Source organism: Lolium rigidum, chromosome 5 (genome assembly GCF_022539505.1).
Source record: "Lolium rigidum isolate FL_2022 chromosome 5, APGP_CSIRO_Lrig_0.1, whole genome shotgun sequence".
Taxonomy (NCBI): Eukaryota; Viridiplantae; Streptophyta; class Magnoliopsida; order Poales; family Poaceae; genus Lolium; species Lolium rigidum.
In genome coordinates this window covers 45,658,156-45,730,244 of record NC_061512.1, presented here as the reverse complement: position 1 = coordinate 45,730,244, position 72,089 = coordinate 45,658,156, and the positions used below count along the sequence as shown (strand labels likewise).

The window sequence follows — 72,089 nt, the reverse complement described above, 5'->3', positions numbered from 1 at the left end:
CAATTGATAGCTTTATGACATGTGACACGTGGGAGACCCACCGACGTATCAAAAAATCTCGATAGGGGTTCCCACCGACCTAACTGAAAATCTCGCTCGATCAATCGATCCCAATGGTGTACATGAAGGCATCGAGCACCTGGGAAGCATCAGCAGATGCAAGGTGAATATCTCTGAGCGTGTTGACTGTAGAAATTCTAGATTGATTTTGGTGTACCCCTAGGGTCGCCGCTCGATCTCTTTATATTGCCTCTTGGGACATATAACAACAATTCCAGGGTAACTGAACAACAAACACCAAATCTTATACAAACTATTTTCAGTGTTTATCTAATTCTATGTAGAGTAAAAGTCAAGCTAAGTACAAATACACTTTGGTTCCAAGCGGCTAGCCAGCACCTTTGTGAACATCTTGATCAAATTGTGGACCAGGTAGATCAGGCTGAAGTCATGAAGGGGGTTGGCTCCGTCTTACTTAGACTAGCCACAATGGAAGTATCATAGGTATTATCATGCATGGCATGTAGGCAAAAATCTTATGTGGCACATCAATTAATAAGGAGAGATGTGAGAGTAGTATCATAGGTAGATACCGTATCATAGCACGTAAAACTAGAAATTTTAGTGGCAAACACATCATGTACACATATTTGCATTGAGATTCTACAAAACATTAAATATGATGGAACTATGATACTAATTCATGATACTATACATTGTAGGTGGTGTATCATAAACTAGTATCATATGTATGATACTAGTCTATGATACTTCCCATTGTGACTAGTTTTAGGGATAAGCACAATGAGGGAGGAATTAATTTTTCGGAGTGCCCCTGCATCAAGATGGTAAAGCTGATGGAAGGTTGCATGAATGTCGGCCTTGATGATGTCACAACACTTCGTAAAACCCGCCCGAGAAGCCATCGGGTCAGGCGCTTTATCCACCACGCATATGCCGATTTTTTGTGGACATATGGATTAATGGTGCACCTCCAAATCAACAATGTTAAAACATATATAACCATGATATCTGTTAAGAGTTATGATAATATGTTGATTTGTATTAATCGCATGTATGTGGCTAACAAAAAAATCAGGTTACACATGAATTAATAAATCTGGAATATGTATGTCGGTTTGCACAATTTTTCCGAGAGGTCTTCTAGAACAAGAAATAACACAAATTTCAACAAGAAAGAATAGAAAATTTACAGAAAATTTATTAATCACAAGTCCCGCAAGCACTCCAACTTAGTCAACAAGGTCTCAAGTGAGACCCCACCAATGCCCGGTTATAGTTCATCTGAAAATTTCTAGTCCAAAATTTGGACCGGAAGTTACTTTAAAAAACTATAAATGAGACATTGACAAGACCCATATTAACCAACACAAGTCCAGGACGAATGTCGGGAATCAGTGACCACAACTTGTTCTCCATGTCGATCATAACATCTATTGCACATATCAGTATATATATTTACTCAATCAACCAGTTTTTCTTATTGCATTGTGAGACCAGGATGACCGGAGATGTGCCCCCTCCACTAGCTCTGACAATACTTTTAAATTTGGGACATATCTGTCATCTATTTTGGGAGTCTACTGTTAAGGTCGTAACATATTACTGATATGTCTCACATTTAAACTTACGTGTTAACCATGTATATCACAATGATTCTTTGTTTTTTGCAGATAGACAATTACTCTTTATCTAAATAAATTGTTGCAACATCGGAAAAAAATAGCTGCAGCCAGGTTATCAAAGGCATGCATTAAAGTTTGAAGGTAAGCATATACAATGTTCGTTTGGATGTTCAAGTAAAGATTTTCTGAGTCTTTGTTATTTCAGAAAATATGCCTTCAGAACGTACTATCGGTGGCTGCTGGCAATCCCGCTGAACATTGTTCAGTACTGACAATATTGAAGCAAAGGTCTGGCACCGTGTGCACGCCAGAGGGCCCTACATGAGCCCATAATAATTTCAAGAAATTTTCCGATAAAGGGAATATATTAATATCAAAAAATACTAATTACATCCAGCCTCTGCAACAACGCAACACCAATGGCAGTACGGATGCACACAACCAAAAAATAAAAAATAAAAAATAAAAAAGAAAAAATAAAAGTCCCGCTATAGCAATCTAGGCTTAGCAACAGCAATACAACCACCACCAAGACAACACCTCAAATACAGAATCTCCAAAAACGACACCTACAAGAAAGAAACAGTGCACCAGCGCCGTCGTCGCTCGACCAAAGATTTTAGGTTTTCACTCTGAAGATAGTCCCCGCTCTCAAAACAATGCCTCCAACAAGGTTATTGCCAGGCACAACCAGTTAAGGCCAGACCTTGGGTTTTCACTCTGAAAGGTAGGACTCTGAACTTCACCTGTGCTGCCGCCCCCACTTCCATACGACTACTGCGGAGCCCGAGACAGCAAGCAAGTCCCTCAACAACACGGAGACTTGAACCTCCCTTAGCTAGTCTTCCGCTCCGGCCTTAATGTTATTCCCTTCATCTGACTGCAACATGGACCAAATGTCGCTTGATGCTAACACAGACTAGAGCTTCACGCCGGTCCCTCCAGAACCAACCGGATGGAATAAAAGCAAAAGGGTGCGCACGACCGAATACCACCGATCCAGCAAATTCCATTAAAAAAAAACACTATTACATTCACTGGCAGCGCCTTCCGGAACTCAACACTCCTGCCAGATCGAGAAGAACAAATCTCAGGAAAGTCTTCATCTTCGCCCAAGAGAGACCCTAGGACCCCCGCCTTTATTCAGATCAGGCCCCCACGCCGGCGACCATCCCTGTCTGGCCACAGCTGCCGCCGGAGACACCAAGCGCATATCGCATTGTCTGAAGACATCGCACACGCCTTAGGCACCGCCACAGCCGAACGCCAGCCCTCCACCAGCGACATCAGCCGTCGCCAGCTTCCACGCCTCTCCACCACGCCACCGGAACGCGGTGATAGATCAAAAGATCCACCACCACCAACCGCATGCCGACCCTCTCCGGCGAAGAAGAGAGCCACCTCCATCGTCAAACCCAAGGCTGCTGCCCTGGACGACCTCGTGTCGCGGGAGAAGCCCGGGATCGCCTCCACGCACCGACGAGAGGTGGGGGGAGGGAATGGCGTTGATCCTTGCCTGGCCGCTGCCCACAACCAGCCCCTGCTGGCGTGCTGCGGTGAAGAGCCGACGGAAGGCTGGGGGCCACCGCACAGAGGTCTAGCCGCCGCCCATCACCCTCCAAGTCCAACTGTCCGCAGCGTGCATCGAGGGATCACGGCCGCCATCATAGTGTGGCAACAAGGAGAGGCCACCGCCGCCACGCCCCGCGGACTTTTCTCGGCGGCGCTACCGGCGGCGGGGAGCGTTTAGGGTTTGAGAGGGGTGCGGGAGCCTTCCACTATGCTAAGTTGGCATAATTTCAAGAAATAGATCATTGTTTTCCACAAACCTGAATTTTGTCTAAACCAGCTTATTTTGTAGCTTCAGCTCAGTCACCCTCAACAATTTAGGCCCAATTTGTTAAAATGTAGGCTGTGTCATCATGCTTTACCGATCTATACTTCTTATAAAACAAAATCCTACTAAGTGTAATTAATATTTATCTATCTCAACATGCAAGCTATCCACATCACCTATTCCCTTAGCCAATCATTTGTCCACCTCATCCCACTAATAGTTCTTATTTATTATCTATCTCTACATGCAAGATATTTATATTATCTATTTTTAACTATTAAACTAGCAATGTCATCTTTTGTTTTCCGCTCGATTGATAATATCGCACCCTCCTGTTATATTATTATATAGTAAAGTCATGTGCAAATTTAACACGAAATAGTTTGACAACGAAAAGAATTTTTTGTGAATTAAACTCAATGTTAATTATGTGCTCTTATATGTAACCACATATGATGTTTTTAAAAACATGCGGCAATGTGCATTCATTTTTCATGCAAGACATCAATATCATTTGGTATTTTACCTTATCTAAGTCAATCACGTACATCTCTGAAATATGATGATCTTTAAATTTTTCAAATACCTATCCCTTTCATAGCTATTAAATTTAGTATCTCAACTCCTATGGCCAACTAAATATTACATATTCTATAAACCAAATTTTATGTGTTTTATTTGATTTCTTAAAGAGATATTCGCTAGGTATTGTTCTTGGTCTTTATAACGAGGTCCAGCCTGGCTTTTCAGAACCTGGGTGCATGTGAACCCACTTTTTCAAAAATGCGTTTGTGATGTAAAAACATGTTTTAAAAATCGAAACATAAATTGAATGCAAAGGTGATTTCAAACATGTGCCCTGGACAGGAATTTCGTGACGAAAAAAACTTTTGTTTTGCCTTGGCAAAAAAGTGAAATTTTGCAGGGCTATATAGCAGTATATATGTGACGTATTTTATTTTTTTGATATATTATACGTTTTTTTTCAACGTCGTATGCAAAAGTTATTGCGGTTTTACCATTTTTCAAAACTTTTTTGCAAAAAAAGTGAAAATTCAAATTTGTTAATTTTCCCTAATAGTAAGTTGCATAACATACAAGAATCTGAAAACATTTTATTTTTTGAATTTTCTATCATTTTCTTTTCTATTTTACAGTGTCAAAAATGGCGATCCACGGGGGGCGGGGGGTGTGGAGCTGCGTGGGGGAGCAGAAAAACCTTTAGTACCGGTTCGTGTCACGAACCGGTACTAAAGGTTTTTCTGCTGACGCGAACCCTTTAGTACCGGTTCGTGTCACGAACCGGTATTAAAGGTCCTTACGAACCGGTACTAAAGGTCTGGGCAGTGCAACCGGTACTAATGCACCCTTTAGTACCGGTTCGTAAGGGAACCGGTATTTATGGCTTAGATGGATGCCCATTTTTCTACTAGTGATCATTTTCTTGGCATCGTTCATTGCACTCATGAGGGGTTGTTCCTCTCCCAACAACAATATGCATTAGAGATCTTAGAAAGAGCCAACATGCTAAACTGCAATCCCATACCCTGTCGACACACAATCCAAACTCTCGGCCTCCCAAGGTGCTCCATGTTCCGACCCCTCCCTTTATAGGAGTCTCGCCGGTGCCCTTCAATACCTCACACTCACTCGCCCGGATCTTTCTTATGCCGTCCAGCAAATTTGTTTCCATATGCATGCCCCCACGACTGTCATTTTCAGCTCATAAAACGCATCCTGCGGTATGTCCACAACACTTCCCATTTCGGCTTGCAACTTCATAACGGTCCTCCTTGGACCTCATCTCTTACTCCGATGCTGATTGGGCCGGTTCTCCCGACACCCGGAAGTCCACTTCGGGGTTTTGCGTTTTTCGTGGAGATAACTTGGTTTCTTGGTCTTCTCGCCGCCAACCCACGGTCTCTCGCTCAAGCGCGGAGGCTGAATACCGTGCGGTTGCAAACTGTGTCGCCGAGTCCTGTTGGCTCCGCCAACTCTTACAAGAACTTCATCATCCCCCGACTCGGGCCACAGTGGTCTTCTGCGACAATGTCAGCGCCATGTACATGTCCTCCAACCCAGTTCAGCATCAACGGACGAAGCACATCGAGATTGATCTCCACTTTGTTCGAGATCGTGTGGCGCTTGGTGAGGCCAAGGTCTTACACGTGCCTACAAGCTGTCAATTTGCTGACATCTTTACAAAAGGGCTGCCGACCAAGATCTTCCATCGTGCCCAGCGTTGTTCCGACTGGGGGGGGGGGGGGGGTTGACACGACACTATTGGATGTAACCTTAAACTGTTGTAACAATATTTCCTAGTCAAGTGCTGGCCCTGATCGCTACGATCGTGAGCCATCACAGTCGGCAGAGTGTGCCCCACGTACTCCATCCTCTCTTGAAATCGCTGTAACCGATTCTGTCAATCATCAATCAAACACAATTCTGCTAGTGACACGTGGAGCACCCATCGACCTAGCCAAAATTCTTCCTGGACTCGCACAATCAAACGCTCCCATGTGATAATAGATTCATCATACTAGATTAATTTTAGTTGATTGTTTGTCTGGTAAAAAAAAGTCAAAACGACACTTCGCTGATTCTTGCTCACCAAATGAACAAATGGATTTATGTTGCCTCTCCAAATTACCAAATTAACAATGCTAAAAAACATATAACCATGCATGATATGTGTTAGAATCATAGTGATATGTAGATCTGTATTGAACGCATGGACGTGGCCAGCAAAAAATCAGCTTGTGCGCATGAATTAAGAAACTAGAAAATATATGTGTTGCATGGAGCAACAATCACCATGGGAGCAGGAGAGTATGAACCTTCTTTTTATTACCTTTGCGTGGAGATGTAGGAGCACCGGCGTGTTCTTTCGGCAGCGTCGGCGACGATCGGCCGGCAACGCGTACAGCGAGCGGCCGGCTGCGCGTATGTACGAGTATGGCCTAGCAGCAGCAGCGATGGACTAATTTGGTGGGGGTATCGGCGATGCGTATGGCGAATGACGATTAGTGAATGGTGATTAGCCTGGCTCGTTTTACTCGCTGATGTTTATATAGGCAGCGAATAGAGAGTCCCGCAGCGGCGCACGCACACGTCCTGGAGAGATCGTGGGCAGGAACGTGGTCGTCGTGGCTGATTGGATATTTGGGCGTCAAGTTTTCTAATGACTAGATGTTATCCCGCGCGTTGCTGCGGAAAGGCATGCTACAAAAGGATCAACATTCATTGAACAACAACCGCAATAGGTATGCTGGAAAGCGTATAGATTGCAAAATCATATTTTTGATTGAAAAATACTTGATAGAAAATTGGATCGGATACATTTTTATGAAATTCGAGATAACTTTTGTAGATCCACAGAAAATCTCCTAATGACAGACATGCATAACTTTAGGGAATGCGTTTAAATAGGTATTTATTCTATGTATTCAAAATTCAATATTCTCCAATCTTTTTTTAAGTAAGTTGTGTGTTCAGTTACAGATAAAGTGTCCATTGCAATCTTGCAAGACCACGTCAGATCAGTACTGAATCTTTCATGACACAACTATACACAAGTTGGTACGACTAAACTGAGCCAGCCCTTTTAATAAGAAGAATGAAGTGTGCAACGGAGACCAAGCCATGGTAAACTCAGATTCTCGGCTCAGTACAATCATATACAAATTCACGTGGCAAATCGACCGGAACAGTTTTTGAGCATACGATTCTTCTTTCCATACACCAATACATTTGTTGTAGATAGCGCATAATATATTCTAGAAAGGCTATTTGAGTTTCATACATGAACAAACACCACAAGGATTTCAGCAGATGATTGAGAAAAGAAGGGTGAACACCTGAAACCGAAGCTTCGGATGAAGGTTTCTACTTATATCTGCTAGAAAGTAACAGGAAGCAATATTATCGAGTGAACCGTCACAAGAACTACTTCACACAATATAGTACACTGATGTAGATACACAATTGTATAGATGCGGGGGTTATATAAACCTGATAAAACCGAATAACAGATAATTACCAAAATAATCTGGATGATAACCATCAAATATTCTTGCCATAAGAAAATGAAAGAAATCATCGGGGAAGCTCTGGTTGAACAACAGATGGGTATCAAAAGCCTCCAAATCCTTCTGCATATCCGCTCTCTTTGCAGAGAAATACATCAGCATAGGCAGTGAAGAAGGTCCTGCAATGCATGTGAATGGAGAAGATTGAGGATGGTAAGAGGCTGCGGAAGAAGACCGGACACCGGAGGAAGCAGACGACAGATACGGCTGGATTTGTTGAGAAGCAGGTGATGCATCCAAATTCGGCGCATCCGTGCTAGTAGTCCTATCCAGAGAAACCAATCACAACGGTGTGGAGCTCGGAGGTACCTCGTTCGGTTTTTCACAGCCCGCAGCTTTACCTCCTAAGTTAACCGCAGCGTGAGATGGGTGGTTTTTATAGCAAGAAGATGGGAAAAAGTACCGACGCTTCACTTCTAGCACCTCGTACATATTACAAAGATGGGCATAAAAGGGTAATGAAAGCAGAAGACGAGCCGAACAAACGTAGTTGAAGTAAATGGCAGGTCATCAAAGCAGAAGACGAGACGAGTACTGTAATGGTTTGCATGTGGTCTCGTTGGTGCCATTTATTTGGTCAGCTATGAGAAATAGCATGCATATAACGGAAGGGAAATGGAAGGATGGAACACTATGCACCTTTTTTTTTGTTGCTGAGGTGGACCAATTAGATGATTGCTTAGGTGGACACCTTGCATGTTGAGAGAATTCACTTAGTGGGTTGCTCCTATTAAGTTATTATAGATTCGGAATATGTATGTTGGTTTGCGCAACTTTTCCGAGAGGTCCTCGATCTAGAATCATTAAACATAAAAGTAATACTCCGTAACACAAATTTCAACAAAACAAATTACGAAAAATTGCATAAAATATATTGAGCACAAGTCCCCCAAGCACTCCAACTTAGACAACAATCTCAAGTGAGATCCCACCAATGGCCCACTTCTTAATTCTAGGCCAAATTTTAGACCAAAAGTTAAAACCCTTTTTAAATATAAACTCTAAGTGGGACAGTAGCAAGATCCCACTTACATTTCTATGCCGGGATCAGTGACCACAACTTTTTCTCCATGTCGATGGCAACATCTATTCCTCGTATGGATTTACTTTCATATGATGTGGACTTTGAGACGGCAATCAACCATTTTTTTCTTGTTGCATTGCGACCAGGCTGACCGGATCGAGATATAAATCCCCTCAATTAGCTCTGACAATGTCTTCTAAATTTGGGACATATCTGTTACCTACATGGGAAGTCTACCGTCTACCGATAAGGATGTAGTAACATATTAATGATATGGCGAGAGTGAATAAAATGGACATGGATGCATTTGCAAATAGATGCAACTTGATCAAGATTAAGACTTGGCGTCAGCTAGCAAAGAAACAAGCAAACTTAAGGACAAGTCTATATTGGCCGGCTATCAGTTCCAAATAGTAATGCATGATGGATAAACTTTTGATTCAAAAAAATTGCATGAAGTGTACACAATACCAGGGTAAATAGTAACGAAATTGATACATGACTTATGAATTATGAAACAGAGTCTTTTTTTTACATGTCTAGCTAATTAGGAAAATATTTTCATAGTTTGTAGCCGAGACTCAAGGTCGATCTCCAACAATGATAGTCCCTGCTTCTGCCTGTGCATCTTCTTGGTCTCCAAGTCAAAAACGATGATTGTATCACTACGATTATAAGTGTCCACCAGAAACACAACCTCACCGGTCGTGTTCCCGTTGCCCTCAAACTCAATATGTTTGATATGAGGGTCTAGCGATCGCAGCTTCTCCTCCATGTGGATCACACTCTCCAGCCACCAACCACTACCACCTGCTGCTGTGACTGGGAGTTGTAGCCACACAAACATGATGAACCGTTGAATGGAGAACAGTTTCAGCCGTTTTCTATCTGGCGTCGTAGCCAAGTAGAGTTGGTTACCGCCGTTGTTAAGGTTGCATTTAGGAGGGAGGTTCAGCGAGCCCGGCTCCTTTGTGCCCAAATCGAAGCTTACTATTTTGTTGCCATGGTACGTTAGCCAGTGGAGAACGCCACGGCCGAGGATAGCGGGGTTGCCGCGCTCTTTGAGAGACCGACACGGGAAGTCATCTTCGCTCCCATACCATACATGCTTCCATTTACCACTTACTGAGACGCTATGTCTGTAGTTGTAGAAGTATCCATAGTCACGGAAGACCAACAGCAGAAAGGAGCTATCGATGCCGTCGGCAGCGGTGAGCAAGAAGTACTTGGGGGCGCGGTATGGACTGCGGCTCTCGGGCGGGCCGGGGAAGAATGTCTGTGCGCCGCTCATAGGGTCGTACACACACATATCGGAGCCGCTCTCGGCCTCGGGTCTGTTCTTCATTTTTATGCGGGCGAGGGCGACAAGGCCACGACGAGACGCCACGGGTTTGTATCTGCTGAGGAGTGTGACGGCCCTGCGTGACAAGAATTGCAGGACGTGTTTGTGGCAGAAGGAGAGGGCGGGGCCGGTAGTTGGATGGAGCAGGGCGAGGGGCTTCTTGGCGTCGTCGCAGAGATAGGCGAGGATGGACGGATACGCTTGGGTAATCCGGCGGTAGAGAAGCGGGCTGAGGATCTCACGCCGGAGGAGTCTGCAAGTGGCGGCGCAGCGGACAAGGGTGCGGTAGTTGGAGCGCGCGACGATCTCGAGCAGGAGATCCATCGGCAGCTTCCACGGCGTCCGAGTCTTGGGCGCGCATGCCTTTACTCCTCGGCTTTTCCTTGAAGGCGCCATGGCGTGCCCTTGAGAGTTGAGACGCCAATGTGCTTGATGTGCAGGAAGATTGATCCACAGGTTTGCCCGTCGTTGCATATATATTTAGCTGGCTGTAGGCAGGTAGAGTAGCCACGACGTAAGCAACAAATACTAATTACGAATCGGATCGGATACGATTCGAACGCCGTCCAAATTAGTAGTACCGGTAGGACTCGATAGGGAGTCCAAATCGTGATGCCATCCAAAGTAGTAGTACCGGACGGGATACTTGTTGACACCAACCTATACGTCACATAAGTGTATGTAAATACTTTTTTTTCAAACGGGCCACGAAATACAGTCTTTGGAACAAAGAGACCATGAACGTACAAGACATGAACTGGAAAGACGTCGCCGTTGCACCACCAGAAAGCCCGCTCATAGATACTCAAAATGGAGTATCCACTGCGGGGCAAAAACCTAATGACACTAACGCAGATCCTAACAGAAGCTTAGGATGAACAGAACAAAAAAAAAAACACAGTTCAAGACCATCAAGGTCCACTGCAAACATGAGACATCAAACATGTTCAAGATGCTTGGATCGCCACTGTACCTGAAGCTAGAGCTTGCACGACATCATCCCTTGCACGGAACACTTTGACCATATTGGTCGCCGGCCTTCTCAATCAGTTGCTTTTGCCTCCATCTTCATCTTCACAGCTTCTTCCTTCAAGTATAGACCTGCGCAATAATTCAGAAACAAACAAATATTGAAGATCACTGACACAAGAGACCTTAGCACAAAAACCTCAGACGTTATCTTGTTTCTGGTAGTGTAAACGGCCCAAAAAACATCAGCAGTTAACACAACAAAGAACTTCTTGTCCCATGGCATATAAGCATACAACCAAACCAAACATTGCAAAAAAATTGAAAGACAACTATTAGCACCCACACAGGAGCCAATAATACCCCAAGCCACTTTTTTTTTTGAAAGGAATACGATAGAGAAAACCTATATAGTGAATTTTTTAAAAAATAATAAAAACCTAAATATGCGTCCTACGGGACTTCAACCTAAGTGGCTACATTGATTTTCCTAACCAAGTGAGCTAGGCTCATTTCTTTACCCCAAGCCACCGTAGCAAGAACACAAGAAAAAAACAAATGGTTTGCATTCTCACCTCAATTACAGAAGGAGCAGCCAGGGGAAGAGTCTATTTTCTTTTCTTTAAGTTGTCTCTAGTCAAAATACCATCATATACTTTCCACTGAAAAATCTTTATTTTCAAAGATAACTTTGTTTTTCAAATCTATCTATTTTGTTAGAACCAACAACATTTATTTCAAGCAACTTGTAAACTGATAAAGTTGAAAAACATTTATTATCAGTCAAGCGTCATCTCACCACATCAGGTTCCAGGTTAACTGGTCTTTGAACAATTGATAGCTTTATGACATGTGACACGTGGGAGACCCACCAACGCATAAAAAATCTCGATAGGGGTGCCCACTGACCTAACTGAAATCTCGCTCGATCAATCGATCCCAATGGTGTACATGAAGGCATCGAGCACCTGGGAAACATCAATAGATGCTAGGTGAATATCTACGAGCGTGGTGACTGTAGAAATTCTTGATTTATTTTGGCGTACCTCTAGGGCCGCCGCTCGATCACTCTATATTACCTCTTGGGACAGAAAACAACAGTTCCAGAGTAACTGAACAACAAACACCAAATCTTATACAAACTAATTCGGTGTTTATCTAATTCTATGTAGAGTATAAGTCAAGCTAAGTACAAGTACGCTTTGGTTCCAAGCAGGTAGCCAGCACCTTTGTGAACATCTTGATCAAATTGTGGACTAGGGAGATCATACTGAAGTCATGCAGGGGGTCGGCTCCGTCTTTCTGGATAAACACAAGGAGGCACTACAACAAGACCCCTCTGTAGCAACACATCTATGCGTTGCCAAATGTTCATATAAGCATTGTTATGGTCTACACCAACGGATTTGTATGCGTTGCCGTTGGTGGCGTTGCAAGGGTCTACAACAGCACAAAAACATCCGTTGGTAATCAATGTGCATAAGCATTGTAAGACAGCAACGTATATAAGGATAGGCTAACAACACCTCATATGCGTTGGTGATATCATGCAGGAATGAGTTTTGAGAGTGACATCACACTACATAACATGATCAATTAATAATATGTTGTCCATATCTATTAGTAGTCAGAAAGTCACAAAGTCAATGCACATAGTGCACAGGAGCCACGATATAAGAAAAAACATTTCATATAATATATCAACTATGTTCAATTACAAAAAAAAAACAACATTCAAATAACAAAAATTATCAGGTACTTGCACCATTACAAATATATTCTCTTTCAAAATAGAAAATTAAAATGACATTCTAAAACTAATTTAAGATATCCAGTAGTAGTATCCATCATCATCTTGCAATCAACATCTCAAACCATGCATCATCAATTTATCTTTGAAATCTACAAGAAAAAAATTGAGATCAGTAAAGAAAAAGCATCAGGTTTATAAAGTAGTAAAAGTTTAGGGGGGTAAACTTTACAAGAGAGTAACATACAAAGGTTGAAGGCCATGCGATAGTTAATGTTGCTGCATGAGCAATAATCTTGACCTTTTTGAGTGGTCGTATCAACTCATCGGATTTTTCTAATGTAGCATCAACACGCACTGCCCGAACTGATTTCCAAGTTTAACGCCTTCAACTGCATATTCTGGGTCGCTACTTTGGAGTGTAGCAAGAGCAACATCCAGGGGTATATATGATGCCCCCCATAGGGGGCCTCACAGCGATTAGCGCTTGTGGGCCGTCGGATCTTATCTGATGTGCATCGTGGCCGTTCGTTTTCTTACCGTGGAGTATAAAAAATGACATCCCAGGGACAGAAACCCTAGCCCATTTCCCCCAATCCCCACGCGAGCTTGGTCCTGGCCAATGGCGGCGCCGGAACCCAATCACCTCGCACGCTTCGTCCTCCCCAATCCCCCTCCTTCCGCTCCACCAATCGCTCATGCTCTCCTCCCTCTTCGCGTCGGCAGCTCAGTGCTCTCTCCTACCACTCCATGGCACCGCGTCCCCATCCTTGTTCGTTGGTATGCGGGAGGCGGAGGGATGGAGGAGGCAGGCAGTGCTCGTCCCTTGGGAACCAGAGCTGGTTGCGGATGGAGGTGCAGCGGTGGGGCGGAGACCAGGAGCAAACCTCAAGAGTAACGCATCCCACGACCATGCGCCGTGCCCTCGCCAATAGGAGTGGTTGTTGGCCGGCGGGAGAGCACAGCACGCTGCTCACCCCACTGTGCTTCTTCCTCATCTCCTTGCTCAACGGGAGGAAAACGAGCAGCCACCAAACCCTACCAGAGTGAGACGAGGTGACCCAGCTTTCTCTGCCTCTCCCTTTCTCTGCCTCTCTTGCCTTTTCTCCTTGTGAATTTAGTTGTCTGGGTTCTTTGTTGTTGCTAGTGAGGGATATGGAAAAGGGAAAAACAAAGGGTCAGGGAGATGGAAGAGGATGCAAGAAAGAACTCAGATCTACTCCAATAGGGAAGATGAAAATTATTTCATGATTCTTGGTTTTCTTGACCTGTCATAGTTTGTTGGCGTGCGTTCTTGTCTTTCGAATAGATTCCAAGTAGATATGGTCTAAAAAATACTATCAACTTAAATCAATTATTGTTCTCTAATTTTATTTAGGTGAATGTTTGCCGTTGGTAGTGCCTTCTCTGTAGGTTTGGTCTATTTTATTTGTCTCACTAATCTGGATTTAGTGAAGTGTTCTAGGTACAAGAAACGATTAAGAAAGATGTAGAAGAGGATGCAAGCAAGGGAGTGTAAGGCACACATTTTTTGTACCTAATGACACCGGCGATTTCTTCTACCCGATGACGATGATGCTTTTGATATTTGTATTGAGCAGAAGTGAAGAGGTCCTTGCATTTAATAAATATTCAGGTTTCTTCATCTAAATTGCTTCTCTCACATGTGCTTCCTCAGTATTTATTATCCCTGTATCCACTTCATCTAAATTGCTTTTTGTGAGATCGCAACCAAATCTAATATGTGTTGGTGTTTGAGTAGGACCTTTTATCTCAACTCAGATATATGAATAAACGGCTATTTTCTGGAGATTGTACATGCTATCTTAAATGTTATATTCCAATTTGTCTATTCTGAAGATTAGAATTTTTTACATCTGAATGTGTTCATTGTCTTGGCCCACTTATGTTTTGCTTATATACCATGTCAGTCAAGGCCCATGGCTGAAACATCTGGATATTTATGTTAACGTGTTGCTTGATTTTAAATTTCAGATGCTCACATTATAGCTACAAGAGAAGTAAAACACATTGGCCTTGACCTGGAGCTTCTAGAGGGTTCCTGGTAAAATGAACGGCACATCCATGATTTACTGGGAACCCTCTAGAAGTCGTGGATGTGTCGTTTAGGATGCCTTCGTTGCTCGTGGGAGTGTAATACGCTTCAGAGTCTTGATGAGGTAATAACACGACTCTAAACTTGTGCATGGATGCAGCATCATGAGCTTACTGCTCGAGCACAGCCATGGATTGCGCCTTCATCTGCGGCTCTGCGTTTGTGGCATGGCTCAACGCCCACTCCTCCACTAAAGAAGCAAGTAAGCAATGGTTACCTGTTATTTTTTGCAGCTTTGTTTTTAGCTTTTATTATCTTTTATTGAACAGTTAGGTGTATCAATATAGCCTCTCATTGGATAGTAAGGCATGTCAGCCTATTTGAGTTGACTAAGGATGGCACACCTAAGCATGTTTATTCTGTAGCTGTCTTTTTTCGTTCATTCACATGTTATAACATCTCACTCAATGCAGTTTTGACATCTATTAATATTTTATCTGCTAATTCTTTTACGTAAACTCACTGGTTTGCCCAGGTGTTATGGCTGGATGTACTTCTTGTATTGAAGCTGATAAATCTCTATATATCATGTAAGGTTATCGAATACTAATCTTATAAAACAAGGTTATTTTGAGAGACACTGTTATTTAATGCAAACAACAAAGCTAAGAAGCTAGGAGGTAACCCATAAATTATGTGCTTAAAACAAGATAAACGTAACTTAGAGTATGAAGAGCATTATGCATTGTCTAGGACGTATAAAGGGAAGTGAATGGTGTGTATTTTAGTTTTTTTACACTGAATAGAGATTGGTACCCTAGGTTAAGTTTCGGGGACCGGGGCTGGATCCTCGGATATATATGGAAGGATCCGAGCCCGGGCAAATTGCGCTGATTATTAGGCAGGCATGTGAATTTCCTTAACTTGAAAGCTTCAATCCTACTGGCCAACCATATATGACAGTTTTGTTAGTAGTTTCTTTACCGTTTCCATGGCATACATTTGTTACTTCTTTCCACTAAAAACAGTTGCTTCTTTAAGTCTTTGGTGTTCTTTGGTTAACTGATATTTTCCTTCAAAAAATAGTTATACTGATGTTCTTTCCACCTTGGTTTATCTACACATCTATGTTGTTCTTACATATGCATTATTCATAAAATAAAATGGACAATGGGAAAGCCTAGAATTGAAGGATTCCTCTATTGATAGTTCTGATGAATGTCTTAGTTTATGTTAGAGGAAGTCAGACAATAATCTGAGAGGATCACCAATTGTTGTCCATCCTGGAAAGTGTAATCCTGTAAATTTTGCATTATGGAAAATGCTTATGCTTTGCCTGTGAACTTTGGCATAATTTTAAATATATAACGAGCATAATTCTTATCCTTCTCGATCGTTTGTTCAGCCGGTGAAGCAGAGCAGCTATTACTCTATATATTGTAAATTGGGCTAACCGCCTCATTGCCTGTGAACTTTGGCATAATTTTAAATATATAACGAGCATAATTATTAACCTTTCCAATCGTTTGTTCAGCCGGTGAAACAGAGCAGCTATTACTCTATACTTTAAATGGGGCTAGCAGCCTCAGTTGTAAGGGCATCTCTGCAAGCCCTATTTTACAACGCTGGATCTAGGCTAGAAGCAATCCATACAATTCATTTGGACTGGTTTCACAATCAGGCCAATAGAAAGTCTACTTGGCTACTTGCAAAGGAGAAAAACAAAGACCTTTCAAAGGATGCCGTTGGGCTAGACATATAACTGTATTGTGAGAATTAACATATAACTGTACAAAGAGAATTATTTCCTAACTATTGCCATGGTTGCGACTTTTCAGCTCTATTATTTTCCTTCATGTATTATTTTAATTTATTTTGTTTTGCTTTGACCAGTGGGAAGTACAACAATGCAATATTGTGTACACGGACAAAGAGCATCCGTCCTTGATGGCAAAGCACTCCTGGTATGTGCTTTTTTTTACTATTGTTCTGTTAATAATAGAACTCTAGATTTATCTCAATTTAAAATTATCCAGCCTAGCTAGGGCCTCAAGTAACAACCTTTAGATATAGGATTTTCAATTTTTTGTTTGTTTGTTAGGATTAACAGGTCTATGTTTTATAGCAATAGGAACATGATTAGTTAAGGATAAAGAATCCTAGGAATTGTACAGGCTGAATTTGTATTGCAGGTTGGATCTGAAAAAATAGTTCCTTTAAGAGGGTCATAATGGTTTCCGCATCCTTATTATGCTTCATGTCCTTCGTATGAAAAATATACGGTGCTTGCCTTGCATCATCATTTTTCTCAGAGGTACAACTACTTAGCATTTAGGTAGATAAGCAGGGTTGTACAATCGTTTGTTTAGCTTTAACTGAACCCGTATATTCTCGCTTTTGCAGTTTACGTATTCGCTATTCTTAGTTAAGGTGTTTTGAATCAATAGAAATGGTGGAACCTATGTCCTTTGTCCTCCTTGATGCCAACCCCCAGTGGTGTATTTTTTATGTCTAAGATTTCTATATGGTTATTTTAGTGTTCATAGGTAGGATCACATGTCCCCTTTTTATTTCTACTTTACCCTTGGGATTATCTACTCATAGGTCCCCTCTTTATTTCTACTTTACCCTTTCCATTATCTACAAGGACTAAGAAGTGATGATTTCTTGCCTTATGACTAATGATATGTATCTAGGGTGCAGTTAAAGTGTTGAAAAGCTGAGGTGAGGTCTAAATTATTCATAACCTCTGTATTTATAGCTACTTGTTTATTATTCATGATCATTAAATTAAATTGGCCAACTTTTCTTTTATTAAATGTTAAGCAAGGTCCTAGAAATGTGATTTTGTAATCAGTCTGTGAAGAAAGCTGAAATGTGCTGCTTGATGTTCTTTTTGTTCTTTGATGCAATATATATGCTACTGCTGTTATGTCAAGTTAGCCACATCTAAGTGATGTATATGTCGGTGTTTCTATGAATCATATAATATGTAGGTAGTTTTCTTTAGTCTTATTTGTGCTTTGCACCTTTGTAAGTATATTGTACACTAAATGATTTTTTTTCTGTATTCAGATTTCTTATTCTGCACTACAGTGAGTATAGACTAATTCTGCTTAAGTATAAACTTTTTAGAAAACTGATTCTTCTACTTTGGACACTATACTGCCTAATCGTCTAATCTGCATTGCAGGTACAAGGTTGAGTCGAGAGAATTTGATTCAATCATATTTGCAGATGTTTGACTAGATATTTAGTTTTCTACCTCCTACAACAGTCAATGAAGTGCAGAGATGCTTTTGCGAATTAGACTCAACTACTGCTATATCATGTTAGGCTCTGTGTTGTCAGTTTGTCACTCTGTATTGTTGCAATCAATGTACTAAATGGCACCCTAAGTCTTGCGCACCTTTATGTTACATCGGAGGCAGCTGAGACTCGACGATAACGAGGTCCAGGAATACGTGACTGAGATTTAGGAAAAAGCCTAGGCAACCATGATGCTATTTTATCCTTTGTCCTTTGATAGTTAATTAATTATTGGTGACATACCATTTTGTGTAGGATTGAACAATTCCCGATGATTCAGTATTTCATATTTCTTGTCACCATCGAATTTATTTCTAGCTTTCTCTGAATTTAGTCTCTGGTGTTTGCATTTATTGTTGAGATTACAAAACTATAGGTTGTTGGTGACTTCAAAAAAAGAAGAGTGTGGGTACTACAAGAGGATCTGATCCTGTATGGGCAATTAGTTTGGAGCGGACGAGACAGTGAACTTGTCCTCACATTTGGAAAAACTATGAGGCCCCATCATTTACGGTTGTATTCTATCAGTCATACATGTTCTCTACCCATTGAAGGACACTTTAGTTTGATGCCAAGGTAAGTCTGGATCATCTATTGTTTTTATTGTGAAATGTAGTGTATTTGATGTCCTAATAAATTAACTGCCAATATCTTCAGACAAATTAAAGAAGATCGAATGTAGTTCTGGTTATACATGTGAGTAGGAGTTACACCTCCTGCCCTTTTTTTTTCTGAAACTGTACAATTTTGTTCTCTCTGATTTTCTTTATACATTGTAAATGTATCAGGTGAATCGCGCGGTAGGTTAGTGTTCTACCAAACCAGCAAATTTTCATATAAGATCTTGAAAGATGAAGCTTGAGGACTGAATGCACACACTGCAGCCTCTGTAATTTGTGTACATAAATTTCAGGTGTTTTATGACTTTTAATTAATTTTGCATGATCTTGGCATGTCTGTTCATCTCTCATTTTAGCTTCATTCACTGTTTTACATCCCTTTTCTCAGAATATTGAGATAACGATTATATTTTGGCCCCCAATGACCAACATTCTTGTAAGACAATTGATCTTAGATTTCTCTGATCATTTCCTCTAGGTCTTCAGGTTTTCATTGGCTAGCAATCTGTTAGGTCAAAACATGTCGTTTGATTTTTTGTCTACCATATCGATCATGTATCCGCTCTTTAGTAGTATGAATTTTCAATTCATCATTTGTTGCGTTCCTTTTATATTTTTATTGGGAAGGAAAATATGGCATGCAATGATATTTGTAGAAAAATCACAGATTATACATTCATTGATCAGCTAATTATGCTATTACACAAATATATATTTGAGTTATTCCTCCTGTAAATTTTTGAGTTAAAAGGTAGGTCAGTAGCATCAAGAATTTGTTAGGCACATACTAAAACTGAAATATCCAGTTGGTTCTTTCTTTTTTTTTTTAAGGAACGGATATAGCAGGAGCTGCTATCAATGATAAGATCTATTATTGTGATTGAACTGAAGCAGAAGAAAAATCAAACTCATTTGCATTTGTTGTTTCAGTAGATGTTGTCTCATTAAAAAGAAGGAACCTATATCAACCATCTTATTCAGTAGCTACTGTTGACAATCAAATGAGATAGTGCTACTAATGTTGCCTCTATGTTACTCATTTGCAGAAATTAGATTTAACGACACCTATTAGTTAAGATGTGTCATGTTTTTACAGGGTTCTCAAGCAGAGATTGAAGATTAAGGTAAGAATGATCCTAAGAATCGTAGGTTGCACTCCGCGGTGTTTAGTCTTCAGTTTCAGTTATCAATGGGACTAGCAATGGGTAATTTCACAGAAATGATTCAAATGAAAGCATGTTTTAGAGTGCAACTATTTTCTTCTTCTAGCCTTCGCTCTTGGATATCTTTGATGTGATAATTTTGGTCTTGATTTAGGCAGTAACTACAGTGGACAGAAACAAGGCTCCCATGGTGTCACACTGAAAGATATTGTCGGCTGAATTTCAACGAATGTTAGCGGTCGTTCAAAATTTAAAGTAACCTGAATTTTACGGGGTCGTGCGCAGGCTATATCCCTTTGGGAAAAGGTTGATGGGGTAGGGCAGGATCCGCAAAAGGATGCGCCACCGTCATAGCGGGATGGCATCAGCACTGTGGCCACAGCGCTGTAGCCAGAGCTGGCAGATTTTCAAGCACAGTTCAAACACAGTTTACTAATATACAGTCAGAAAATATTGCTGCTACAAAAAAAAATGTGTGCATGGCTAATAATTTAAATTGTGAAAACATAAAATATTTAATTGTTCATCTTGATTGTGCCTGTACAACCAAATGTCTATAAACATATAGTGTGCATCTCAGCCCCTACTCTGCATTTTCTATTGTACAAGAAATATTCCTATGTGTTATATCAATTCTAAATACTAATCCACCTACATATGAAATGAACAATTCGTTTTCAAAACTGTAGCCCAAAGGCAAATTCAAACATTATATGTATTCAAGGTAGCTTCTTCAAAATCAATGTTTCGTGACACAGATTCAGTACATATTAACCACCAGAACAACTGATTCTTTTTGTACCAACCACAAGACTTATAGAACCTGACCATATTACTGCATCCAACCTTTTTTTTTGGTCTTGGATTTGGACCTGCTCTTGGTTTAAATCAATTTACCTTCTGCATTTTTACTGTTGGAATCACCTACTGTCGATGTGTGTCTCACCTATCATATTTTGCTTGTCGTTGCTGTGTCATCCAGGTTACTTGCTGCTGTCACCTGTTGCTGGACTTGCTCGTGTTGTCTTCCTAGGATTCCTTCTTCCTCAGGTACCGATCTCTGTCCATTTGGTATGGCCCTGTGTTCATCTATTATGTTTACATGTACTTTACTTTCAGATGATGTTGATATGTTATTGATAAAGGTGTGCCTTCTCGGTTTTTTCACTGTTTTGGCGTGCGTCTTTTCCTTCCATTCATTTGCTTTGTGTCACAGGATGTTCGTCGTCTCCTATTCTCCTCTGCATTTGTTGGACCTGGTCGCTTCCCACTGTCGGTTGTCGTACCATGGCTACCTGCGTGAGGTGGGTGGCGATGGTTCCGTCCTTGGAGGCGTTGAGCTTGAGATCGCTGGTGTCCAGGAGGGCCCCGCGCCCACCCAAATTTTTTTCTGGTCGTCCGTGTCGTCCGGTTCGCGGTCTCCGTTCGAGGAATCGGCCGTGCAGGCCATTCACTTTTTGCAGCGTCTGTACGGGTTTGTGATTCATGACTTTAATTACGAGGGGATGCAGGCCCATAGGGACCTCGCGCGTTCTGCTGTTGTCCTTGCAGTTTCAGTGCTTCGGTCGGGTGGTGTTGCGTTTCCTGTTGGTTGTGTAGATCCTCTTACCGAGACATTGTCTCATCAATTCATGTGTAATCAGCTTATCTCTTCTGTCTGTAACATGTAGCATTCTCTGATTAGGAAACTATTCATTTGATGATTATGTATAAGAGAATATTGTACTACCCTTTCCTCCTATCTGTGTTACTGTGCACATACTCTTTGCAGCCGAGATTCTTTTCGCAGCCTTGGTTACATGGTTCTTCTGATTTGCCTTCTTCTGCTTGCTGCTTTCCTCTTTATTACCTATGTTTTCAGGTTTCTCTGTTTGCTGTCTTACTGTTGTCTACTATATCGCTGGTTCAGTCCTGTCATGTGTTGACGCCATGCCGCCGAAAAAACCTCTTGCTTGGATAACTCCTCACTGGGTTCCTCGCCCACCAGCCGACGAGTCGCCTTACAAGAGGAAAAGTATGCTGTCCCATCAAGTTTTTGGGTTCTTTGTTTTCATATTGGATTTACGTATCTTCTTTTCCACATCCTTACTGCTTTGCTGCCAATTAGGAGATGGTTGGCTTCCTTTCCTCAATCGTGAGGTCACAAGGTTTTATCGTAAGAGAAGACGACTACTGCTTCATCTGCGGCGTACTAACTTTGAAGGTGTGGGCTTTGGTTTTCTATGTTAGGTTATTCCGTTTTCTCTGCCCGCTGCTAAACATTTTTTTCCCTGGTCTTGCCGTCTTTGCTATAGAGCATGCTATGCGAGATCCAGTAGATGGTGATTGGGAGGGTTTTCCGGGTCAGCTTGCTGAGAGCATTAAAGGTACTAGGTCTACGACTGTCACCATCAGATTTTAGGTGCCATGGGTCTTCCCGCTGTTGGACCGTTGCTAAATGTTTGTCTGTTGTCTTCTTTTCCCGTAGCTTCTTACGCAGGACGGTCGTACCAGGGTGCTCCTGAGTATCAGTGCCGGCACTGCGGTGCGGCTTTTTGGTGGGCGGAGCGCGTTAAAACGACGTCCTCTGTTTCTCTAAGGCGGGTCGACTATAATCTTTGCTGCAAGGGTGGAAAAGTTTACATCCCACCTTTCAAGAAACCTCCTCCTTTTCTGGATAACCTCCTCCGTTTTGACGGTGACTCCCGTGCCAAGCGTTTCGTCAGCAAGGTTCGGCAATACAACTGTCTGTTTTCTTTCACCTCCATGGGTGCAACCATTGATCGTTCTATCAACAAGTCACATGGCCCAAACATTTTTAAAATCCAAGGTGCTGTCTGCCACCGAATAGGTTCTCTTTTGCCTCAGAAAAATGATACGGCTGATTCCGTTGGAGGTAGAGATCCGCCTAAGTTTGCTGAATTATACATATATGACACCACCAATGAAGTCAGCAATAGAATTAATGCGGTCAACCCAGATAATGAAAAAAGCAAGGACTTAGACAAGGCTATTGTTACCGGTTTAACAGAAATGCTTAACGAGTGTAACGACCTGGTGAAAAAATTTAGGATGGCTAGCGAACGTATCAAGGGCAACGAGGACGAACATGTGGCAATCCGTTTGGTAGCTCCATCGGAAGGCGATGGCCCTCAGTATAGTTTGCCATCGACAAATCACCTGGCAGCGTTGGTTGTTGGTCCTCTAGATCTCGAGGCACCTACCCGTGATATTGTTATTGACAACAGAAGAGAAGGTTTAAAGAGGATTTCTTGTTTGCACCCTGCTTTCATGTCTTTGCAGTATCCGCTGCTCTTCCCTTTCGCCGAGAGAGGTTTCCACCTTGACATTCCTTACCTTCCTACTGGCGGGGCTAAAAAAGGGACTCGTGGCACGCTTACAATGCAGGACTATTACTGTTTCGTGTCCCATTACCGTTTGGCCCAGACGAACCCATATTTGTGTTATGGTTTACTGTCTTCTCAGGCTATTGTTGATGCACGGGCTAGCATAGATGAGTGTCGCTTGTGGTTCATACTTAATAATCAAAAAAAACTTAGGAGTGAACACATTCAGGGTATTACCGATGCTGTTGGTCAGGGTTTTGTGGATGGTTCCGACGTTGGGAAATCTGTTATTCTGCCTTCTACCCACACTGGTGGTCGTCGTTATTTTCAGGAAAATTTCCAAGATGCTCTTGCCATTGCGCGTGTTTATGGTGCTCCTGATCTTTTTTCTACATTTACATGTAATCCCAAATGGCCTGAGATCACTGAAGCTCTTTTGCATCAGCCTGGGCAGAGGCCTTCAGATAGGGCTGATATTGTTGTTAGAGTGTACAATATGAAGCTTAATGAGTACCTTGATGATATCAGATCAGGGCGAGCGTACGGCCCCGTAGAGGCTGGTAGTGTTTTTGTGTTCTGGTTTACAATTATGTGCTTATTCTTTGTATCGTCTTTATGCGTTGGGTATCTAACAATTGTCTTCCTTTACAGTTCTTCACACTGTCGAGTTTCAGAAACGAGGCCTCCCGCACGCACACATCCTCATCTGGCTGAAGAGGAACGACACTGAGGTGAGTATGGCCTTCATTGATTCGTTTGTTTCCGCTGAGATTCCAGATCCTAATGAGGATCCTCTTGGCTTCATTTTGGTTTCCGAGTTCATGATGCATGGTCCCTGTGGAGATCTAAACGACAAATGTGTTTGCATGAAAGACGGGAAATGTTCTAAGCACTTCCCGAAAGAATTCCAACAGGAAACTGTACTTGATAAAGATGGTTTTGCCCTCTATATGCGTCGGGACAATGGTCGTCGTGTGTTTAAAAATGGGAAATGGCTTGATAACCGGTGGGTTGTGCCTTATAACCTAGCCATGTTAAAAAAATACCAGGGCCATATGAATGTCGAGTGGTGCAACAAAGCTCAGGTCATGAAATACCTGTTCAAGTATGTTACAAAGGGCCCAGACTGTTCGAAGATGTATTTGGAAAGGATTAGAGGCAAAGGTGTTCCGATAGGTACCGATGGTCGTCCCCAGGTTAATGAAATTCGCGAGTATTTAGAGGCTAGGTACATTTGCGAGTACGATGCATTTTGGCGTATCTATGGCTTTAGCATACATGGCCACACTCCCGCTGTCGAGAGATTACCCGTGCATTTACCTGGTATGAACACTATCAGGTTTGACGATGATGCGGACCTTACTAAAATTTGTGACAACGATTTTTTAAGGAAAACTAAATTAACTGAATGGTTCGTTGCCAATGATCAGTTCCCAGAAGCCCGGTCTCTAACATACTGTGATTTTCCAACTGAGTGGACCTGGGATTCGGAACAGAGATCTTGGCATCAGAGAGGAGGGGGCGAGAAGATAGGTCGTATTTACTATGTACAACCAAATGTTGGTGAACTTTACTACTTGCGTATGCTGCTTATGATTGTTAAAGGGGCAACTTCTTATGAGGATCTTAAAACATACCAAGGCACGACCTATCTTTTTTTCAAAGAAGCTTGTGCTGCTCGGGGTCTGCTCGGTGATGATACCGAGTGGTACCATGCTTTTGACGAGGCTGTTCTTTGGGGTTTTGGGGCGCGGCTGCGCCAGTTGTTTGTCACTATGCTTTTGTACTGTGGGGTAAAGAGCGAGAGAAATTTTTTTGAGCGGTACTGGGTTGATCTTGCCGATGATTTGCAGTATGGCATTAGGCTAGCGCGGCAAGATCCGAAGTACGAAGTTCCAATTGGTCAACTTAGAGACATGCTTCTCTCTGAACTTGAGTCCGTGTTCCTAAAAAATGGTGCTCGGATAGCTGACTTCAACTTGCCCCCTAGAACAACATACGAGGGTGTTTTCCATGGAAACCGACTCATGCAGGAAGAAATGGCATATGATTCTGATGCTCTCGCGCGCAGAGGTCCTGGTTGGCAGGCTCAATGCTGATCAGCTCTCTGCCTACAAAAAAATTGTTTCTTCCGTTCTTGACCAAGAGGCTGGGTTTTTCTTTGTTTCCGGGTTTGGTGGGACCGGGAAAACCTTCTTGTGGAATGCGATTGTGTCTTATCTTCGTGGCCGAAACGGATTGTTCTCACCGTTGCGTCTTCGGGTGTTGCCGCTCTCTTGTTGCCTCGGTGGTCGAACCGCCCATTCGCGTTTTAAGATTCCTCTTAACATCGACAAGACTTCGTTTGCGAAATTAAAAGAAGCACACATTTGGCTGATCTTTTGAGAAACACCTCTCTCATTATTTGGGATGAAGCGCTCATGACGAACCGTCTGTGTTTTGAGGCGCTCGATAGGAGTTTGCGTGACGTCTTGTCTGTAGATGATCCTACACTCGCTGATTTGCCTTTTGGTGGTATTGTGGTGGTTCTGGGTGGGGATCTTAGGCAGATACTTCCTGTTATTGAAGGCGGCACTCGACCGCAGGTCGTTGCTGCCACGGTTACAAATTCTGTCCTCTGGCATTCTGTTACTGTCCTGCATCTTACGGAAAACATGCGTCTGGCTGTGCCAGGAGCAAGTGTTGCGCTCCAGACGGAAATTTCGTTGTTTAGCAATTGGGTTCTTGACCTTGGTGAGGGCAAGTTACCGGTAGTACCACGTGCTGATGGGGCTGATTCTAACCTGGTAGATATTCCGGCTGATCTTCTGATTCAGACTGAAGGTGACCACATCACGGCTATTATTTCTGCTGTTTACACAGATTTTGATTCCAATTTCCAAGATCCTTTGTACTTGCGCCAACGAGCTGTACTTGCTCCCACAAATGAGTTGGCTGAGGCAGTTAATATCCGTGTTTTGGACATGCTTCCTACTGAAGGTCGAGAATACTTGAGTTCAGACTCTAAATCTTCTCCTGCTGGGACGGCCAATGAACAGGACTTGTTTTACCCTCCTGAAGTCTTGAATGCGATCGATGTTCCTAACTTCCCTGTCCATAAATTGTTTCTAAAAGAGGGTGCGCCTATTATGTTGCTTAGAAACTTGAGTCAGTCCACTGGACTGTGCAATGGCACGAGACTTATTATACTTGAGCTTGCTGATCGTGTGATCAAGGCAGTCATCATTACGGGTTCGCACGTGGGAGATGTGGTCTATATTCCAAGGATCGAGTTAACAGCGAAAAAAACTAAATGGCCTTTCTTCCTTACTCGCCGACAGTTCCCTATCCGTGTGTCTTACGCTATGACTATAAATAAAAGCCAGGGGCAGACCCTGAATTCTGTTGGCTTGTACCTAAAAACACCAGTGTTCTCGCACGGTCAATTGTATGTAGCCGTATCCCGTGTTACCTCAAGGCAATCCCTGAAAATATTGATAGTAAATGAAGATGGGACTTGTGGGTCCCAGACAAAGAATGTGGTCTATCCTGAGGTGTTTCAATCTGTTAGTTTAGCTCGGAAATAAAATCATGTCTTTTGCTTGTACATATTATGCCTTGTTTTATATTCCCTGTGTATCCTGAGGTCTTTCTATCTGTTAGTATAACTTGCAAATAAAATCCTCTTTTTTGTCTGTATATACCATACCTTGTCTTATATTTCGTGTGTACCATAAGGTCCTTTGGTCCGTTAGTTTAACTGAAAAATAAAATCCAGCCTTTTGTCTGTCCGTATTATATCTTGGCTTATATTTGCTTGTGCACGAGAGTTGGCTTCCTCTACTATGTATTCGCTGGTTATTCTGTTAGTCTGGTGTCATTCGACCTTTTGGGGTACCTTTCTTCTGTGTGTTACTTTATGCTGCTTCCTCCCCTGTATTCGCTGCTTCATCTAATCCATCTCCTTTTTGTTGTGTCCAGATGCCGATTAACCCGCTGAGTGAGCTTATCATTGGTAACCTTGACTGGACAGTCCATGTCTACGTCTCCCGTCTCTGGCAGCATCGGGGTGGAACGGATGTTGGTCCCATCAAGCACACTGATATTGTGTTCCAGGATACAGAGGTATTGACCTGCCTTCTCCTTTCTTTAATTTTTCTACTTATCCTGTTGTTTTTTATTCACTTGTCACTATCTTTCTGTTTTAGGGGACTCACATGTATGGAGAGATCGCTTCAAACTTAGTTGACCAGTTCATTGAAAAAATCAAAGAAGGCAAGATCTATGAGCTAAAGAGGTTTCTGGTTACCAAAATGAAAAACATGTTCAAGCCGGTGGAAGCTGATGTCATGATTAGGTTTGGCAGATACACAACCGTCAGGGAGTTAGATGCCAATATCATGGATTACCCACTCTGTACTTATGCTTTGACACCAATAGATGAGCTTCCAAATCCAAGCGATAGACCGGAATCTTTCACAGGTTATGTTTGTTGTTGCTCATGCCCGCCTTCCCTGTTCATTTCGGTCCGATGGTGCGTGCACTGCTCCTATAGTTTCTTACTTTGGTTGACACTCATTGCATGCAGATGTGGTTGGTATCATCACCGGAGTTTCTCCGATCTCTCAGTTCCATAGTGCAAGTCGTCTTGCGCCATCTATCAAGAGGGTTATATATTTAAGTGATCTGAGGTAATTCTATTTCTGTAATGTTCTCTTGTTCTGACCCTGGCTATTGCTACCTCTCCTTTGCATGAGTTATTTATTGATTCCCTCTTCTTCTTGTAGTGGGTTTGAAACTACCTTGGTCCTTTGGGGAGACCGAGCGATTGCTTTTGATTCTGAAGAGGTGCTTCAGATTGCTAAGGAGAAACCGGTTGTTGCAATCTTCGTTGGTACTTTGGTTAAACCATTTGAAGGTTAGGATCTGAAAAAACTGCATGGGACCTACACTAGGTGTTATTGTCCTCTACTGCTTACCCATTCTCCGCTTTCTATGTCCACAGGGCGTAAGGGGTTAAGTGGTGGAGCTCCATGCCGTTGGTTCATCAACGAGGACCTGCCTGAGATCACTGCGCTTTGTACACAGTGAGTGTCTCGCTTCTGTTACCATTGTGGTTTATTAGCTATATCTTTCCTGCTCTCTCTTTTACGTTACTAATCGTTGTCTTCCTCCTGCTTTGGTCTTGCATGTTACAGGATAAACTTCCCATCGTCCGCAGCATTTCTCTTCCAGGACAGACCGCTGCTGAAATTACCGCTCAGGTTGACCTTGAGACGAAAACTGTGAAAGAGCTGGTTACACTCGATATCTGGCAGAACAAGGTAGCTGTTTATGCTGCTACGTTATAATTATATGAATGTGCTTACTGCTGTCCACGGCGATATGCTGTGATTATCACATCTCCTTACTAATAGATGCACTTGCTGTTGTCTTCCTTCCAGAAAACCAAGTTCTTCTGTACTGCTGTGCTCTCAAAGCTCAGCCCTGGGGAACGTTGGTGGTTCCATGCCTGCGCAGGTTGTAATAAAGGAACAGTCCGTTCCGGTGGTGGCTATACATGCTCTACCAAGGACTGCAGCGGAGGCGCTGGTGGAGGACCTAGGTGGTTACCTGACTTTGCATGCTGTTCTTTCCCCTGTGTTCACTCCTGTTTTCTTCCTTGACTCAGTTTGGCTCCTTAGGTATCGGCTTTGCTACATCGCCTCTGATGGCACCGAAGAAGTTGAGCTGGTGTTCTTCGACACCGCCGCTAGAAACCTGATTGGCAAAACAGCCCTGGGCATCATACGCTCTAAGGTTCCTGCTGCTATGTCCTTGGAGGAAGTTGTTTACTAGAATGTCTTGTGTGAATGAACATGATGCTTCTTGTCCGTATTTGATTTATCGACTCTTCACTCCATAAACATGTGGTCCTGTTTACCGAGTTCAGTTTCGCTTGGGGACAAGCGAGGTCTAAGCTTGGGGGAGTTGATACGTCCAATTTGCATCACTATTTTATATCATAATTTGCTTGTTATTCATTGATATATTTCATATTTGGAGATGATACTTATGTTATTTCATCTATTTTGCATGTTTCATGATTATTTGGGGATCACGCACCGAAGCCAGGATTCTGCTGGAAAAAGCACCGTCAGAACGCAATATTTCGAAAGATCAATAGTTGACGGGAATTACACGAAAACTCCTATTTTTCCAGAAGACGAAGGGAGCCAGAAGGGGGAGCTGAGGAGGGCCGCCATGGGCCCCCCTCACAGGCCGGCGCGGGCCCTGCCCTGGCCGCGCCGCCCTGTGAGGAGGGGGCCCACAGCCCCCTCTCGCCTCCTTTTCTTCGCGTACTCCTTCGTCCCGAAAACCTAAGCCAGAGGGGTACGTCGCGAAGAGTCACAGCCGCCTCGCGGGGCGGAGAACACCGGAGAGAAAAGAGCTCTCCGGCAGGCTGAGATCTGCCGGGGAAATTCCCTCCCGGAGGGGGAAATCGACGCCATCGTCACCGTCATCGAGCTGGACATCATCTCCATCACCATCACCATCATCTTCATCATCATCACCGCCGTCTCCACCGCTGCACCTCGTCACCGCTGTAGCAATTTGGGTTTGATCTTGATTGTTTGATAGGGGAAACTCTCCCGGTGTTGATTTCTACTTGTTATTGATGCTATTGAGTGAAACCGTTGAACCAGGGTTTATGTTCAGATTGTTATTCATTATCATATCACCTCTAATCATGTTCCATATGATGTCTCGTGAGTAGTTCGTTTAGTTCTTGAGGACATGGGTGAAGTCTAAATGTTAGTAGTGAAGTATGGTTGAGTAATATTCAATGTTATGATATTTAAGTTGTGGTGTTATTCTTCTAGTGGTGTCGTGTGAACGTCGACTACACGACACTTCACCTTTATGGGCCTAGGGGAATGCATCTTGTACTCGTTTGCCAATTGCGGGGTTGCCGAGGTGACGAAACCCGAGCCCCCGTTGGTATATCGATGCGGGAGGGATCGCAGGATCTCGCAGTTTAAGGTCTGTGGTTAGATTTATCTTAATTACTTTCTTGTAGTTGCGGATGCTTGCAAGGGGTATAATCACAAGTATGTATTAGTCCTAGGAAGGGCGGTACATTAGCATAGGTTCACCCACACACCACTTATCAAAACAATGAAGATTAATTAGCCGTATGTAGCGAAAGCACTAAACTAAAATCCCGTGTGTCCTCGAGAACGTTTGGTCATTATAAGTAAACAAACCGGCTTGTCCTTTGTGCTAAAAAGGATTGGGCCACTCGCTGCAATTATTACTCTCGCACTTTACTTACTCGTACTTTATTCATCTGTTACATCCAAACCCCACGAATACTTGTCCGTGAGCATTTACAGTGAATCCTTCATCGAAACTGCTTGTCAACACCTTCTGCTCCTCGTTGGGATCGACATTCTTACTTATTGAAGATACTGCGATACACCCCCTATACTTGTGGGTCATCACGGGTGCGCAACGTCGGTCATCGCCTCGACCTCTTCGTCGATCTTCCTGTTCTCCTCAGTTGCATCCGAAGCTACGACTGGAAAAGGGGTGAATGTCAATTAAAGGAACATTTAAGCTATGCCAGAAATCAGAAGACGAGCTAATACTTACAGCCCAAACTTTCGGTAGCAATATAAAGACCATCGAGAGCATACTGTTCGATAGCAGTCGCAATCTCTCCCTTTTTCTTCACAAAGGCTGCCATCGCGCGAAGAGAAGTAATGTCTTTATTTAGACAAGACACTTGGTCACGTAAGCGGCGAATAAGACCTGATTCATCGTCACTCGAAGGGTTTGGAAAAAGCTCGGCACGGGAAGAAGATGAAGGAATCTGCAGTACAGTTCCCAGTTCAGACTAGCATTGGCATAAAAACTCCCATCGGGAGCACTTAGCATACATTGTACAGACAAAAGGATGTTCGAATTGGCAACAGAGCCGAATTTTAACTGAACTACGTCAAGTTACGAATGATCTTATTTACAACAAGTCAAATAGCAGTTCAAGGGTTCGCTGACGATGAACCAGGGGCAGACTCAGGAACAGGCTTGGCTTGTGCTTCATCCACCAGCTTCAGAAGTTGGTTGGCACAAGTTATTGCCGATCTTTTGAAAGGCTCAAGGTCAACCAGATGGTTGTCATCATCAACAGGCAATATCTTAGAAAACTTATCCAATTCTGACCCCATCCCATGGCCCATAATCAACTGAAAAGTAAGAACCGCCCCAACCAAGCGGCTACGGCGTTTCAATACCTCCATGGGCTCGGAAGGATCAACAAGGAAAGCATTCGCCATCTCGTCGAGAGTCTTGTCCTGTTTCGCCTTCGGGAAGATCATCGAGTATAGCCTCGACAACGCTCCTTTGGTATTTTGCAGAAGTCCAAGGACCTGGACATTAGACTCAGCGGCAAGTGACAAGGCATCGGCTGTAGAGTCCTCCCGAAGCTGATCACGTCGGCTGACAGTTATGTCGGCGGCCTCTGAAAGAAAGACATATTAGTAATCAATGAAAAACACCAAGAAAGAAGCGGAATACCATGGGTTTTACCTAATAAATCCTTGATGGATTCGCGGAGGACGCCTTCCTTCTTGTCGACTGCAGCCGCCGCTGCACGCCTGGCATCTTGCTCATCCTTCATCTGCCGCTTCAGCCTCTTCACTTCCTCCTTCAGCAAAGCGTTCTCATTCTTGGCGTCGGTAGCAAGCCTGTTGGCCTCAAGTACCTGATCAGCCGAAGATTTGACGACCTTCCGTAGTTGGGAGTTTTCAGCCTCAAGGCGAGTGAATTTCTCGGCGAAATCCGCCACAGCATCGACTGTAACGTAAATCGGCTGCAGCCAGAGAAATCAAGAAGAATCAGTTGACAGAAACTCGACAAAGCAAGATAGATTAAATACTTACATGATCGCGGCCGGCTGACGGAGTGGGAGCATCGCCAGGAGGAATGACTTTCGATACTGGAATCTTCTCCACACCCGTTCGTGAGGGAGGTGTTGACTTGGCGGGAGAAGGATTTGACTCCTTAGCCGATGCTGCCCTCTCGGAGGCTAACTTGACCCTCTTCGTGAGAGGAACATCATCGTCATCAGAGCTACTTAAGTACAGTGCACAGTTAGCATGCAAAATGACAGGAAATAAATCAAGAAAAGAGTATAGATGCTCACAGGTCCACATCATCTTCGTCTGCGAAGAAACTTGTCAAACTCTTCTTAACAGGAGGAGGCGCAGCAGCATCATCGGCATCATTATCTCCTCCGATAGGACTTGATTCAGCCGTTGTAATGAAATCGTCGTGTATCTGCTTACGACGTCTGCTCCTGAGGAAGGCATCATCTTCGGCAGCTTCCTCCTCTTGGACATCGCTGTCCTCAAGGGCATGCTGAGCATCCTCAGTCCCCTCAGAGTCATCATCATCATCCTCTAGTACCACACCGCTCTCGGGTGTGGGAGGATAGCATTGAGCAACGGTGGGAGCCTGTCGAAGAAAAGAAACTTGTGAGACACAACGGGAAAAGAAGTAATAACAGCAAGTGGAAAACGGCAGGGGAGTACCTCGGTCGGAAGATGGTCAAAGTCGTAAGGAGAACGAGCCGATGTCAGGATGATGTTGTCCTTCATGCTAAGGCACGTCAGCCGACGAACCTCGTCTCGAAGCTCATCTGCCGACAGGTCGGCAGAGCTGATCCTCGAGTTGTCGGTCTTGCCGGTGTATAGCCATAACTGGTGGGGTCGAGACATCAGCGGTTGCACCCGACGTTGTAGGAACACTGAAACTACTTCAGTGCCGCACATCGTCAAGCCTCCCGCGTTCTTCAGAACGATGACCCGCTCAAACAGCCTGTCGGCTGTCGCCCTCTCTTCGGGAGAAAGGGCGTTTCGCCAGGACTTTTTCTTCTGAGCCACCGGGACATCATCAAAATGAGGAAGATTTGAGCGCCACCCGGGCACAATGGGGGCGCGCAGATAAAACCACTTGTTGCGCCAGCCCTGGACGGACTCCTTCATTGGATAGTCAAAATAATTGACCTCCTTCCTAACAACAAAGCCAACGCCACCTACGACGGGGGGGCCATTGCTGCCGTTGTGGCGCTTCACGTAGAAGATCTTCCTCCAAAGACCCCAGTGAGGGTCAATGCCGAGGAAGGCCTCACAAAGAGTGATGAAGATAGAAAGATGGAGGATGGAGTTTGGGGTCAGCTGCCAGAGCTGGATCCCGTAAAAGAAAAGAAGGGAGCGAAGGAACTCATGGGCCGGAAGAGAAAGGCCACGGAAGAGAAAGGCAACGAACATAACAGTGAAACCCTTCGGGGGCTTTGGGCGAGAAACCGCACCTGGAAGACGAATATCATCTTCAGATGCGGAGATGAAGCCGAGGGCACGCAACCTGTTGATGTCGCGGTTGGAGATGGCGGAGGCGCTCCAATCGTGGCTGACATTGGCCGCGTCTGAGGTGCTGGCGCTCTTTCTTTTTCCCATGGCGTGCGAGGCTTGAGACGAAGAAGCAGAGGAAGAAAGAAGGTTTGGGTGAAGAAGATGAGCAGTAAAAAGCGTGGGAGGTGAAAAAATGGAGGCCCTCTATTTATGTTGCAACAAATTCTTGCGAGATCGTGGCCATAACTCCACAGGTATCGTGGGAGGTGGAGCGGATCTGGTTGTACACGTGGCACTTGGATGGAGAACGGAACCGGCGGCCCATTATTCCCACGTTGTGCGAAAATCGAGGGGACGCCTCGGTCGCCGCGCGTGCACTGGTAAAATCCTACAAACTGCCCGCGCAGGACTAGGGTGGGCCCGTCAGGTCAAGTCTTGTCAATCAAACCGTCGCAGCCGCACGTCAACAGTGACGTCACATGGATTGTCGCCAGCACTCGATGAAAAATGAGAAGTTATCGGATGAAAGATTTGAGTCTAAGCACAGACTGTGAAGCATCCGCACTTAGACTCGGGGGCTACTCCCATCGGGAGCGCTGACGCGCACCCGATAAAAAGAAGACTTGGAGAAAGGGACAGTTGTTCGATTCGAGTCTGCGCTCGGTTGCAAGCACCCATGCCCAGACTCGGGGGCTACTCCCATCGGGAGCACTGACGCGCACCCGACGGATCTTTTTTGCACTCCAGGATCATGCCCGGGGACTTGATTCTGTGTAGAGTAACGTTGTTTTGCCATCGGCAGTTAACCAACAAAAGTTGGGCACGTTACTTATCATCCCTTGCATGAGGAAAATATATCGGATGACCTACAGACAAACTTCGACAGAGGAAAATGTTCGAGTGGTACAACTTGAGTCTACGCACTGATTCCAAGCATCCGTACCTAGACTAGGGGGCTACTCCCATCGGGAGCGCTGACGCGCACCCGACAAAAGAAGATGATGCAGATTCAAGAACAATCAAGGAGAAGAACCTTGGGAGGAGGCATGCTTTAGTCTCTACCCGAACTACCTTCGGCTAGACACTCGGGGGCTACTGACGTGGGCATTACCCTTCGGGTAACCAATGTTGCCCTACCATATATTTCCTAGTTGGGGGCCCATGAAGACAGTCGGTGGCAAGGTGGGCCGCTAGGATGATGCAACGGAAGATACCTTGGAGTACAAGATACGGAAGGAGCCGAACAAGGAAAGTCTAGAGATAGATCTACTGTAAACCTAGTCGTACTCGACTAGGCCTCTTGAGACCTGGCCTCCTATATAAAGGCCAGGAGAGGGGCTTTCGAGGGACATAACCAATCTTAGCGATCTTAGCCAGCAGAAGCTTAAAGCTAGGTTACCCTACCGCTTAGCCAAACTCGACGAGATCTCAGCCGAACTATTCGGCACCCCATTGTAACCCATTATCATCATAATCTAGAACAGACATGCAGGACGTAAAGGTTTTACCTCATCGAGGGCCCCGAACCTGGGTAAATCGCTCTCCCCGGTTGTCTGTGAACCGATGTCTCGTGTCAGCCTGCAGGATTCCACCAACCCTAAGCCCCTATCAGAGGGCATTGCCGAGGAGCACCCTCGACAGTCGTTCTAATATTTTCAACCTACCTATGCATGCAAATTCTGCATGCAACTACAGAACATGCATTAATCAAACTAATTATAGTACACAACTAATTAGGTTCTAACTACATAAATAAAATAGATCATGCTTTCTTGTTTAAATCCTTACCTTGATATCTCAGATTGAGCAAACACTTGAGCAAACAATGAATCAGCTAAGAATTCTTGGGCAGCCAGCAGGAGACATCAACTACGTGAGCAAAAACTAAAGTGCACGAAGAGAAAGAGTATGCTGATAGTGAGAGTGCAGATATCGAGCGGACAAGTAAGAGACTTATATAATCAGCTCACCTCGACAGAATCCATAATCAGCAAAAGCTAGACCACCGAAAACAGATAATTTGCAACAGTTAAAGCAGGAAAAAGCAGATCAATCACAACATAAAAATCAGTGCTGCACAGCCATGCCGGCCTGTCGCCGAATCTTCCTCCCATGCACGGTCGGCCGGTTCAGGCCGGGCACTGCCTCCACCGTGTGTGGCGGCAAGTGCCACGTCGGCCTGCCACCACGGGAGCCGGCAGCATGGCCCACCACGGTGTAACGACGCTGGACGGCGACGGTGCAGCTAACGTGCCGCCACACAGCCCGGCGGCAAGCGCCACGTGTCGGCTGGGGGCGCTGCCGCCACACACGACGTGGTCCTTTTTGTCAATTTGCTTCACAGGTGGTCCTTTTTGTCAATAAATTGGGGTAAGTGGTCTCTTTTATCAAAATTTCAGGTTTATGCAGCTTATTTAAACACAATATTTTAGATAATGTCAAGGTTTCGATAGCGCCAGCAGTAGGAGAGCCTTTGTCTTTTGTACTGATAGTTCTTTCAGGACTGTAGAACATGAAATGTCTCTGTTTACTTACACCTTACCAATGCTCTTACTGAAGTGCCATTTAGATGTGCGCCTTGGCGCACGACCCCGTGAAATTTGCTATGCTTTCGATTTTCTATAACGACAAAAAAATAAGATGGAAAACGATAATATACTTTTCAGGTTTTATAAAACAAAGTTGATAGGATGAAATTAGGATGCAGCACACAAAATCACGAACAGATCGGCTCGCTCGTGAGCAACAAAAGCAAGCAAGAAATGCTTTGTGAAATATATATAATAAGCTCATAAAATGAAGAGAACATCATAAACATAGATGCTGGAACTATACAAAATTTCAAAGATATCAATCTAATTAACCTAGCAGATAATGGTGATACCCGTCAAAAGCAACAAAATGGACAAACTGAAAGAGGCTATAAACAACCTTACACTACATGAGTGCATAACAATTGTAAGTTCAGGAATAGGAGCCCATCATTTTCTCCAAACAATCACATGCTAGAGACTGAAGTTGATCAATTCAGAAAGAGATTTCCTCAGATAATCGCCTACTTGGTGACGCAGAGCAATATTGGCAGCCAACGAAGAATTTGCGTTGGGTTCAATGGTCGACTCTAGTGAAAGAAGATTAAAAAAAGATCAGCCATTATCATTCAATACTCCATTACAGACAAGTCAGGATGAAATGTTGTACCTAGCAGGGAGGACAATTATTTGAGGGATGTCTGTGTTGATGTACCATCTACACACTTTCCTCACGGCTAGAACCGTTTGCACTGCAAATATATGTTAACAGGAAAGAAAGAAATGATAGCATGCTGGCATCTCTAACAAAATGAAGAGCCGATACTGGAATAATCTCAGACAGTGGTGCCAACAAAAATAACAAGTAAATTTTCCCAATAAAACCTCAACGTGTTTCCAATAAAGCACTATCACCCCAAAGATCAAATTTTAGCACCTGGCCACTACGGTCAATGCAATAGCCAGACTATAAATAGAATGAACATATAGACATAGAAAGGAAGCACATGAGATTGCTGAAATCTTGTCAAGCACATCTGGACATCAGATGAAGAGAGTTGTTTGTCTTAGGACGAACTACATCGTTAGAAAGGTGAGGAAGGTCAAAGCATGACAGACCAAAATGCATGAGAGCGGGAATTTAAATCTTGTATTGGGGTTATATGTGTGAGGTTGAGGGAGCGGAATTTGTTAATCCAGAAGAGAGCATACCTGCGGCAGTAATGAATTCGTTGTACTTGCACACGTTCACCTTCAACAGCAGGTACCAAAAAATTTAGGGGCACGCCTTGGCGCCCTTCCACCGTTTTCTGCATTGGTAAACGGATTTATAAAACACTATACTGAACATTTATACAAATTGAAAGCATGCAGCATACATATGATTAAACTAAAAGATGTGATATTATTCTTTTAAGATGTGCTGCGAATTCTATGTAGAAACAGAGTACAAAGATAGAACCCTTTGAAGGAGAATCTCAATTGCATGAACCAAAGAACTGTGAGACTAATCTAGTTTACAAATGAAAAACAAACATTACCACTAAGCTTTGGGAGAACATATACATATCTCTATTTTCTTTACCTACAGAAAAATACAACCTACATATGGAGTCTATACCAAGCTGAGTACTACCAAGATACTAACTCAAAATAGAAAATATTGTTAAGCTTGAAGCACAACATTTGAATGAGCCCTCTTTCTATCATTAATTAGTGAAATCAATCTATAGATAAAAAATATATCACGTGGGATCCTAGTATAGTCAGTCACATCCCTAGATGTTCCCTTTTGCTTAGGTTAATTAGTAACCGCCAATTTGACAGACCGTGGCCAAATCAATCGACCAATATTAACACTGAAGAACCATCTCGGCCAGCGGCTTTCGTCCCTAAAAGCGGTGAGGTCAGCCAATATTATGGTCTTCCATGTCGTAGATGTGGTGTGGTGTCGTGGCACAGGGCTCCTCACACATGTAGATCCTCAGGTTGATGTAATCGTCATCTCGTGCGGCGGGCTCGAGGTCGTGCTCCTCCTTCGCAACGCTGCAGAGGAATATTAGGAAGAAAATTGAGTGTCAACAACAAACAAATGTAAAATAATTCTCAGATGCAAGTAAAACAAATAAACTGAAGTTTCTAGGATCACCTCTAGATTTTGATGTGCGCCTTGGCGCACGACCCCATAAAGTTCATGCCAATGTACATTATATATAGCGGCAATAAAAATTAACTACCAACATGATAATACACTTCTTATCTTTTTCACAATACAATGTCCCTAGAATGGAATTAGGATAAACTACAATGAACTATAGTACCTTGTATAAATTCAATATTTTGTATTTTACACTAAACCTGCACCAAAAGGTGGGTCACCAAAGAGGTCTTTTCTAGTATAAACAATTAATGCTAGTTGCTTGGAATGTATATATTTTATTGTCGATTAATTTAATAGATAGAATTTAGATTTTCATGATAGTGGCATCGACGTGGATATTTGTTAGATGTCACGTAAGATAGGCAATATTCGTTGGATGTGAGGTAATAGATGCAATATAAGTAACATATGTATATTTAAGTTAGATTACGCAGATAATTTTGACGCCAACACATGTTTCTACTTAACTGAACCAGACTGTGCTGATACATCAATGGAGGGATATAGCTGCATTACATAGATGTTGGATATAATATATAGCACGGTAAGGTGCTTACATCTTTGATTTTGGGAAAGCAGACATTTTGAAGCAAGAAATGGATCTAATCCAATTCCTTATTCAATTTACTAATATGTTTCTCCAGATCAAAGATTTTCCGTTATGAAAATACTTGGAAGTTCAGAAATGACTTTGTCAACTTGGTAATCTGTAACCTAGAGTCACATTTCCCTGAATAAAGACACAGTGAAATGAGTTAGCCAAACTCGGAAACAGCCAAGAAAAAATATTGAGAGGTGGAGGAAAATTCTGAAACCTGACAGAAAAGTTCTGGACGCGAACAAGTTTACCTTGGCCTTTATGGACTGGCTCTAGGAAGGTAGACCCCTAATGAAATCAGAGGGCTTCTTCAGAAAATGGTTAAGCAAAAATTGAAAGTTCAGTTCACTCAATTGCTCGTGAAGAAAGACAACGTGGCAAGGTAAAATTAGTACCATAAGGTTCTATCATGCAAGAGCGTCATCAAGGCTTAGAACCAACCAAATAAAAATTATTCAATATGATGGACTACCGCATTAAACCCAGGAGCTAAGAAAAAAATTCTGGGAGAATACTACCGAAAAATTATGGGGACTGGGGCATCATCTACCCCTATGATTGATCTTCGCAGTTGTATCCGAACATGATTAATCTGGCATGGTTAACTTATTTATGAACATTGGCTAACCTGAATTCTAACAGAAGAAAAATACACTAACTAACCTGAATTGTATATCAATATCTTTAAAAAATCATTATTAGTAAACATGACCAGACAGTAGACAACCCGTTACATTAGTAGACTGCGGTATCAAGGGCCAAATTCATGTCCAGAATTGTGAGCACAGATAGGCCAGGCCACATCTTATGTGGCATAGACAAATCTTGATTACACATCTTAGACCCTTTTATTTTACTGAAGATGACATGGCAAACAAGAAGAAAATCAACCCGTGATAATTAAGTACATAGATGACAACTATTAATAAAACTACATCCATAGAAAGTGGAATGCCATAATGTGTATAAACTCTTTCTAATAAATATGGCTTGTGGTGTCGAGTGACTGCATTGCGCTTAGAATAAAGACAAACGGTGTTAAGATCCCTGCCCCGGTTTTGAAGATGTACAATTCAAGCAACCGAGACATTTTCTGCTCGGCATACTACCATGAATACTATTTTCAGTAAAAGGTCGGCCCAGGAAAGGAACTTGTGTGCATGGAAGGGTAGTGCCAAAAGTAAAACCATGTATTCAGAGAATAGTTAGGTAGACCAATGTATAACAAAAAAGAGATTGGGGAAATAACACATATATAATTTAAGCTAAAGTGACACAGGGTGTTCATACCATGTTTGCAATTGGTTGGGAAAGACATCCACACAAATCCTTCTCTGAACAACGGACGATAGGAAACCCTCTTAAGCAAAAGTAGAAGACACCAAACTGCTTAGGAGAAGAAAGCATATGCTAAACGATGGGAAATTAAAAATTATTTTAAGTTATATCACCCACAACAAAAAAGTATCATCCGAGACCAAGGAAAGTGTATGTAGAAGAGACAGATAACACAAGAAGCAAATAACATAGGAAGACAGAAGGGGTAAAAAGGGAATGTAGTAGCAAAAACCTTAATGTCAAGCTATACATGAATCTGATTGAGTCTAGGCATGATTGAGTCTAAAAAATTGTATAAGCATGGTACCACCATCGAACTAACTAATATTTTAAAATGACAAGGCAAATCAGAACGTTCAGAGGAAAAAGTACCTCATTATTCTTTAAAAATAGCATGTAGTAAGAGAAAATGGCTAACCATGATAGGCACAACAGGATATCAGATATTAAATTATCCAATAGTACAAAAATAATCACCTTGCAGGTCATGACATGTTCTCCCTCTCCCTTCCTATACCCGACTCTCCTCAGTCTCGATATCTCACAAACCCTATCCTCCCAGAAGACAACGACGAAATAGTGCAATTTCAAGTACAAATGCAAGAAATCAGGAACACCTAACAAAGAGTGCATATTAGAAGTTGCTGCATAAAAGAAAAACAAAAGTCTGGAGGAAGAACTAATATAACAGTAATATTTTCTTCATTCAATCAATAGAGAGCTTATACCTAATTCTGAAGCAAAGGAGGGAAGGCATCTCGTCTATACTTGTCTAGCTGGGACGTTGGCCACACCAAGTAGTGTGCTCGCCATTGCGAGTGTTTGACGACGGTCACGTCAAGTAGACTGTGGAGATGTTGGTTGTATCCGGCAAGCCTTTGAGCGAGCCCGCGCCTTGTGCTGAGTTTCTTCTCTCTTCCGCATGTGATTTGTTCAGATATCCGTGTACACTCCAACATGATCAAGCAACCAGCAATGAAAAGGAATCAATTGAAAGAAACAAGCTAGCTATCTTTATTCTTTATAATTTTCTGTAAAATTCCACTCTTTTTTACCAGATTCTGCATGTCAATCAGTTATTTTGAACTACACACCCAATCCTCGCGATAATATAACAGATCGATGTTGAAAGCAAATGTGAGAAAACATAAGTACTGGTTTCAAGGTTCAAAGATAGTAACATAACATAAAAGAGTGTCTATAATTTGTTTGTGTAATGATTTCTTGCTATTTTACCCCTAAGAAAGCTTAAACTATGATTGAAAGTAAGTTCGAGTTCAAGAAATTGTTCAAAGAAATTGTTTCTTGATTATACATATCGGGTATGTTTGATTCCGCAAAACTATACATCTTTATTCTACAAAATAGTAAGGTTGTTTAAACAAATTTGTACTTTTCTTTTTGGCAAAGCTAGCATAGAATGTTAGCTAACTTATTGATTTGTGTTCTAGGCAGATGCTGTGTGGGAAAATTACCGAAGCATGCACAAGGCAATGTCCGCAGGGAACACCCAATAAAAAGCAAAAGAAGAGAAGCTCTGATCGTAGAAATCGGTAGAGAAGCAAAACAACCGGCAAGCACCAGGACACATGAGAGAAGACCTACCTGGAAGTAAGTCATGACAAAGTTTAAGTGCACACCTTCCTATTGATCTACTGATGGCTTGATTTTAGCATGTAGATAAAAAAACTGGTCTTTTATCTTCACTCAAGTAGATCAACAATCTTGATTTTAACACTTTTGTACACTTCCATCGCCTATACCAAGAAAACCGTGTGTACATATTATATCAGAAAAATAATTGTCAAGTGCCGACATTCAGCATCTGCCAACCATATTACAACATAAGAGGAAACATACCAGATTATCCAGCCATTGTTCTAGGCTTCTTGTGTCAGTATGTCACCCCTAGATTCCTCCGCAAAAATCTCTTGCTAGAACAAATGACAACACACATACAAATACTTGTAATTTTGTATTTAAGATGGTACCACTTCATTAATCGGGCAGTGAGCAACATGCCTGATCCTTCAGCCTGAATGTTCAAATATAATTTCCACTTTAGTTAGAAGCTAATTTACGAAAATATGAAAACATGTAGTAGAGATACTTTTAAGCATGAGAGAAACATGAATAGTAGCACAAAGGTTCAAGTTCTCTAGACAGGAAGATGTGAATAAATGGGGAAAAAAATGGGCGAGGATTATCCTTGTAAGTGTGATTTATCTATTTATCCAAATAGAGGCACTTCCCTCAAATCTGAATATCCCAAACAGAGGCACTTCCATGGTTATAAGATTTTGATGTGCGCCTTGGCGCACGATCCCGTGAAGTTTGTGTCAATATTCATATTGTATACATTTGTAAACACCAATGATAATCAAGCATTAACGGAGTTTGCTAGGCAGATTGACAGCTATGGAGAGCCAAATGAGAAACCAGCGATCCTCTCTTTATATTAAATATATATTTCTTATAGGTATAAATACATGATTCTGAGATAACAATAGTAAAACACAAGGGTCCCTCTAGGGTCACAAAAAAGTTGTTCCCTTATTTACAGAGTGCAAGATGAAACATTAAACACGGGAGAAACAATGATCTCATATCACTACCTAGAACAGAACATATGGTATTTAGACTCCCACAATGTAGGTGAGCTCAAAATCACAATGGATTGAGTCATCTTCATCTCAGCTTCGGTGAAGACAGACCCAGTCACATATGGATATGCCGATTAAAATCAATTGCCACAGACCGAATGTCAAGGAGACTGACATCGTGTACATAAGGGTAGAACATAGCTTTGGTCACAAATTGACCTTCTCCAATGGCTCGGCTCTAGCACTTGGGGCATGGAAGCTATAGTTTCTCCATCATGGCTTTTAGCATGACACTGGCGGCTATATTGATGGCCTCCATCGATTCTCTAGCATGGATTCTAACCTGACCTGAGTAGAAAAGGTACAGTAGTGAGAGCCCACAATAAGAATTTCGAGAATTCAACTTTGAAATTATGAAGTGACACAAATTCTAAGACGTAAAGCCCCGACTTACACGGTCAATTGACCAAGCTAATAATTGAATATTTCAAGAATACCAATATTCTAATGAGTTGGTAGCATTATTTTAGCTAGCTCTAAGCCTCTTACTTAATTCTTTATGCAACATACGCCCTAAAGAATGTTTGGCTTATCTCTAAGCTGCGATAAGTATTTAGAGCCAGAGGGAGTAGATAGTTTTCTAACAACAATATGTACAACCACCGCTTATAAATAGTAGTAAGCAGGGGCTTTCTCTTAAGGAAAAAGAACTATGGTATTATCCAAATGGATTTCTACGCTAGTAGTATATAAAGACCATTTGGAGCTAAAAGCAAGTGTTAGGCTGGTGACATGCTTCATACAATAAAATGACCTAAAAATCATGGCAAGCTTCTTGGGAGAAACCGAATGAATTTAGTAACTTAGCAGACAGTACAAGAGGTTTTCAGTAAAGCATGGCAGATTAAATATGCAGTACATTTTATTCACTTAAATGGATAGGGGACCAATTTATTGCTTGCAAAATAATAGAACTCACCTTTTTGCTCTGATATAAGATCAACGGATTCCATCAAGGCCAACTAATAATTTGTAAATTGTTGTTCTAATCCAAATAACTGAGGCTCTCTTCTACGCAGCTGCATAGTCTTTATATCTCCTATTCTCTGTGGATACGACAAGTTATGGCATATACAGACAGCTTCTGGACCATCCCCTTTTAAAAAATGGCACACATGTTTACTGAGATGCATAAGTAGAAAATAGAGTTCTGAAGACAACTAAAAGAACAAAATGCAATTGATCCAGCTAAATACACTTGACACTATCAAATAAGATACGCTTTTCTTTGTAACCGTAAATAAGGGATCCTTGTACTACCTCACGAGGGACACCTCACATGCTTAAGTGCTTAACATATGCAGTAATCTGACGTTCATGGCCACTAATGCAGAAATCCAGTAGCCAATGAGTGAAACACCAATGGAGAATATTCATAAACTTCAACTAAAAAAATGTGCATAGTTCTGAACTAAATAGCATATAGGGCCTAACATAACGGTATAAATCATGGATGTATGATTCTCCAAAATAGGTAATTTCATAGAAAATAAACATTGGAATATAGAATGATACCTGCTATAGCGTTTGAGTAACAATTTCAAAACTTTGAAATGAAATGCCCAGTGCTTCAAAATTAACATGTATCTCCATTCAAGCAGTATACTCTAGTAATAATAGTATAAATATGCCATGAGATTTACAAACCAAAGAACTCAAGAATCGGTTTCCATAAACACTACACATTTGGTAGATGGATTAAGAAAAGCTACTTGTTGCATTTCATGGCTTTATAAATTTTGTGAACAAATACCACAAAGGGAGCTTGATTCAGATGAATCTGAGTGTCTAACACAACCATTATCATAGGCACTTCTTAACAGCTATTTCTTAAAATTACCACGGTACAGTTAACAAATTATGCAACCGATTCAACTCACAAGGACTTCATGATACCAGGCTAAAAGGCTCTCCAAGGTACGCATCTACAAAATCATTCAGCTTAGTACCCTATCCCATATTTCCAATTTTCTCGAAATGCTTCCTAGCTCCTAGTAACAGTACGCCAAGCACCACAAAGGCATGGACAACAGGAGGCCAAATGAATTTTCTTTATGAAAGGGTAGCGAACTGAAAATATAGAAGTGAATTCCACGGGACAGGAGGGGTGATTCAGAACCTGATGGGTCCCTATTGTTACTCTGAGGACAAGCGTGTTTGGGAGACCAAATATGCATCTTGAAGCAGATTGTCCTGACCTGAGATTGCAGAATGCTACAATCGCGAATGTTACTCTTTTTATTCAAATCAGCCAGCTCTTAAGAAAGGCTGAGGTAACTATGGTTGTCTTTCCGTGAAAGCTATTGATTCCCCGACCCCTTTTCCTGCGATTAGTTCTTGTTCTCCTCCAAGAAGCACAATTTTACTTCACATCGAGTAGCCAACAATTTCAGTATGGGAACACTGATCTAGCATACACATGTAAAGTGAGGAAACATAAGGTGTACAGATAGGTACCTCGCGGTTATCGACTATTATTTAGTTCATAGAGGAATTTACTTCTTGAATTTTTTTCTCTTTCATCTCCTGGACAACATAAAAATGGTAATCAAGAACAACTCGAAACACCAAAAACATGTCATTTACTTAGACCTTCTAGACAAATTATAAGAGTTAGATGCACATAGAAACTTTGGAATGGAAAACACAACCTCCTTGCTTCGATTGCCATATGTCCCTGGAGGAGGACCAGAGCAGTACTTGTGACCGAAGAGGAACATATTTGACCCACCCAATCTTCAGCTCATAGTCGTACAACACCTAAGATAAATAATTTCAGTAAATTACAAGCAAAAGTAGAAGTAGTATTTCAAACCGATCCATAACACACTGCAGTGCCAATAGACAGTACCAAATACTATGTCATGGGGTGGGTAAAGCCAGCTTTACTCGGCGGCTCCCTTCGGGGCCTCCCTGATCTCCTCCTCCGCGGTGTCCTCCCGAAGCCAAGACAACATCGGTTACGAGATAGTTCATAAAACAGGGACGTTTTTTAATAGCACCGGAAGAAAAGTATGTGTTTGAGAGATTGCCGGTACCGTGATGTCCGAAGACCACAGGGTCAAGTTGTCACGAAGGAGTTGCATGATCAAAGTGATGTCCTTGTAGGATTCCTCGCTCGGGGTGTCCAACTCCGAGATGGCCTCATCGAAAGCCCGAAGTTAGGAACATCATCATGATAAGAAGTTGCAAACAATGTTTCAAGAATGATGAAACGATTATGAAAAGAAATACGATAGGAGACTGAAGTCAATGTGCCGAAGAATTACTTCTTGGAATTAACTACGACAAGTTACTACAAAACATGTTGCCAAGTACTCAAATTTGTAGCAATGAAAAGATTACTGAGTGTGATTATTAAGAACTTTGGAACTTCATGATGAATAGTTAGCCAAGTTTTGCTACGGATGCTTTTATTTTTGATCCGAGTCTTCTCTAGAATGCACTACAATATACCTAATAGAAAAGGCATTTGGAGAACAGGTCAAGAACAGAATCTCATTCATGTGTCATGACAGCTAACGAAACACCTGGGTCAACCAATAATAAGGACAGATACTTAATGATAATAATCATTTGAGATTAGGTACATGAGTGATCTGCATGTTTCTTTTTGTGGGCTCACTCAGCGCCTCGGTTGACAAGCAATACAAGGATTTTGCTTGTCTCCCAAAACAGAGCTAAATATTATGGAAGTTCCATTGGTTCTACAAGTCAATGACAAAATAGTAAGGAAGACAACTAATCTGAAGTGTCTCGTGCTCTGCCCATGATACAAGCAAAAAGTGATCGCCAAAATATAGCAAGGAAGGGGTAGTCAATTAGCAGTAAGATCAAATTGCTTTCGTTCTCAAGTAGTGAAATTAAAGTGTGATGATGCATAATATAATCTACTGCATCACCTAACGGCTATTCTTATCCCTTTATTGTGCTTACAATACTGCTTTGCGAAGTCAGCAATGTAAAGATGACAAAACAGAATATTAGCCGAGATGGCTGCTGCTCTAGCGAGTGATACACTGTTAGTAAGGCATGCATGTATTATGATATTTTCAATTTGTAATTACCGAGTTGACTAAATAAAACATGAAGGCTTCATTCAGGAAAAAAAAATTCACTACACATATATTGTGTACCTAGCGAGGCACAAACAAAAAACAGAGCGAGTCTAGGCTGGTGCGGAAAAACTAACCCGCTTTGCGAGGTTGCAAGCACGATCAGGCGAGTTGAGGATCTCATAATAGAACACCGAGAAGTTCAGCGCCAGCCCAAGCCTAATGGGGTGAGTTGGAGCCAGCTCAGCCAAAGCAATATCCCGAGAGATTGTAGACAAACCAAACCATTTAAGTAAGGGAAGTACACAAGCTAAATAAATCACAAAGACATGTTTACAAAAAATTATAGAAGAAAGAATGATTCTTGAGCAAGAATTTATATGAAGATAAAATGGTGAACCTGAGCAGCCTTGTATGCCACCATGGTATTCTCAGCAGCATCCTTCCTCTCAGCCCCACTCTTGAATTCGGCAAGGTACCTATTAATCACAATTGATTGATTCAGAGGTCAATGAAAATTCACAATCCATTAATTAATTAATGAAGAATGTCTGCTTGCCGGAGCCGGCCATCATACTACTATTATTGTTACCTGTAGTAGTCACCCTTCATCTTGAGGTAGAAGACCTTGGACTCGGGAGCGGTGGAGGAGGGGACGAGGTGGGTCTCGAGCAGCTTGAGGATGCCGTCGCAGATCTTGGTGAGCTCGGTCTCGATCTTGTCGCGGTAGTCCTTGATGAGTGTGACGCGGTCCTCGTTGCCGCGGCTCTCCTCCTTCTGCTCGATGGAGGAGATGATGCGCCGGAGGCGCGACGCGCCCCGATGATGTTCTTGTAGGCGACGGAGAGCAGGTTGCGCTCCTCGACGGTGAGCTCCTCCGAGTCGACCGTCTTGGCCACCTTCTCCATGAACTCGACCATCTCCTCGTAGCGCTCGGCCTGCTCGGCGAGCTTGGCCATGTACACGTTCTCCTCCCGGGAAAGCTCCGCTGGCGCCGACATGTTTGATGGTCACGGCTTGTTCCAAACACCAAATCTGCAGGATCACAGGTAAAAAACAACAACGGTCAGCTTACTGTTAGCTCCGAAAAGAAATTCTCAGTATTTGATAAATGTGTATACAGAAAGCAACACAAATTGAGAAGCAGAATCGCAAGAGAAGCAATTCTGCCTGTTTCTGTTCCTGACAGGCCAGGGCCAAAAAACAAATACAGGTCTGAAGTTTGAATTACGTATTGTACAAGAGAAGTGTTGCAAGAGAAATCTAGAGTTGGAGGTCAACTAAATCCCCCTTGTATCGCATCATGTCCTCGGATCTAATATGGTTTAGCAAATCAACAGACGAACGAAACACGAATTACGCGAGCATACACCTGAACCAAAGGATTCCCCACAGAAAACAGGATTTGGCGGGGTCCGCGCGCGTGCTACGAAACCTGCTAATCCGGCCGCAGATAGATCACGGCGATTGTACGACAGTACAGTCCACTAAGCACGGATCAGCTTCGCACGGAACGACATGCTTTGCCGAAAAATTCGTGCAGACGGGGCTAAAAATCGCGTGAAACAAGCGCAGATCGGGACGGGCAGCGGCCTAACCAGCGAAGATCCAGCAGAGCAACTCTACCCGTATGAAAATCATGAGAGGTAGGGAGGGAAGATTGGGGGAGAGAAATCGCGGACGAGCGGGCTGTACCTGCGGGTGCGTGCGTCGGCGCTGGTCTGGTCTGCTCCTGGTGCTCTCGTTCGAACATGGGAGAGGAGGCGGCGGAGGGAGACGAGATGGCATGGGGAGGCGGAACGAGGCGGAGGCTCGGCAGCCGCCTCTAGCGAGGAACGCTAGGAAGAGGAGAAAACGGAGGGTGCGGCTAGGGTTTCCACCGGGAGCTGCTCCTTTTTATATGACGCGGTAAAAAAAAACGAACGGCCGAGATCCGTTGATGGGATGATCCGACGGCTCACGTGCACTAATCGCTGTGAGGCCCCCGTGGGGGGGTGATTCAGAACCTGATGGGTCCCTATTGTTACTCTGAGGACAAGCGTGTTTGGGAGACCAAATATGCATCTTGAAGCAGATTGTCCTGACCTGAGATTGCAGAATGCTACAATCGCGAATGTTACTCTTTTTATTCAAATCAGCCAGCTCTTAAGAAAGGCTGAGGTAACTATGGTTGTCTTTCCGTGAAAGCTATTGATTCCCCGACCCCTTTTCCTGCGATTAGTTCTTGTTCTCCTCCAAGAAGCACAATTTTACTTCACATCGAGTAGCCAACAATTTCAGTATGGGAACACTGATCTAGCATACACATGTAAAGTGAGGAAACATAAGGTGTACAGATAGGTACCTGCGGTTACTGACTATTATTTAGTTCATAGAGGAATTTACTTCTTGAATTTTTTTTCTCTTTCATCTCCTGGACAACATAAAAATGGTAATCAAGAACAACTCGAAACACCAAAAACATGTCATTTACTTAGACCTTCTAGACAAATTATAAGAGTTAGATGCACATAGAAACTTTGGAATGGAAAACACAACCTCCTTGCTTCTGATTGCCATATGTCCTGGAGGAGGACCAGGCAGTACTTGTGACCGAAGAGGAACATATTTGACCCACCCAATCTTCAGCTCATAGTCGTACAACACCTAAGATAAATAATTTCAGTAAATTACAAGCAAAAGTAGAAGTAGTATTTCAAACCGATCCATAACACACTGCAGTGCCAATAGACAGTACCAAATACTATGTCATGGGGTGGGTAAAGCCAGCTTTACTCGGCGGCTCCCTTCGGGGCCTCCCTGATCTCCTCCTCCGCGGTGTCCTCCTGAAGCCAAGACAACATCAGTTACGAGATAGTTCATAAAACAGGACGTTTTTTAATAGCACCAGAAGAAAAGTATGTGTTTGAGAGATTGCCGGTACCGTGATGTCTGAAGACCACAGGGTCAAGTTGTCACGAAGGAGTTGCATGATCAAAGTGATGTCCTTGTAGGATTCCTCGCTCAGGGTGTCCAACTCCGAGATGGCCTCATCGAAAGCCTGAAGTTAGGAACATCATCATGATAAGAAGTTGCAAACAATGTTTCAAGAATGATGAAACGATTATGAAAAGAAATACGATAGGAGACTGAAGTCAATGTGCCAGAAGAATTACTTCTTGGAATTAACTACGACAAGTTACTACAAAACATGTTGCCAAGTACTCAAATTTGTAGCAATGAAAAGATTACTGAGTGTGATTATTAAGAACTTTGGAACTTCATGATGAATAGTTAGCCAAGTTTTGCTACAGATGCTTTTATTTTTGATCCAATCTTCTCTAGAATGCACTACAATATACCTAATAGAAAAGGCATTTGGAGAACAGGTCAAGAACAGAATCTCATTCATGTGTCATGACAGCTAACAGAAACACTGGGTCAACCAATAATAAGGACAGATACTTAATGATAATAATCATTTGAGATTAGGTACATGAGTGACTGCATGTTTCTTTTTGTGGGCTCACTCAGCGCCTCAGTTGACAAGCAATACAAGGATTTTGCTGTCTCCCAAAACAGAGCTAAATATTATGGAAGTTCCATTGGTTCTACAAGTCAATGACAAAATAGTAAGGAAGACAACTAATCTGAAGTGTCTCGTGCTCTGCCCATGATACAAGCAAAAAGTGATCGCCAAAATATAGCAAGGAAGGGGTAGTCAATTAGCAGAAGATCAAATTGCTTTCGTTCTCAAGTAGTGAAATTAAAGTGTGATGATGCATAATATAATCTACTGCATCACCTAACGGCTATTCTTATCCCTTTATTGTGCTTACAATACTGCTTTGCAGAAGTCAGCAATGTAAAGATGACAAAACAGAATATTAGCCAGATGGCTGCTGCTCTAGCAGTGATACACTGTTAGTAAGGCATGCATGTATTATGATATTTTCAATTTGTAATTACCAGTTGACTAAATAAAACATGAAGGCTTCATTCAGGAAAAAAAAATTCACTACACATATATTGTGTACCTAGCAGGGCACAAACAAAAAACAGAGCAGTCTAGCTGGTGCAGAAAAACTAACCTGCTTTGCGAAGTTGCAAGCACGATCAGGCGAGTTGAGGATCTCATAATAGAACACCGAGAAGTTCAGCGCCAGCCCAAGCCTAATGGGGTGAGTTGGAGCCAGCTCAGCCAAAGCAATATCCTGAGAGATTGTAGACAAACCAAACCATTTAAGTAAGGGAAGTACACAAGCTAAATAAATCACAAAGACATGTTTACAAAAAATTATAGAAGAAAGAATGATTCTTGAGCAAGAATTTATATGAAGATAAAATGGTGAACCTGAGCAGCCTTGTATGCCACCATGGTATTCTCAGCAGCATCCTTCCTCTCAGCCCCACTCTTGAATTCGGCAAGGTACCTATTAATCACAATTGATTGATTCAGAGGTCAATGAAAATTCACAATCCATTAATTAATTAATGAAGAATGTCTGCTTGCCGGAGCCGGCCATCATACTACTATTATTGTTACCTGTAGTAGTCACCCTTCATCTTGAGGTAGAAGACCTTGGACTCGGGAGCGGTGGAGGAGGGGACGAGGTGGGTCTCGAGCAGCTTGAGGATGCCGTCGCAGATCTTGGTGAGCTCGGTCTCGATCTTGTCGCGGTAGTCCTTGATGAGTGTGACGCGGTCCTCGTTGCCGCGGCTCTCCTCCTTCTGCTCGATGGAGGAGATGATGCGCCAGGAGGCGCGACGCGCCCCGATGATGTTCTTGTAGGCGACGGAGAGCAGGTTGCGCTCCTCGACGGTGAGCTCCTCCGAGTCGACCGTCTTGGCCACCTTCTCCATGAACTCGACCATCTCCTCGTAGCGCTCGGCCTGCTCGGCGAGCTTGGCCATGTACACGTTCTCCTCCCGGGAAAGCTCCGCTGGCGCCGACATGTTTGATGGTCACGGCTTGTTCCAAACACCAAATCTGCAGGATCACAGATAAAAAACAACAACGGTCAGCTTACTGTTAGCTCCGAAAAGAAATTCTCAGTATTTGATAAATGTGTATACAGAAAGCAACACAAATTGAGAAGCAGAATCGCAAGAGAAGCAATTCTGCCTCGTTTCGTTCCTGACAGGCCAGGGCCAAAAAACAAATACAGGTCTGAAGTTTGAATTACGTATTGTACAAGAGAAGTGTTGCAAGAGAAATCTAGAGTTGGAGGTCAACTAAATCCCCCTTGTATCGCATCATGTCCTCGGATCTAATATGGTTTAGCAAATCAACAGACGAACGAAACACGAATTACGCGAGCATACACCTGAACCAAACACCTATTAGCCTTGGCGCACGATCTCGTAGAGTTTGTGTCAATCTTCATATTATATATATTTGTAAACACCAATGATAATCAAGCATTAACGGAGTTTGCTAGGCAAATTGATAGCCATGGAGAGCCAAATGAGAAACCAGCGATCCTCTCTTTATATATTTCCTATAGGTATAAATACATGATTCTGAGATAACAATAGTAAAACACAAGGGTCCCATGTAGGGCCATAAAGAAGTTGTAAGATGAAACATTAAAAAAAGGAGAAACAATGATCTCATATCACTACCTAGAGCAGAACATATGAAATAGCTAGCATAGAAGGCAGATGTTCATAATAATATATAGACAACACGTGGGAGTCATAGCCGTAGACCTCAAAATCACGATGGATTGAGTCATCTTCAGCTCACCCATAGTACCCAGAGAACTGCTCAACTTCGGTGAAGTCAGACCCAGTGTCCCAGTCACATATGGATATGCTGATTAAAATCAACTTCGGTGAATGTTTGGTATTGTGTGCATAAGGGTAGAACATAGCTTCGGTCACAAATTGCCCTTCTCCAACAGCTCGGCTCTAGCACTTGGGGCATGGAAGCTATAGTTTCTCCATCATGGCTTTTAGCATGACGCTGGCAGCTATATTGATGGTCTCCATCGATTCCCTAGCATGGATTCTGACCTGACCTGAGTAGAAAAGGTACAGTAGTGAGGGCCCACAATAAGAATTTCGAGAATGCAACTTTGAAATTATGAAGTGACACAAATTCTAAGACCTAAAGCCCCGACTTACACGGTCAATTGACCAAGCTAATAATTGAATATTTCAAGATTACCAATATTCTAATGAGTTGCTAGCATTATTTTAGCTAGCTCTAAGCCTCTTACTTAATTCTTTATGCAACATAGGCCCTAAAGAATGTTTGGCTTGTCTCTAAGATGCAATAAGTATTGGGAGTAGATAGTTTTCTAACAACGATATGTACAACCATCGCTTATATATACTAATTAGGGGCTTTCTCCCAAGGAAAATGAACTATGGTATTATCCAAATGGATTTCTGTGCTATTAGTATCTAAAGACCATTTAGAGCTAAAATCAAGTGTGCGCCTTAGATATAGATGTGCGCCTTAGATATAGATGTGCCAATGCTATTCGGTCCAAAGAGCTCGGCTGTGACTGACACTGCCGCAGCGAAGATGAACCCTGAGCTTAGGCCAATCAGAGCTGTTCCTGCTACCAGAGTGTTCTCGCCTTCCGAATTCCACAATAGGAAGAAGGCCATTGGCATAGGCACCAATGCGGCCGCGAGCCACCCTGTCCGAGCAAATGACACCTTCCTGCATGTAGATTTCATACATAGTACAGTCAGTCAGGAGGCTATTTCAACGAGAAGATACTTGTATGCATATAGATTATAGAGTAAGAAAGGGAGAGACCTGTGAAGGAATTCAGGAAGCGCAGAGAGAAGGCGACCGAAGAAGGAGCAGGAGGAGTAGACGGCAAGGAGCATGGTGAGCTCCGATTGCCGGTGCAGTGACTGCGCAATCTGCCCTAGGTTGTTGCTGTACACCAGCCCAACAGTGGCACCACAGAAGTAGGCTGTGTAGTAGAGCCAGAAATCAACACACCGGAGGAGCCTCTTCGCGCTATGCTCCTCACCAAGAACCAGCACCCGGCCCTTCTCTAGTATCGTCCCATAACAACAGCCCTGCAGCTGGTACTCACTTTGGTACTGATCATTGCTGATTAGGAGCGGCTTTTGTGGGTCACCATTGTTGAGTGGCATCGCATAGTCTTCAGGGCCACTGATGTCCACATCAGAGCAACATGAGGCAGCAGGGATGATTAGAGGAAGGGCGAGGAGGGCCATAGCGCCAGAGAGAACGACCCACGCAGTGGAGCCGGTCGAGGTGAAAGACCCGAGGATCACTAGATATACTCCAGTGACGACAGCGAGGATGTAGAATCCGAGAAAGACACGCTCATCATGCTCGGGCTTGCTGTGGATGTTGTGGCGGTCCTGTTGGCGGCATATGAGGATCACTGGGAGTGCAAGAAGGGAGATAGCGAGAGGGAGAATGGCGTTGAGGAGGAGGTACACGGAAGCAGTGTAAGGGGCAAGAGCATTGGCGAAGAGAGTGTAGAAGGCAGCGCTGAGGCCGTTGAAGCTTGTGGAGAGAGAGAGTGCTAGGGGGCGGCTGCTGGCAGAGAAGCTGCGTGTGCAGACGACAAAGCAAACAGTGTTGAACCAGCATATGCTGCACCCTGCTACCAGGCAGGCCAAGAACAAATGAATCAGAATCAGTCCATCAGTTAATCATATTCCATTTGCTAATCCCACATATATCCAGTTCAGTTTATGCACTTTTAGTGGGTTTCCTGCTAGCGCCCCAGCTCTCTATCCCTTTCTTTCTTTTCTTCATTTAATTGATGTCCTTGCAGTGAACTTTGTATTCCCATTATGCAATTAATGGAAAGGGGTTAGCCTGGTTGGGAACAAATTTAGTTCAGTTTGTGCACTTGCATATATATATATATATTCATTGAAATTTCGAAGGGGACACAGATATTTGCCAGTCCAGGGAGATTTTGTAGGAATGATCAATCCATAAATGTAATTCAATTTCAATATTTTGGTTAGGAAAATGTCCTAGAAGAAAAACAAGAGGAAAAAAACCAGATATAACTTAACCCGAACAAAGGGGATCTTCGCTCTAGCCATGTTCCATATAGGGCCACTTCATCGCGAATCAGGGATTTGGTTAGCAAGTGAAATAAGTGGTTACCGGCTGATAATCGGAATTCCCACCCTTCCGGTAAATGAATTTGCCGGGCAAAAAATCTCATGACCCAAATACAATTTGGTTTCAATTTAGGCTGGTCGGTTAGTCAAACCTAAACCATATGTGTTTCCCCTCCGCTAAGCAACCATGCCCCAACCCATTTGACAGGAACTTTCGCTTTCGTTTCCTCCAAACATTATATTCAAAATATTTAGACACTATTGAGTTAGAAATTCAAATTTTGTTTGAGAATCTTGTCCAATATTTGACTGGTTATATGTAGTAACCATGGTTACGGAAATCCTGCCCCCTACCGAGATTTTTCTTACCGATACCCAAATCCTTGTCTCGAATACACATGACCAGACCTTCAAAAGTTAGCTCCTCATTTTAGAAAATCCACCTATTTCGTTCACGCCATAGCCGATAGGAGGAGAATGGTTTGTGTTCCATTTCTCTTGTCCGCCGGTGAGCGCATTCGGCAAAGCTGAGGCCATTCCGAGATTGGGTGTTGACCATTAGGCATGTGTGATTAACTGATTATTATACGGCTTCTCGAGAGCAAGAGGAGACTTTAACGAGGTGACATCAGCAAGTAAGTTCTAGCGTACGTGCGAAGCACGTGGTTAGATACTGAAATGTGCGGAACTAAGCAAACTACTTGTAAGCCAGATGATAAACTAAGCCAACCACCGTACCTGCGTGAACCGATCGAGGCATTGGCTCGTGCTGATTTCCTAAAGATATTGCAAGCGTGGACTTGATCCACTAGCTAGCTTGTACGCAGAAGCTTCGGTGGCATTCATGGTTCATGGGTACATACAGCTAGCATCGCGTCCAAGTATAAAACAGTGCACTTGCTATAATTTTCATGCTGCGATCGACCGAATATAGGGCCGACAAGTCTTGGATCGATCTCATATGCTTCACAGGAGTTGACATACCACCATCGCATCTACTCCCTCTCCCTTGGCAGCCCAAATTAAACTGTCAAAACGTATTATATTTAGTAACAGGGGAAATGTCTCTATTCTTCCATATATAGAGACATATATGGTGCAGTATTTCAAGATTCCCATATCACTCTTGCATTGTCTTGATGTCTAAGATGTGACCCGAAATCAGTTCTTCTGTTTTCGTGGGACATCACATTACTTTTTTCTGTTGCGACGCAACATTAGATAGCCCATGGGCAATTGCCTTACACATCTATGCACCGGCTGGCTAGTGTTCCCACACATGTTCAGATGTACTAGAAACGTTTTGAGAATTAGGCACCATTTGATTCGACTAGCTAACCAGATATTTCAGTGAATGGAACAAGCATGAACTGTTCATCTTTTTGTTGCAACAAAAATCAACGCATGCGATTGTTGGTTTGGCCGGACAATCATAGATTCACGATGGAGAGGTAGCTTCTGTTTCAAGCAAAACCTCAAAAGCTGCCGCGACCACAAAGCCATGAGCAGAAAGCAAATCTATAAAGTCAAATAGTACTCAACACTCTGTGATTGCAGAAGCAGCAAATCGTACCGGCCGTTCCTGTTCAGCAAATCTTACCTAGAGATAATGGCATGATGCTCTGTCCAACTGAACCAACTACCTCGTGTCTGAATCTTTCTGAACACTTGGTGTGCTGATTTTTCCTGACTTCCTTTTTCAGAAGGTGTGCTGATTTGTTTTTCCTGACTTCCTTTTTCAGAAGAAGGCGAGGTTCGAGGCCGTGCCGGACGAGATCATCTGGTTCTGAGTCGTCGAGATCACCCGAGCTCGATTGTCACAGTTTTGCGGCCCGTCTCTGATCACTGCTGCAGGAGTATCTGAAGAACAACACCATCATGAAGAGATGTGTTCTCTCGGCGGCCGTAAGAGAATTTTTTTACGTGCACGCAGGTTGTTGGCTGGGAACACGAGAAGCTGCATGTGAAATCAAGAAGGGCTTCCTGACTCCCTGACCTCTAGTTGCTTGCTGCAACACATCAGGGTTGTGGCTTTGTTGTGTCTTCTCATTGTACATATTTGTTGTTCAGTGCGAATCTTACTATTTTTTTTTTTGGTTCGTTGCCCTCTTTTCACCTGAGCGCCCACCTTGCAGCATTCATATGGATTATGTTCCTAGGTAAAGCTTTTCTTTCGAGGAAGCAACCTCGTGTTCATCATCACTTGATACATGCAATCATCCTTATTAGGGTCTTTCTGGGGCTTAGGGTTTAGGGCCGGCCGCCCTTCTCCCACGCCTCACCTCCCTGCCGCTCCGCCTCCCCAAGCGACCTCCATCCAGCAGGAGTGACGCCGGCCCAAGCACGAGGGGCTCCTGGAGCTCCGCCCATTCTGGAGGTGAACGGGACGATTTCAGGCTGCCACCGTCTGTGCTGCTCGCCGGGAAGACCATGTTGATGCCATCAGCAGGTGAGCCGCTTCAGATCCTTGTGCTGGTTAGGATTTCATGTATTCCCCTTTTATCTTTATTTAATTGTCAGTATTGAGTAGTTTTTTCTCTCTCAGAAGCCATTATCTGCAGGGAGGAGCACTGCCTCCATCAGCACGAGGAGTGTGCCATCTCCGACAGGTGAGTTGGTTGCCGCTGCTGCTCCTCTCCCTCCTTCAGGCTGAAAGTGGAGCCAAACCCCTCCCCTGGAACATCTCATATTTTATTGTGCAGATCCATCTTCTCTATGTTTAGAAGGTGTTTGATGTAAATCCTAGCTAAGATTAGTGTATGTATAATTTATGCTCCATCTTGCTCTTTGCATTCTTGCAATCAAGGTACCAGAATGTTAAGGAGAGGCATTTCATATGAGTTGTTGCTCCGTACTCACATCTCTGTTCACTAACAATGATCATGTTCTTCTTTTGGTTTGACTCATCTAGGCATCAAGAACAAGAAAGTTTGAGAAAAAAGGTAGAGTACGTGTTTATGCGACTTACAAAGGTTTTCGACAACGAGGGTGGTGATAAGATCCAAAGTTTTTGTGTACTGGCCTATTGAAGTAATTATCATATTTCTTTAATTCCAATATCTTTCTGTGATCTGCAGCTTTTGTTTGCTAGACACTTCGCCAATTCAGCTCCTATGTAAACCTTTTTTGGCCACGGGAATATAATGAAAATACGTGCAAGCAAGTATGGTATTCATCCTCTTTTATATTCTCTACATTTGTGCAATTTTTTAGACCTTTCAGATGATAATGTGGTGGGCAGCCAAAACCGGAATTTATTTTTCAATTTTAAATAATAGTTAAATCTTGATGAATATTTAAGGATGGGGATTTATGGTTGTTCTGATAGGAAAGGCCAACACAACTTCCACTTGAATATGAGCTCTAGGTGCTAATATATTCATTTTAGTGCTTTGGCATGATTCTACCTGTTTCACCTACGTATTTCTGAATTTTGTAGGATCAAATACATGAGCCAAACCAAAGGCCACCACAGCTCGCCCCCTCTGTCCGTCTCTGCGAAGATGTTGCACCATACTAATTCATCTTTTCGTAGATTAAGATCGAGCTGCCTAGCCAGCCAAGAAATCGAGGCCAGCCTACTCCTTTTCTTCTTTCTTTTAGCAGCCTCTCGCTACAGATTTACTTTTACCAAATAGTTCATCGGGTCTCGCCAGTGTTGTTGAGTCAGCGTTCCGGTTCAGGCCGAGAACTTCACAGGTTCCTCATGGTGCTTGCATTCGCTAGCAAATAAAATGTAGAACTATTGTTTTGTTTCGAGTTGTAGCTCTGGTTGCTGTAAATCCTATGTTCTAAAAGAGAGCAAATGTATCAAGATCTGTACCACGGTGAAATATCTAGGAGCAGATTTATAGTCTCTCGAAACATACTCTGCTACCTATATAAATTCCAAGAAGCTGATAACATATTCAGCTGAAATTTATTGTAAGAAATAAAAATTCTCTACTGGCCTTCTTTACGTGCTTAGCCTTGCTTGGTCCCTTGCTATTGGTGATAACATATTCAGCTGAAATTTATTGTTTAAAATTATCTTGTCTTTTGTGCTACTCATATGCCTACACAAAAGGCTGGACACATGTTGTGTCTGTTATTTCCTACATGTCGGCTATAATTATAGAAATTAGATCGGAATAACTGTCGACTGCTGGGTTTTCCTTTTAGCCAAAGTTCACATAGCTCATAAATAATTCAGATTCCTAACCTGGACTTTATAGAGTTGTATGTATCCAGCTAATAATATATTTTCACATGGAGTACCTACAATCCAAATTTCTAACATTGTTTTTGTAGCTTCATGTGTCTGAATTATCTATCACCTGCTGATTCAATTTATGTTCAATATTTATTTCCAAACTATGATGCTTCCCAGTTTCTTCCGCCAACCTTGCTGGTTCTCTGATTTGGCTCTAGCGTCTTGATGAAGACTGTCAAATCCCGGCTACTACCATGTTCGTGGCTGCGGTTCATAATGCCCCTGCACCCAGCTGCTTTTTGGAAGACAACAATTTCATAGTAAAGGGTCTTCCCAGGTTAGTTCCACGGTATCTAAACAGATTGTTTCAATCTTCTATGGCCTATCCAAACAGATTCTTTTGTTTTGTTTTTACTGTTTCTGCATTTCATTTTAGTGGAAATTAAAGCGAGGTACCAAGATATTATTGTTCTAACTTTGTTTAGAAATTTTTTCTGAAATTTAGCCTCAGTAGGATGTAAATCAAGCTATCGTTCTAGCGGAGAACAATGTCTATACTTCTCAATAGATCAGTAATAGCTGGATAATACTAAATGAACATTCTTTTTGTGATCTTTGATGCATGCCAGTCTAAATTTTACCGTGTTACCATTGCAACTTTTTCTAGGCTAAATTATGTTTGTATGCGTCTCTCCGTTGATGTGCTATTATGCTTTGAACTGTTGTTTTCTCCTCTGTTAAGTTGGTAATGCCAACCTTGCGTATCATTTTAGCTCATTGGTGTAGCAGGGAAGATTTAGACAACCAGTCATGTGGACGGGCTGCTGCCACAGCTGAGGTTCCATCATGCCATGTGCCTCACCTCACTTTCTCAGATTGAGATATGGTGAAAACGGAAGGTATGCATTAAGTATATTGGTTTTATTATGTTCAAACCATCAATTCAGTTGCATATCATAGGTCAGTAGTCATCTCTCCTTCAGAAAGATTCATGTGTTGTCTTGATTTTGTTCTCACAGGTCATAAATCCAAATTCGTGAATTTGTTTGATTTCTGGGTGCCTTTAAATTGGTTGATCCAGAATCATATGATGTTATTGGTGATGGCCTTCTCAATCCACCAATATTGTTGCATTGGATCTGAGGGTGTAATGGTGGTCTGCCCATTCTCTCATTTACTCTCCTTTGATTTTTTGTGTGTGATCCGACTTTGAGCTCTGATGTATGTGTGCGACATGCATTTTTGCTCGGTAAATAGCGTGAGATTTGAAATGTGTGTTGCCTAATGTTTACAAATGAGAAGCGTAATTAGTTTTTTTAGTTACACTAACAAGCTTTGTTGAAAGCTTGATGGTTCATTTTGCTACATGTATACTAGATCTCTGTCATGTGTGGAGTGGATAGAGAAGTCATCAACAGTTGATGCGTGACTAGGAGGAGTCGTTTTCACTGTCCTATTGATTAAGACATGTTAATTACTACTTTGGGTTTTTATTTTTCATCCCTGATGATCCCTAACAAATCTTAAATATCACATGTAACTGGGCGGAGCATTGACACTAGCGCAGCTGCTCCTTGGTACACAAATTGGTTCTTTGTTGTCCAAGGGGTATTACTGTTCTGAATTTGTGTAATGGTTTTTTTTTCATCTGGTCTGCAAGGACGTGGGGCTCAGTGGTCAGCGTGGCCGTCAGAGTCATCGGTTCTCCATGTCTTCAGGCCTGAAGTTCGGCTCAGATTTGGAAACAAGGTAAGTTATGTTGCTTTTCTCCTCAGTTCTTGTAAAGTTATGTTCTTTTGTTCCTAGAATAATATGTAGAGAAGAAATACGGAAAGTATTATAGCAACCGTGCATGTCAACGTTCTTTAAGAGTTTGAGTTAGATACTGGAGAACCTAACTTAAAATCTACACTAGATTCTTCAGGTTTCTAAGGAGAACACTTAACACACATGAACAAATTAAAAGGGAAGAGGGGTATAAGAAATGTTCATATATGTACTAAAGGACTAAATATGTGGGGTACTTTTAAAAAATCAGGATCTACAAACAGAGAAGCAGCATATAGGATCTTATTTCAAGTCGGGTATACCATGAAAGCTTGGGGCCTAGGTAATAGCCTCTGTGTCTTAATGATGTAAAACATATTTAGCCATTTCTAAATGCAAAAATAGATCATTGTCTCGAGGTAAGTGTATAATTAAATATTTCTTTGTATGATGTGTAGCTAATTGTGCAGAAGAACAGGGCTTGTGAATACATTTAAATATTTGATGCATCATCTCATATCAACCATTTGTCGAGGGAGAAACGTTGATATAACTGTATATAATGAATAGGAATGAGACCTTTAGTAGAAGATTATGCCCCAGAAATCAACTGATATGCCTTGTTAGTCGACTTATCATGATCTTAAATTTTGAATTTTGACCCTACACCTTCCTAAAATTGTACAACCTACTGGAGTTCATGTTTTTATTTATTACAACGGGGAGCATAGTTCACTTATTCACGGGACCTGATCCTTAGAACTTCTGTAATGTTAGGATCTTCTTTTATTATTTCTGAGTTTAGATATATTCTTTGGCAGACCAAAACAATTCATATACATTCGAAACTTATGAAGATAAAGCATGGCAAGTATAAGCTATATGTACAGAACATCCATTGGAGAACATTTCCATGCTTGTGAATAGATGGAATGTACAACACCTCAAGTGAGCTTCTTCTCTTCTTAATTAATCCAGATCCAGGTGTGAATCGTTGCTGAGTGCCCATATTTAAATGAGTGCCCAGATTTTTGCATATGATAGGTACTGGCTTTCTTTTGAATATTGTTGCAGATGAAGTACTAAAATCAATGTAGCATTATCAATTAGGTATGGTTAGTATCTATAGCAGTAGTTGGTGAGAACTAAATCTACCATAGAGAGCAGGTACTGTTTACTCTACCAAGGTCTTTTAATCATTGAGTTATATCTTTTTGACAGATATACACATGATGCACCTGTTTTTTGTTTATGATAGGTTCTCACTTGCTTTTGAATAGTTGGTGCCAACCTCTTAAATTATGGAAGACTTTCCTCATGGCTATTACTACAGTTGTTAGCCTCAAGCCTTTCCTGTCTTGATAGCTCAAAATAATTTTTATTTCCCATCATTACCATATGCTCTCATGTCCTAGGCAGTAATTTTTTCGCCATGCCCTCATGTATATTTGTGTTACAAATTCAGCTCTGCCTTTGTGTGTTTCAGAGGGTGTTGCCGCTGAAGTCAGGTGTTTGCCTTTTCTCCACCCTGTACTTTTTGTTTACATAAATGTTTGCATGTTCTGTTTCTAAAGGGTATTTTTCATGTTTTGTGTTGGTTGGGTTCTTTTCATTTTATTCCTTCCATACCACATGGTGTTCTGTCTATTCTTCCTCTATTCATTTGTTGTGGTTGGTTGCTTCACGTCATTTGACCTCCTATTCCTACCAATGCCCAAGGTGGGTGGTGATGTTTCTGTCCTTGTAGGCGTTGCTAATCTCAAGTTACAAACCTAGATAAACTGTTGACTCTATTCATGTGTCCGTAATCTCCATGAAAGTATCCCGCTCATTGGTTTATTTCCAGATTGTTTGTTCTTCATGTGTGTATGAACAATGTTGTCAGCAATATTGCAAATATTAAGGTTCGCTTGAAATTTTCAGTGTGCACCCCATCTCTGTTCTTTTATGGTGGGGTATCTGTTCTTCTGCACATAGACGAATAGGATCTAATCAAATGTTTAATTAGAGGTATTTATTGGTGGACTAATTAAAGAGCTGATCTGTTGAAAGGATGAACGAATTCAGGTTGCAGCCCTGTTGAAAGGATGAAAGGATTCACAGGTTATAGCGCTGTTGAAAGGATGGAAGGATTCAGGTTGCAGCCCTGTTGAAAGGATGCAAGTATTTAGGTTGTAGCCCTATTCTCTCCTTCGTGAACTGATGAAAGGCTGCCCAAGTAGCACACCATTCAAGTTGTAGCTCAAGTTGGCGATTTATAGATCTATAGCTAAGTTGCATAGTGAGGTGAACATGAAGAGTTAAGAAACTATTGAAATGACATGGTTTGGTGGTGTGCTATGCCGAATTATCCCATAGGCAGCCTATGTAGATGTTACTTTTGTTGTTCCTTTCTCACTTGTGTTGCTCTTGATAGAACCATCGTGTGTTTGTGTGATTTATCTAAATTTTATCATATCGACTTCGTTTTTGTAAAACCCAAGAATCATTTCAACACCTTATTTATTTCTATGTTCTACTAAAATGTTAATCTACGTGAGTTTCATGGGATCGTGCCCTAAGGCCTGATACCAATTGAAAGGCGTTTATCATTTTTGGAATGTGCTCAGGGAAATGTATAAATTGTTGTTCGATTCCAGTAGTGGTCGTAGTGCTTTATATTGAATCATATTATTACGTCTTAGATCTAATCATCATATTATTACGCCTGAAATTGGTTTGACTTATGCAGAATTTCAATATGAAAAATAGTAAAGAAGTATTATTATATTGGTAGCCATTTTTATCACTTTTATGCGAAATAAATTTGGCATGAGCTTCACGGGATCGTGCGCCAAGGCGCATATCAAAATAGACAGTATCCTTCTAAATAAATATTGTAATACAGAAAGCTATTTCTTCTCCTCTTACAAGACAGAGAACTAATAGCACAAGCTCAACACAAAGATGATAACAATATATGTAAATAACACAGAGAACTACTGTTACAAGTTTCACTCTCATTCTGCAAAATATTTACAATTAATTGATCGATGTTATGATACAGTTTGTTTGAGTGCTCTCGTATGTTAATTTGCTCCACATCCGCTTGACTATTGTTTCCATCTTCTCTCCTTCGGTTGCATTGTGAAGGTTCCAGCAAGTCTCTAGCAGATACGGATTTTCTCATCTGACATCCTATTTCTAAATATATCAAAAGTACATTTGGAGTTCTACAACTTATAAGTGGTGTTGTACATAAACGAGTTATGTATGCTTGACACACTATTCTCTATCGTTGTCGGGAGATCATCCTTAGTATACAATTGGTAATTAAGCTGCAGAATATAGGAAAATTATATTTTCTTGCCACCATTGACAGAACATACTTATTTCGAGATAAAATCAATCAAAACATTCACATCTAAAAAGCATGTATATCTACAGGATTAAACAATGGAACTTAGAATTTTGCTGGCAAACTGATTTTTCCCCCAAGATTAAGGGTGTGTTTGGTAGACTGCCTCACCTTGCCAAGCATCTCTCTCCTCATACAAGCTGATCTTAGCTTAGCTGAGCAGATATTCGTATAGTGTGTTTGGTAGTCTGTGTCTGTTCAACCAAGCTGAGGTGAGATGTTGTTTGGTAGAGTGTGGTTACGTAGCTAGGCTGAGCTGAGATTTGTTTGTTTGGTAGACTGTGTCTGTATAGCTGAGAATTTGTTTGACAAAGGCCAAGACATCAGATTTATGAAACATTTAAGTAGAATATTTTAACAGTGGCATCATAAATAATATTTAAACACACACTGCAAGATTTGAAATACCTGCATGTTCCAAAATAATTTCATATCACAAAGTCTGCATGCATACATGCTACCTAATGATCCATATTACATAAAATAGAGATCCATAAGTTCTAATTACTATTACAGCATAGATAATTTTTCTAGTGACATGAACATCAAGTCAAACAAGATCGGGATTTTTGGCTATGATACGCTTGAACGCAGCTTGACGAACTTCAGTTTCCATCTTGACGAAATTAAGACCTTGACCCTTATGCTCCGTCAAATAATCTAGAACAGCCAACTTTTGATCCATTTCATAATCGGTAAGGCCCATAACAGTATGATACAAATCTGGATGTGTTTCAGTATGGCATGTGTTATTGATAGCCACAGCCACATCACGCAATGCATCAGACATGTTGTTTACCTAAATTTTATCTTCCTCACTCAAAACAAAGGTCCTCTTCCTCTTCTTATTTGAGCTAGAAGGTGGTGAAGGAGTAGTTGTCCCAACGCCTTGAACACCAGATTCAAAGTTGGCTTGACCTCCCACAAAACCTTCAGCACTTGTGTCTTGACCCTCCAAATCAATAGTATTCTCTGGACACTCTACCTCAATGGCTTTCCCCAAAGGCTCATTTGACCCATTGCAAACTTTCCTGTTGCTAGCTTATCGGCAAAGCAAGCTTCCATATATTCGAAGTTGACAAGTGGTGTGTTCAGAAATTCAGCGTCCTTCGGAGTGTCCTACACAGCATGTTTCGAACACATTTCAGCAACATACAACAACAGAATTATGATATTTCAGCCATGTGTAATAAGCTATGGATATAATAAATTTCAGCACATAATGAAATACCTGAGTGTGGCCCAAATAATGTTGCTCGTCTAGAAGAATCATTTTTTTATCATCATCCCAAAGTGCCCCACTTAACACTCTCAACTTTTCAATTCATTGTAGAGCTCTAAACCTTGTGTTGTGGCCAACTACTAGGAGAAACATGGCTACTTGTTCCTCGATAGAAGTATGGATACTATCTTTCAATAATGACCTCTCTCTAAATAAGGTGCACAAGCGGAAAAAGGAGCTCTTTTCATCCTTAGCTGATTTAAACAATTTGTGTCACTCGAATGATAGATATATCTCAGATTTGATTCCCTAGCTATATCCATATCAATCCTACGGCCTATGGATATCATCGGTGTTTTCCTAGCTCTCCTTGAGATAAAAACCATGTATGCACCCATTACCGCTGCAAGACCGGCTGCTTTCACAATCAGTTGACGTCGCTTTTTTGCCAAATCATCCATCTAAACAAATACAAACAATAATTTCTTCCTTCATACATGCACATGGAAGAACATGCACTGCCCACAACAACAAAAATGCAAACATACAACAGGGAAAGAAATCAAGCCATAAAATGTGGTGATACCTCAGATGCAGGCTGTTGCCGGTGGGGGCGATGTGGATGAACTAGGGTTTGGAGAAGTGGGCGCACGTGCTGGGGAGAGGTTGGCGCCGGCCGCCGTCGGTGAAGGAAGCCGCGCGTGCGAGGTAGAGAGAGGAGCCGGCGCTCAGCCTGGACCGACCAGGGACCTCGCGACCTCCATGACGCGATTGGGATCCTGGTGGCACTAGTAGGAAAAGCCTCATCAGTGGCGCACCAAAAATGGATTCTGTGGCGCACGGGAGGTGCGCCACAGAAACTTCGCCACAAAAATAAGGTTTCTGTGGCGCACCTGCCCATGCGCCACAGAATTAAGGTTTACGTGGCGCACGTGTTCTTAGGTGCGCCACGAGAAAGCGTGCGCCACAGAATTGGTTTTCGGTGCGCCACGGAATTTGCTTGTATTATACACGATTTTGTGCTGCCTACTATACACATGCGGTTTATAGACAACAATATACGAGATATACGGGTTATATACAGCAACATTCAGATATAATATAAATATCATGTACATTGCACGGATATAACATAGACATCATCATCACATTACTTAGAGCCCGATCGAGATACATATATAGTGGCAAGTGTCAAATGTTTTGCATACAACTCTTAATTCATACAAAATTCACAATTTCGAGATACAAAGTAGTCTTCATCTGGTTCCTCCTTTGCTCCCTCATCTTTACCCACCAGGCTCGCTTGCATCGGGGTCTGATGTCTACGGGTGCTTCTATTCTTGTAGACAGTGTTGGGCCTCCAAGAGCAGAGGTTTGTAGAACAGCAGCAAGTTTCCCTTAAGTGGATCACCCAAGGTTTATCGAACTCAGGTAGGAAGAGGTCAAAGATATCCCTCTCATGCAACCCTGCAACCACAAAGCAAGAAGTCTCTTGTGTCCCCAACACACCTAATAGGTGCACTAGTTCGGCGAAGAGATAGTGAAATACAAGTGGTATGAATGAATATGAGCAGTAGTAACGGCGCCGAGAAAAGTGCTTGTCGGCGTGCGGTTGATGGTAGTAATATTGCAGGAAGTAAAGATGCAGTAAAACAGGTAAACAAGCAGCGATAGCGATATTTAGGAACAAGGCCTAGGGATCATACTTTCACTAGTGGACACTCTCAACATTGATCACATAACAGAATAAATAGATAGATGCTAGACTCTACACCCTCTTGTTGGATGATGAACACCACTAACTGTGTAGGATTACACGAACCCTTAATGCCGGAGTTAACAAGCTCCACAATATTCAATGTTCATATTTAAATAACCTTAGAGTGCATGACAGATCAACATAACCAAAACCAAGTACTAACATAGCATGCACACTGTCACCTTCACACTACGAAAGGAGGAATAGATCACATCAATACTATCATAGCAATAGTTAACTTCATAATCTACAAGAGATCACAATCATAGCCTACGCCAAGTACTACACGATGCACACGCTGTCACCATTACACCGTGCAGGAGGAATAAACTACTTTAATAACATCACTAGAGTAGCACACGAGATAAATTGTGATACAAAACACATTGCAATCATAAAGGGATATAAATAAGCACTTCACTATGCCATTCATAACAGTGAATAAGTATTCTGTGAAATATAGCCTAAGAGACCCACACGGTGCACACACTGTCACATTTACACATGTGGGACAAGGAGTCTCCGGAGATCACATAAGTAAAACCCACTTGACTAGCATAATGACATCTAGATTACAAGCATCATCATATGAATCTCAATCATGTAAGGCAGCTCATGAGATTATTGTATTGAAGCACATAGGAGAGAGATTAACCACATAGCTACCGGTACAGCCCCGAGCCTCGATGGAGAACTACTCCCTCCTCATGGGAGACATCAGCGTTGATGAAGATGTCGGTGGTGTCGATGGAGGAGCCTTCCGGGGGCACTTCCCCGTCCCGGCGGCGTGCCGGAACAGAGACTCCTGTCCCCCAGATCTTGGCTTCGCGATGGCGGCGGCTCTAGAAGGTTTTCTCTGGTTTCCTCGATCTTGGTAGGGTTTTCGCGACGGAGAACTTAAGTAGGCGGAAGGGCGGCGTCAGAAGGTTTCTGTGGCGCACGTGTTCTTAGGTGCGCCACAGAAAAGCGTGCGCCACATAATTGGTTTTCAGTGCGCCACAGAATTTGCTTGTATTATACACGATTTTGTGCTGCCTGCTATACACATGCAGTTTATAGACAGCAATATACAGATATACAGGTTATATACAGCAACATTCAGATATAATATAAATATCATGTACATTGCTGATGCATGTAATTGACACGTCCGTTGGGAACCCCAAGAGGAAGGTGTGATGCGCACAGCGGCAAGTTTCCCTCAGTAAGAAACCAAGGTTTAATCGAACCAGTAGGAGTCAAGAAGCACGTTGAAGGTTGATGGCGGCGGGATGTAGTGCGACGCAACACCAGAGATTCCGGCGCCAACGTGGAACCTGCACAACACAACCAAAGTACTTTGCCCCAACGAAACAGTGAGGTTGTCAACACTACTAGGAAAAGGCCTAGCCGTAATACTGCCAGCAGTGGCGCACCATGACTGCCGTGCGCCACTACTACTTAGCAGTGGCGCACCACAAAAAGGTGGGCCACTGTTACAAAAGTAGTAGTGGCGCACCTTGATAGTGGTGCGCCATAAGTAAGTGGTGACAGGAGGCCAGCTCCTCCCCCAACCTAGTAGTGGCGCACGTCGGAGGGGTGCGCCACCGCTGCATTTCTTACCTATGGCGCACGTTGGTGAGGTGCGCCACCGCTAGGAGGTGTCCAGAGCCCGTTTAGAGATGATAGGCTTAGCAATGGCGCACTTCGTCGGTGCGCCACTGCTACATAGGTTACCTATGGCGCATGTCGGCTGGTGCGCCACTGCTAGGGGGTGGCCGAGCCCATTTAGAGATGAGAGGCTTAGCGGTGGCGCACCACTTATCGGTGCGCCATTGCTATGTCACCCTAGCAGGTGGCGCACTTGCTAGGTGGTGCGCCACTGCTAACCCGGGACCATTTCCTGCTTTTAACCCTCCACTCACATGTGCCACCCACTTTCCCCAAACACTCTTCCACCACCACCTCCCACCAAATCTGGATCTGGTCGTGTTGCCCCTCCTTCCCACCTCATTTTCACCTCTTCATTCACCAAAATTAAGTTGGTAAACTTAATTTTCTTCATAGGTAAGTAATGGTGAAGATTTCTTAGCTCAATACCCTACTCAATCTCAACTTTTTACCTCATCCAACAGTCTAGGTCTCGCCGTATCGGTAACTTTGTTGGTTTTATGCTTTGTGTGTGACCGGTTCCGATCGTCTTGCACACACGTCATGCACATATGTTATGTGCGAAGCTCGATGATATCGCGCATGCGCGAAAAGCGTCACGTGCATGTGTGTTGTATGCGAAGCCTCCGGATCCACATGTGTTGTATATGCGAAGCCTCCACACATGTGTTGCATGTGTTTTTGTTTGCAGGGATTTGAAATGCGATGGAGTTGCCAATATTTTGCCGAAACGTTGATTCATTTCTGTTTCGGCGAATGTTGGGCATACTACGCATATACATGTCCTATTTTTAGGGAAGGTCATGCCAAAATTTTCTTTTGGTATGCTAAGATATCCATTTTCTCTATATCCGCGAGCGACCATGGTCCGCATGATGAGTGAAGGCGTTGTGGCTAGGTTTTTGAAAGCCGCGACAGCCGAGATGATTAGAAATAACCAAAAGGAGATAAGATGTCCGTGTCGAAGATGCAAGCTAACGAGCCTTATGGACCCTAAAGCCGATATGGTGCGGGACCACCTTCTCATGCGTGGTTTCATGGATGGCTATCGGTGGGAAGGCGACGAAGATGATTATGAATTTGTCCATGGGAATTCAACAAGAAGTAAGGAAGGAGGTGATCGGGATGTAGAAGATCTCGGGCATGATCGGGATGTAGAAGATCCCGGAGATGATGATGACCACAATGTAGGAGATCCTGGACCTGATGATGAGGAAGATCAAGATGGAGGTCATCATGACGATCATGAAGATGAAGACGATGGACCATCGTCGATGGACTGAGTGCAGGACCCTTATCTTCAAGAGCTGCTTCTCAAGCAGACGAGTAACGCAAGAGCTGCCGCCCGAGAGAAAGCCAAGATGGATCAACTGGAGGTAGACGCTGTTACTCCATTGTATAAAGGATGCAGGCCGGAGGATACCCGCCTGAAAGTAACGCTCATGGCTCTGGAGATGAAGGTAAAGCACAAAATGACCGACACATCCTTCAACGACAACATGTCATTCTGGCAGGAACGTCTTCCCAAAGGTAACACGTGTCCGACTAGTATCGAGGAGGCCAAGAAAATCGTGTGTCCTCTGGATTTACCGCATGTGAAATACCATGTGTGCTTGAACGATTGCATCATTTATCGGAACGAGCACGCAGAGTGTACCATATGTCCGGAGTGCGGCGTCGGTCGGTACAAGAAGGGGAAGAAAGCTCCTCGGAAGGTGGTGTGGTACTTTCCAATCACTCCTCGTCTACGGCGGTATTTCGCGGATCCTAAGCAAGCAAAGCTAATGCGCCGGCACGCGGAGATGAGGAAGGGAGAAGATGACGCGAGATGATCCGAAGAAAAAGAAAAAGGACAGGATGTTGAGACACCCTTCGGATGCTAGCCGGTGGAATGCGTTGAACCTCGAGTACCCGGAATTTGGGGACGATCCTAGGAACATAAGGCTGGGCGCGAGCACCGATGGAGTCAATCCGTTTGGCAGCCGAGCAGCACGCATAGCACCTGGCCCGTGTTTGTGTGGATGTACAACCTCCCCCTGGTTGTGCATGAAGAGGAAGTACATTCAAATGAGTATGCTAATTGAAGGGCCGAAACAACCAGGGAACGACATCAATCGTATATGGGGCTTCGAAAGAGGAGCTAGCCACGCTATGGGACACGCCTGCCAATACGTGGGACGCCGCCGCGGAAGAATATTTCCCTATGAGAGCCGCACTTGCTCACGACGGTGCACGACTTTCTCGGTTACGGATATGTCGCGGGGCAGGTGGTCCACGGATTCAATGCATGCGTAAGGTGCATGGACGACACAACGTACCGCCAGCTAGATAGAGATCCCGGGTCCTCGAAAACGGTGTTCATGGGACATCGAAGGTGGCTTCGCGAGGACGACGCATGGATGAAACGCAAGGATCTGTTCGATGGTGAAGACGAACCCCGAAGACGGCCACGTACGAGAAGCGGCGAGCAAATAGACGAGCTATTGAAAAATTGGAAAGAGTGCCCACCGCCGGGAAAGAAGCGAAAGGCGCCGGAGCCGCTGCTTAAGGTATGGAAGACGAGGTCTGTTTTCTGGGACTTGCCGTACTGGAAGATCCTCCGTGTGCCTCACAGCCTTGATGTCATGCACATCACGAAGAACGTGTGCGAGAGTCCGCTTGGTACCCTCCTGAACATGCCAGAGAAGACCAAAGATGGGCCGAAAGCAAGGTACGACTTGCAATCAATTGGGATCAGGGAGGAGCTTCACGCGGGACGCCCTAATGATGATGATGATGATGACGATGATGAGGCGGAGGACACGCAAAGTCGTCGCAAGGGCAAAAATGCCAAAAAGATTGAATATTACTGCCCCCCGCGTGCTTCACTCTAAGTCAGAAGGAGATCGAGCAGTTTTTCGACTGTCTCCTAGGAGTAAAACTTCCCTACGGTTACGCGGGGAAGATAAGCAGGTACCTAGACAAAGCGAAGCAGAGGTTCAGCGGGATGAAGTCTCACGACTGTCACGTGCTGATGACGCGGATACTTCCGGTTGCAATCCGTGGGATCATGGACGCGCACGTCCGTGAAACGCTTTTGGCCTATGCAACTTTTTCGACGTCATCTCTCGGAAGTCTGTTGGCGTGAGGCAACTTAGAAGGCTACAGGAAGAGATCGTGGTGATACTGTGCGAGCTTGAGATGTACTTCCCG

At 42.8% G+C, this 72,089-nt stretch overlaps 2 protein-coding genes, 2 long non-coding RNA genes and 1 pseudogene across 4 annotated transcripts; 1 reads left to right on the top strand and 4 right to left on the bottom strand.

The window, feature by feature from the left end:
• Positions 1–36,280: 36,280 nt before the first annotated feature.
• LOC124655035 lies at positions 36,281–37,646 on the bottom strand. Its single transcript, XR_006988547.1, has 3 exons — positions 37,247–37,646; positions 36,705–36,786; positions 36,281–36,624 (listed from the first exon to the last, which is right to left on the bottom strand). It is a non-coding gene; the product is annotated as an uncharacterized LOC124655035 (long non-coding RNA).
• An 8,583-nt stretch (positions 37,647–46,229) lies between these two features.
• LOC124655914 lies at positions 46,230–47,881 on the bottom strand (annotated as a pseudogene).
• Positions 47,882–49,576: 1,695 nt separating this feature from the next.
• Positions 49,577–51,815, bottom strand: LOC124651450 (14-3-3-like protein GF14-B). Its single transcript, XM_047190539.1, has 5 exons — positions 51,375–51,815; positions 51,183–51,261; positions 50,920–51,042; positions 49,773–49,889; positions 49,577–49,674 (listed from the first exon to the last, which is right to left on the bottom strand). Exons 1-5 carry the CDS (start codon positions 51,782–51,784, stop codon positions 49,621–49,623), a joined length of 783 nt encoding a protein of 260 aa, XP_047046495.1. The 5' UTR covers positions 51,785–51,815; the 3' UTR covers positions 49,577–49,620.
• Positions 51,816–53,275: 1,460 nt separating this feature from the next.
• LOC124655913 (protein NUCLEAR FUSION DEFECTIVE 4-like) lies at positions 53,276–54,484 on the bottom strand (the record flags this gene model as incomplete). Its single annotated transcript, XM_047194742.1, has 2 exons — positions 53,276–53,504; positions 53,604–54,484. Coding segments are annotated over 2 exons (1,110 nt in total), but the record flags the coding sequence as incomplete, so codon positions are not given.
• Positions 54,485–59,278: 4,794 nt separating this feature from the next.
• On the top strand, positions 59,279–63,429 carry LOC124658186. The gene is made up of 4 exons (XR_006989045.1): positions 59,279–59,439; positions 59,892–60,001; positions 60,763–60,851; positions 61,691–63,429. It is a non-coding gene; the product is annotated as an uncharacterized LOC124658186 (long non-coding RNA).
• The last annotated feature ends 8,660 nt before the right edge of the window (positions 63,430–72,089 follow it).

Excerpts from the sequence above, each read along its gene's own strand:
- LOC124651450 (XM_047190539.1), bottom strand. The coding sequence starts at position 51,784 with ATGTCGGCGCCAGCGGAGCTTTCCCGGGAGGAGAACGTGTACATGGCC. Across the intron at positions 51,043-51,182 it reads TGGCATACAAGGCTGCTCAG|GATATTGCTTTGGCTGAGCT; the intron begins GTTCACCATTTT and ends ACAATCTCTCAG. Across the intron at positions 49,890-50,919 it reads CTTGCAACTTCGCAAAGCAG|GCTTTCGATGAGGCCATCTC; the intron begins GTTAGTTTTTCT and ends TCCTAACTTCAG.